Source organism: Corvus hawaiiensis, chromosome 3, assembly GCF_020740725.1.
Source record: "Corvus hawaiiensis isolate bCorHaw1 chromosome 3, bCorHaw1.pri.cur, whole genome shotgun sequence".
In the NCBI taxonomy this organism is placed as follows: domain Eukaryota; kingdom Metazoa; phylum Chordata; class Aves; order Passeriformes; family Corvidae; genus Corvus; species Corvus hawaiiensis.
In genome coordinates, this window is record NC_063215.1 from 106612704 (window position 1) to 106681033 (window position 68330).

The following is a 68330-nucleotide window of genomic DNA, read 5'->3' on the forward strand; positions in this document are numbered from 1 at the left end:
GTCGCCTTTGCTCTGCCCTGTCTCTTCTGCTTTCTCTTCCCCATTTCTGTTTGGTGCCCTGTGAGGTGCAGAGAGCTTCTGCAGCTGTGGGGGGGTCCGGGTGACACTCAGGGATGCCCGTGGCATCGGCCGCCAGCCCTGCGCTGCAGCCCCGATGCATCACGCACCTTCTTGTAGCTCAGGTCCTGCCCAAAGCAAGTGCTGAGAGAGGGAGTTGTTTGCACCTTGTAAATAACATGTTGCTGCTGTTTTAGGTAGGGGCTTTTGGGAAAAGCTAGACTTTCAGCTGTTCTTGCCCGGGTGTGGAATCTTCTGGGGCATCCTGCTGCTTTCTTGGGGAATGTGTGAGGTGGAGTGGAGTGGGTGACAGACAGGCCTAGATTGCAGAGTGGAAACTCAGCTACAGAGTGCCAGTGCAGACTCTCACTGCTGAACTGCCTGCTGGAGCTGGCAAAGAAGGAAAATGCCCCAGACACAGCCCAATGGGACTGTGTCTCAGGGACAGGTACAGGGAGGTGACAAGAAACAGCAGCATGGCACGGTCTCACAGCCTCCAGGAAGCACTGACATAGGGACTTCATGTGCCAGAGACTTCAGAAAGGCTGTCTTGTTAAACGGCCACAAATGAAGACTCTGAAAGCCCTCTATTTGCCTCTTGGATTTGTGTATGCTTTTGACAGCCACAGCAACCTGTGGCAGCAAGTTCCACGATTTCATCAAGTACTGCTTGAAAAGCACCTCCCTTTGTTTGACTGAGCCGCCAGCCTGGTAAATTCAGAGGGTGCTGCCTAGTTCTTGGGTGGAGAGAAAGTCAATCTTTTTGGTACTTGCCTTTCAGGGAGCTGAAGGAGAAGGGACTCTTCAGCATCAAACACCTGGCTGAGTCCCACTCAGAAGTCCTTCTTTGTAGACTTCGTGAGGTTTGCTTGGCACTTACCAACGAGGTAAGAACATTGTTCTGAATCGTCCTCCGTGCTTCTTACACGGTGTGTAGAGTAGATATGTGCTTGTTCATCTCCCTGTGTGCTCAGGAACTGCCTTCATTTCTGTTTCTAGACCTTATCTTTCTCATGTCTGTCAGCTCTCTATAGGATCTGTGTGCACATGTAGCTCTATTTACTGGTAGGTCGGGCATCTGACACTCTCCTCTTGGAGCGAGCTGCCATTACAATGCAACGTGCAAATGCAGAAGCGGAGACACTAATTATGTTATTTGCTGCAGTCCAAATCTCTGCCCAAGCTGTAATTCAACACTGCCAATTAGTCTGTAGACTTGAGCCTGTGTTTTCTGTTTCCTGGCTGAGGGCTTCAACTGCTGCTGTTACTTTTTCAAACAGGAGCAAATGACTCTTTTGTCTTTATGACTTGTGCCTTTATGGCTTGAGAGCAGCCCTTGCTTTAATTTGTTTCTTTGTTTTTTGAATAAAAGGGCCTAAAACCAAAGCAGTGGACATTCCAGAAGAATTAAGTAGAACACTTTAAGTGAAATAATATGTTTTAGGCCTGCAGGAAGCAGGCCTGAGGCCTAGCACAAGTAGGTGCCAGAGTTAAGTGCCTTTCTGTGCTTGTGCTCTTCTGCTCTGCCTGTGCTTTTGTGTTCCCCTGGACACAGCGGGAAGTGTTGTCATTTCCTGGGACTTTTGTCTAAGGCAACTGGTTTTCTTTTCAAGGTGATTCTTATGTTTCCCCGCATGACTTCCCCAGGTGACCAACCTTCGCTCAAAGGTGTCTTACTCTGCAATCGTCACTCTTGGAGAGCTCTTTGTGACCTTGCAGAAGGACATGGACTCGGAGGTGGATGAGGTTGCTCGGGTCCTTCTCCAGATGGTGTGGAACTCCCCAGAGTTTGTTCAGAAAGCAGCCAGTCACACCCTGGGAGTCATGGTGGAGCATGTGACTCCTGCACGAGCAATGACTGCTCTCATGGACAGTGGAGTCCAGTAGGTTCTTCTTCTCTTAGTGATATTCTTCACCTTCTATTGTGTGTGGGGGGGGAGAAGGGCTGAGAGAGAGAATGGGAACGGTGGGAGGGAAGGGTCCTGTATCCTGCATCTTCTGTGAACTCAGTGACTTGATTCTCCAATCAACCTCACTTCTTTCCTCTTGTCACCTATTTCTGCCCTCATGCAGCCCTTTAGTTGACAGAATCACAGAGCTGTAGAATATGCTGAGTTGGAAGGGGCCCATCAGGCTCATCGAGTCCAGCTCCTGCCCTTGCACAGAACAAACACGCCAAGGGTCACACCATGTGCCTGAGAGCGTTGTCCAAAGGCTTCCTGAACTTTCTCAGGCTTGGTGCTGTGACCAGTGCCCTGGGGAGCCTGTTCCAGTGCCCAGCCACCCTCTGGGTGAAAAACTTTTTCCTGATATCCAAGCTCAACCTCCCCTGACTCAGCTTGCTGCTGCTTCCTGGAGTTCTCCCAGTCTGTCCGAGTTGCCTAGATGTGGTGAATGGTGGGCAAGTGAAAGTGCCTGCAAAGGCTAAGGATAGAGCCCTGTGGTTTTGTGGGAAGAGGGACAATTGCAACTGCAGCTGTGAGCGCTCTTTGATATTTCACAGCCCTAACCACAGAGGCCTTGGGAAAAACCATGCATCCTCATTATGCCATTCACTTGAGAAGTAAGGAGGGTTCTTGCTGGGGCATGGAGCACATGGGGGAGAACGTGCTGGGTGTGGCACAGCCTGCACAGCAGGTGCAGCTCCTGCCAAGAGGAGTCTTGTAGGACTGTCCTGGCCTTAGAGGCCCACTTGCTATTCAAACTGATGTCTCATGTTAGCCTTGAGATGATGAATCATTGTACAGGCACCTTCACAGGCCGACTGCCATGGGACAGCTGAAGCAGGTGCTGCCTTAAGTGTTGGTGCTGGGCCTGATAGTCCCCAAGAGACACTGTCTAGAACAGGACAAGCTGGCTAAACTGACTGCCACCCTTTCCTCAGCTTTGGAAAAGGGGGAAACGTTCAGATGTATCTCTTGCCAAGCCTCACAGAAGAAACTGGCTGCATTGCAGAATATTCTGCAACTTCATGTCCCACAGCGTGTTTTCCCTGCATTTGTTTCTTTCCCAAGGTCTGCAGATTTGGGGGTAAATGGGTGCAAATATCCTCAATCCTGCTGCGGCTGTCTGTGTAGTGGCTGGCTCCTGATGGATCAGCCTGGGTTGTCTTTAATTTCCCTCTTTCTCAGAGTGAATTTGGGGAAAGACGTTGAGTATCAGATAGTGCAGGGAGACTGAATTCCTCACTCTTGCTTGCAGGCAGTCCTTCTGTAGAGTGCTAACTTTGTGTTTCTCTGCGGACAGAACCTTCTACAGGTGTCCCAAGTGTCAGGGAGAACCCAGGCCTCCTTCCCCCAGCAATGACAGGGAGCATGCTCTGGCCAAGGCCTGCGCTGTGTCCCTCTGCTCCCTGTGCCCCAGTGTCCGCTCTCTTCTTCCCAGGAGCCGCCACGTCCAGGTGCGGAAGTGCGCGGCCCAACTCCTCCTGTCCTTGATGGAGAAAACTGGAGTCACGAAGCTCGCAGGAACGCCCAGGGCTGAGAGGCTGGCGCACGCGGCAGGGACGCTTGCTCAGGACTGTCACAAGGACACAAGGTAATGATCTTCATTTCACCTCCTAAAACAGGAAAACTGTTGGGTGTCTGGCTGTAAAGGGCAAAACCACAAAAGAGTGGAAGCTAAAGGAAATATCAAGTTCCCTCACTGTGTGGATGAGGTTCACAGAGTCACGGAATACGCTGAATTGGAAGGGACCCATCAGTGTCATCGAGTCCAGCTCCTGCCTGTGTGCAGGGCCCCCCAAGAGTCACTCCATGTGCCCGAGAGCATTGTCCAAAGGCTTCTTGAGCTCTGTCAGGCTTGGTGCTGTGACCACTGCCCTGGCTTGTCTGGGGAAATGACTGTGCTGGGGAACCTGAGGTTGTCCCGCAAGAGGGAGCATTGCCAACTTCCTGGGACTTGAATGATTCTTTCCTGAGATCAAAAGAGCCATCAGATGAGCCAGTCAAACAGTTTTGCTTGGCCTTAGGTGCACAAGACAAAGCCAAAATGTTGTCTAATGTTCATCACTGAAGGATCGCATACATCTATTTCTCATTAACTTAAGACTTTCCTAGAAATATTCCAGGGGTCTTTAGCCAATGTATTCAGTCTTTCTAAACCTCTTCTGCAGATTTCTATAATGCTCTTATCTGTGGCTGAATGACCTCCAAATTGCTTCTTGAAGAAAACTGTGGTTTCCTAGTGGCAAAATCAACCCAAACCACCCAAATCCCCTCACTTTGAGGATTCAATTCCCATTAATAGCTGCCAAGAACGCATGAGCAACTAGCTGTCCCTGTGCATACATATGGTATAGAATAATCAAAAGCAAGCATGAGGCATTTGGTCCTGGCTTCCCTGCCAGTTAAAGAAAGGCAAATTACTGTGCAATGGCAGCAAGACACTGCTAATAAGCTCTGACTCAAAGCAGAGGTGTTTTGCTTGTTCCCTGGGATCCTTCGATGCCACAGAAGCGCACCCACAGTTTCAGAGTGAGATTGTATTTTTCTGTTGCCCCACGTTCTCCTCTTGCCTCTTGTGTTCAGCTGACAGCACTGTGCAGTGACAAGTGGAGGTAAACCTCTCTCTTTGCTGAGTAGGTAATGCCTTCTCATGCAGGTATGGCAGCTGCTGAGTTTAAGGTATCAGCTTATTCTGTTAATGCTCCTCCTTTGTTTGTTCACCTTCTATTCTTTCTTTCCTTCTTTCTTTCTTTCTTTCTTTCTTTCTTTCTTGTTTTAGGCATTATGGACAGGAGATGGTGAAAATGATGCTGAATCACCAAAAATTTAAAAGGCTTTTGGAACAATCTCTTTCCACCCGTGACCTGGAAGATATTCTGACAAGAATGAAGAAGAAAGTAAGTGCTTGGTAGGAGAAATGTCTCCTTTGTGCAAGTATTGCCACTGCTGATATGAGATCAAACATACCTAATCTTATCTCATTCCTTTTCTGCCAAATCATTTTGCTCCTGGGAATGAACTGTTGATCCGTAGCCTGTTCATCTGCAGAGCACAAAGGAATTGATAATATTAGGGGAAAAGTGGGGTATTGGATATTTTGTATATTGGCCACAAACAGGGAAGGGAAAGAGGAGAAAATGGGTTTACATTTAAGCATAACCCCCCACCCCACTATCCCTACTCTGCCCCCAGTGACGCAATTAAGTGAGAACAGTGCTTCTGGAGATAACAGAGTCTTTGCAAAAGACACAGGAAGCAGTAGTGCCAAGAAAATTTCCAAATATTCAAAAGATGTCCCAGTCAATCCCAATTCCTACAATTACTATCTGTCTTCTGGGAATACTGCCCTGCTGTCATGCCCTGTGCAGCTGGAAGAAGCTTGGTGAATTCAGCAGCATCCAGAGGAAAATCATTTGTTTGCCTGGGTTATTTTTTTATTCTTTTTACCTACGTTATAGAAGGGAGTGTGCCTTTGTGCAGCACCAGGGAGAGTGAGTGTGGAACCAAATCAACTTCCAACACAATGGGCCAACCTCCAAAGAGTCCAAATTTTTCTGCAGCTTCCTTTAAGAGCATTAGTTCCCTACCAGTTTGCATTATTCCCATTTATGCTCAAGAGGAATGCATTTGGGATTTTAGACTGCTGCTCAGTATGGTAGCAGCCATAACCTGCCTTGGGCTATTGAAAACAAAGAGTTGGCATCACTGAACCTCTGGCCTGTTTCCTTCTGTAAGTTCGGAAAGGTTTGCCCAAGCCTTGGTAGCAGTGATCCTGGTTATAAGTTGTGTTTTAAACAGGTAATTTCCTATTTTACATTCTAAAGATCCATGGGGTTTCTTTATGCCTTTGTAGGGGATGGAAACGCAGAAGGATGAACACCCATCTGTCGAGAAGCCTGTGAAGAAGAGGAGCGATGGCTCGAAGAAGCCCCAGGCCACATTGCCTTCTAGTAAACGGTACTGAGCACTTTAGTTAGATGTGACAAAGCACGTGGCAAGCTTTACATGTCTCTTCCTCAGGAAAATCTTTCTGGTGGAGATGACCTGTGCCAGAGATTGTTTCCTTTCCCTACAAATGCTCTATCATAAAAAATGTCTCCTTCTGCATTATGCTGAACACAACTTCTCTGGAAGGGTTTCCACAAAAAATGGGCGACAAAAAGACACCCATTGGTTGCAGCTCAGAAGATCCAGTGCAGTGGCAAGGACAGTGCTGTGGAGGCTGTGAGAGGGCCATGTCTCCGCTGCCTCACTTGGGACAAGTAAATTCAAGCAGGGTTTTTTTCCTCTGAGAGCAGTCTTTTTCAGATGGGTGTTTTGATGAGAAGTCCCAGTCTAGAAGCAAGATGCCGTTCCCCAAAATAGCACTTCCCATGCATGTGGTTTGGCCTTCCTGAGTCATGGTTTTCTTACCCTCAGACAGTACCAAGATGAGTAGTAAGTAGCAAGCCAGTTCCTGAGCAACTTTGGTCAACAGGTGTCTCAATGTGGACGTTTTGTCTTGACATTCCTGTCCTTCATACTGTTTGCTTGATGGACAGCATGTTTGGTTTATTTCCCCCTGTGCTGCAATCAGCATTTGAGACAGGAATTTGGTCCTTGCTGTCTCTTCCTGCCAGTGGGAGAGCTACTTGTACCTGTTGTCCTCTGATAACAGAGGGGATTTATTTAGCTCTGTCATGCTCAGCGCTGGCAGGAGAGTGACCACATGCCTCAGTAGCGTAGTCAGGATCTTCCCATGCTCAAGAGAGTTGTTCCCAGTGGGTTTGTTAAGCTGTGGATCTAGTCTCTAGGGAAGCAATCATGTGAGCGTAGTGCTGGGATGTCTGGCTTCTGTTTTTATCCCTGTTACGGATTTTCTGGATCCTTCAGATATGCCCCTATCCATCTGTTCAGATGCATCTGAGCTACTTTTCCAGATTGTCATGCCTGCTGTAGAGACACTTCTCCAGAGGGATGAGTTTCCTTATTATAAGACGCACACCTCCCTCATGATGAGGCATTTAAACATGGAAGTAGCGTCTCTCTTTCTTCACAAAGCAGTGCGACATGTGTACCTGGGAAGCCGTCTGGAGATAAGTGAGATGCATCTCATCCTTGGTTTTCCTGAGTAAGCACTGGTGAGAATGTTGCTTGCAGATTGTCTCCTGTAATGATTGTGTAGCGGGTTTGGTTTGTAACCAGGCAGAAACACCAATTTAGTGTAGTGGTTTGGTCCAAAATACTCATTACTATTTACCTTCTGTGAGATAAGAATTAGGAGAAATGCAAAGCAGTCACCAAACTTGAAAGAATAGAAAGAAGTTTATTAACAGACCTAAAAGAAGAAAAACAAAGTCATACCACGCCTTCAGAACACTTCTCCTCCCCCCTGCCTTTCTCCCTTCTTGCAGTGATAATGTAAAAAGACAGCCCTTGAGATGTTCAGTCTGTTTACCACTTCCATAATAACCTTGTTCAGTCCATTTAGGAAGAGGAGTCTCTTGCCCATGCTATGAAAACATTATCGCAAGGAGCCAGCCACCCGGGTTGGTTCTCTGCTTGCATGTGAGTCCCTTCCCCCGTCTTGCAGCTTTTCCCACAACTGCTTTCGAGGGTCCACTCTTGAATTGCTGGGGTAAAATTTTAAGGTTGAGCCGTTCAGAAACAAAAGTTCTCTTCACCCATCTCTGGGAGTATTTCATTTCTAAGAATAGAGGCCCTTCTCCTTCCCTGGAAGCAAAGGGTCTTCCTCATCTTCCTCTTTAGAACTATCTCTGGGAGCATCTCTAGGACCTGAGGTTTTCTCCTTTTCCATTTGGAGCAAAAGTCCTCATCACTTCCATCTCTCCCTGTTCAAACTTCTCATGAAATTACAGCTGCGTCAGCATCTGCTTATCTCAGCGCAAGTGCTTTTGCTCACAAGTACAAGTTGAATGCTCCACCCCCCATGCCTTCATGAAATTACAGCAGGTACTCTGATCGATCATAGCTTCACAACAGAATTTCAGCTTTAAGCATCTCCTCTTTCACTTCCCTCCGGTTTTCAGCTCTTCATAGCACTAAAAGGGTTAATCTCACCTAGGCCTTGCAGCTGGAATGTGGCTTATCGCTGTTGGTCACATGACCTCTGCCAGACAGCCGTGCAGCTTTAGCTGAATCTTGGCAGCTCTGGAGAGGGGGAGCCGAGCCGCTCCGGCTGCCCACAGCCCTGCTGTGGGGGGGGTTCCGCGGGTGGAACAGGGCCCGTCGGCTCCAGGATGGCCGTGGCCCGACCCGGCCTGGCCTGAGCAGGGCCTGGGCCGGGCCCGCTGGCCCCCACACGGGGCCCGCAGCCACCTGTCCCAGCACCGGAAACAAGACAGAGAGAGTCTGCCTCGGGGTTTCCTGTTCTTAAGTGTGGATCACAGAGGCGGTCACAACTTTAAGTGGCTTAAAGAATTGTCCATATTCAAAGTGGCCAGCTGATAGGTTCTGTCAGGTCACAGAAGGAGCTGTAAGCACTCCTTTGCAAGGACATCACTTCCGGGACTATGCTTGCTAACCCATGACAGATTGTCATGAGGTCTCCTGTTGTTTTTCAGATCAGGATTTTCTAGCTTGAAATCACATCATTAGGAAACCTCTCCAAGATGTTCTGCTCACAATTAACTGAAGGTATGATCACCAACAGGTCCGCATTTGGTTTTATTCTCCAGGGTGAAGTCTACCTCTGATGGACGCCTCCTACGCCGCCCAAAAGCCCAGGTCACGTTACCTCCGGCTGTGGAAGAAACGGAGTCGCTCCAGAAGCTGTACAATCTCCTGGAAGCCAAGGAGTTTAAGACACGGATGGAAGGAGTGGCACTCCTCCTAGACCTGTGCAAAAGCAGCCCCCAGCTCGTCTCCACTAACACTGTCCAAGTATGTAGGGTGTCTTCATTGTTCCTTTCCTTTAGCTCCTTTCCCAAGCCTGCAGCAGGAAAGTTAATTCAGTGTGTCTTGGCACTACATCCTGGCTGTGTGGGACAGGCTGGTGCCTCTTACCCTGAAATATTTAATTCAGGTCCACGCTTCAGGACAAGTTCTTTCGGTCCAGATGTATTTGTCTGGCAGGTGCCTATTGATGCTGTTCATCAGAGGAGGACAGAGTTTTCTGCTGGTGTAACTTCTGCTGTCTCCTACTCCCACTTGGGTTAAGTGAAGGGAATCCAGCCACTGAAAGCGTGGCAATTATTCTCTAGACAAAAAAATGGGTTTGGATGGGGAAGAGAAGTATCAGGCTGGGCAGGTTTAAACCAATTTTTTTTAAAAGGATACTTCTGTAAACTCCGACTTGTCTTGCACAGGCACAACTCTGGTTACTCGTTTCCATCGGCATCCCTAGTCCTCTTGGTAAAGACGGTGCTCACCCTTCTTGGGGGGGTCTTTTTTCTCTTTGGAAAAGGAGGGAAATGGCTAGGGACAGATCTCTTCCTTCTCGTCCCAGTAGCTGCTTTTTCCCTTTGTCCAGAAAATGGTGCCTGATAATGTGGCTGTCAAGGGACTGAACCTGCTCTAATGAGAGCGGTCCAGCACATTAAATTTCAGAAGTCTACCTGCTAGGTAGACAATTGGTCTGGATCCTGGAAGAGTTGATCAGAGCCCTGCACTTCTCCAGACACAGGTTCTGAGACAGATGGAACAAAACCTGGATCTCCTCCAGCCATAGTTTTGGCAAAATCGTAACTGTCCTCAGAACTTGAGACAACTGCGTAGAAAAAGGGGCATTGTAAATATCTGGTTCCATACTTCGAAAGCAAAGATACTGTTTTGCATCAATAAATGGGATGAATTTAATGACTGAAATGTGGAGAGAAACACCATAGGAACTATTCTGTCCCCACCCAAAGCTCTTCAAAATATATGAAAATCTTTCAACCAGCATGAGGTTGTGCAACCATTCCAGTGAGCGGCCCACAGGAAAACAGGGAAATTGTGCAAGCAAGTGCTGACCTGACAGGAAGGATCACTTTCATCTTTTACATTGCTGAGTGCTCACTTCTGCGTCCCTTCCTCAAACAAGGACATTTTAATCCAGCTTTCATGTTGTTTGTTCTCTTCACAGATTTTTGATTATTTTGTCCCGAGACTTGGTGATACGCACAAGAAAGTGAAGCAGAAGGCGCTGGACGTGCTGGCTGAAATCGTAGGCATCCTGAAAGATGGCTTAAACCCGGTGATCATCTGTCTGGTTGAAGGAATAACAAACAACCTAAACTCAAAGGACCCCGGGGTTTATGCCGCAGCTGTGAAAGCGCTGGAAGAATCCATGGCTCACTTAGGTAAGGCTGAGCCCTGGCATGGACTCTCCTCAAGTGTGTCTCTGCCTCTGCGAGTCAAGAGAACGCTGAGTGCCTTGACAGCTGTTGTTGCCTGTGGAAACCTCCAGCTGACATCCACCAGAAGCTGTGCAGGTGCAGTCCTTACGCACCAGTCCCCCACCAGGCTTGAATGTGCATCAGCATTTCCCAAAAGTCCCAGGAGCCCTTGGCTCTGTGCTGCTTGTCTGAAGAGGAAGTGCTGGACTACAGCTTTGCTGGAATTCAGGGCCAAAGGGATTTTTGGAGTTTGCCTGGGCCCCAGTTGACTTCCCAAATGAATAGCTTTGCTGTTGGCATGAAGGGACAGCGGCGCATCAGAACCTCTGCAGAGCAGCCTCCTGGAAGGCTCCACATCATAGGCATTAGCTTCATTAGGACAGCAGGATCAGTTCTTTACTGCATGCTTGCATGAAGATCATTTGGGACCTCCTTTTTGTATCTCATGCAGGAAAGGAGCTCTTAATAATACCCTGCTACTGAAACCCACACTGGGGTGTAGCTCTGTAGTGGTTCCCAATGAAGCAGATTGCCTGCTTTGTCACTGCCAGCCCTGTGACCCTGTGAGGGACCAAACTTCATCCCACACACGTTCTGTCTCCAGGAAAAGCTTGCCTTGGCTTATTAGAGTGGCAGGACTCGAGGCTTGCAGGCCAATGCAGGCAACAGTGTTTAAATTCAAACGAGACCCCCAAAACCGCAACAGATAGGCGCAAGAAAAACCAAAATACATACGCCGGTCAAGTATTGGGAAATCAGTTCATTTTCCAGTCTCTCTGCCAAGATCTGATTTCACAGATGTTACAGAACCCCACAGGCTACTGAGGCACTGAGCACTAATAGCTCTTGTATGAGTAACTTGGAGTCTTGTCCCTAGATCCACACAGGTAACCTGACAATTTAAAAACAGCTTATCCTTCAGGTGGGAACGGAGGTGTGCATTTTGGAGCCTTCTCACCCTTTTCCATAGGGGAGAGAGAAGATCACTTCTGCAAAGCTCTGGGATGCAAAACCTTTTCACTGCTTACGTGTGATTGAACTCTTGAGGTCCCTGATGTGAAATGTTTAACATAGCTCCTGGTACAGCAGACAACTTTGGATTTAAAATGTGAAAGGAGAGCTTTTCTTTTGGAATTTAAAATCCTCCCAAGTAGGCTGGAAGGAAAGAAGAAAAGGATTCAAAAATCGGCAGGAATTTCCTTTCTTTTGCAAAATGTAGTTGCCCCTGCCCTTTCCCTCCCCACTGTCCTTTCTCTTATGACCTCAGAAGAGAGAGCAGAAATGTGTGTTTCCCTTGTAGATAAAGTATCCCTGATGAAAGAGTTCAGCCACCGCAGGAGTGAACTGAAGGGCCAAGCTCTGCTGGATGTCACGGAGCATCTCTCAGGTATGGCCTCCCCTTCTAAGGCAAGAGGTCTTCCGAGGCAGAATTTACAGGGAATGCCAGTGAATAGACACTAGAGTGGCTCCTCCAAATCAGGAGGTGCTGAGCTTGTCCCTCCTGCCCAATACCCATGGAAGGTGTATTGGGCAGGTTTTCCCTGGCTGCTGCAGAGGTGTGCAGCATCTGAGATGGGGGCGGCACTCGGCCTCGGGGCTGAGCTCTCACTGGGGCATCTCAGAAGCTGCCTCCAGGAAAGGGAGGGGCTAAAAATTCCCAAGCTGGCTCCTCTCTTGGAAGCTCAGGGACAGCTCTGATCCTTTAGGGAAAATGGTGGCAAATGCTGTTTCAGGGGATCGGTTTGTTTTGTCCTCACAGAATTCTTGCTTTGCTCTTGGAAAGTTTTGAGGCGGAAGCCTGCAGTGCCTGGGGGTCACAGCTTAGGTCCAAACTCAGCACACATGTTAGAGGCACGGATTTTGTGCAAGGCAGCCTTTGGGGGCAGAGGGGCAGAAGCAGAGTGCTGAGGCTCCCTGCCTGTGCTGTGGAAGTGCCATTGGACTGAGCATTTCAGGGTGTGCAGTCAGGGTCTTCCTATGTCAGCGCTGCCCAAAATGCTCCAAATGCAGCTGATAATTGATTGCTCAGAGGAGCTTGCTATGTCAGCAATAGCCAAGGGATGGAAAAATGATAACCTCAATATATACTAGAGAAGACAGTGTATAGCCTTGCTTTATTTATAGCCTTGCTTTAGCGGGGTCTAAATCCACTGCTAATTAAGCCAGGTCACAAAAACGGAGTCATCCTTTTTATTAGAAATCTCTCAATTTCCTCTCTAAAGTGCCTTTCAAACCTTCAGCAGTGGGTTTAGACAACTTCTAAATGGAAATAAACAGCAATTTGACATTTTGGTCATTCATCATGCTGGAAACAGATTGTGGAATGATTTAGTAAAGGTGTGAAGTCTGCCACAGGTACAAGGCTCAGATCTGGAGAAATTAGTCCTGAGGGCTTGGTGGTTCTGTTTTGGGGATGTTCAGCTGCTTTGCCCATTTCTGGATCATGGGGCTCTCACTGTTATTTCACTGATCTTAGCCAGAGAGACTCCCAAAATCACAACTAGAGGTAGATCCTTGTTTGCATTAAGGCTGGTGGTTAAGAAGTTTGCGTCTCTCTTCCGGCAGCGCTTGTGGCATGGGTTTATCCCAGGAGCCCCGAAGTCGTCCAGCGCTACGCCCTGCCCGTGCTCTGGTCCTTCCTGGGGAACAAGGCGCTGCCTGTCCGAAGCGCCAATGTCCGCACTGTGGTCACCAAGCTTGCCTGCGCCCTCTACAAGGTGATGGGCGCCAAGCTGAGGAAGCATGCTGCCAGCCAGCCTCCGCATGTGCGGGAAAACCTCTCCGACATTTTGGGCTGGTGAAGGCTCAATGACCTGCAGGAAGATGACAAAGTGCTGAGTTGGACACCTCCGGACGTGACTTCTTAGCTGTGCCAAAAAGGACAGAATGCAAAGGAAGGGTGTGCACCTGCCCCCGCTCTCTCCACCCCCCTTCCTAGTCGTGGCATGGGGTGCCTGAAGCAACTTCCAATTGAGGACAAGGTGAAGGCTGAGCATGGCTCAGCCTCACAAAGAGGTAAGGCGGGAGCTGGGCCGCTCTCTGGCGGGAGGAAGGCTCTTGTGCCAGCCTAGAGAGCCTGGGCACATTGCCAGGGAACAGTTCTGCCCTGCATGTGCCCCCTGCACTGAGCTGTGCTGCTCCCAGTGCCCCGTGGAGCTGTAGGGCTGCTCAGCTGTGGGGCCGGGAGAGGAGCAGGAGGGTGCGTGTGCAGCTGAGCCATTCCTGGAAAGCACAGGCCTCTGGGCTCCCTGCTGTCCCAGGGCAGCCCAGAGGCCAGGCTGTTCCTGTGCTGGCTCTGTGCAAGTGGGTCAGGGTGTCTCCCTGGTCTGCCTCAAGTGGCTGCTGGCAGGAGCATGTTTCCCTGTGCAGCTCTTTAGAAGTTTCCAGGGAATCTCTCACATGAAATATTGTAGCTTCAGAGGCTTTATGTTGTCATTGTGGCCTCTGTTATATTTTGTGTTTCCATTTTGCAGGACTGACTGGCTACACTCTTGCGAAGAAGTTTACCGTGGAATCTCCCTCTATGCTCCTTCCCTCCAAGCCATTGCCTCCCATCCAGAAGAGCTCTCCTTCTTCTAACACAAACAAAATAAGTAGCAGAGAGCAGGAGAATGGGAAAAATGTCACCGGCAATGATGATGACAGGAGAAAAAAGCAGGAGCTGAGTTCAGAGAGAAAAGGACATATGGTAAGGACACCAACCTAAGTCCTGTCTGGTGGATTTCCAGTTTATGTGCTGTAGGCAGAGCTCGGAGACCTTTTGCTGTGGTGTGAGGCCAGGGAAGCAGCTGAGCAAAGGGAGAGCTCAGCAGGACACTGCACTTCAGGCTGTCTTTGCAGTGGGTGTGTTGTGCAGGCTTCATGTCCTCAGCGGGTATCAATAGCAGGGGAGGTCTTTGAATGGTTTCTGGCTCTCTTGTGGCTCCTGCTCTGTCTTATGGCTGAGAAAACACCAACAGGCAGTCAGAGCAGCTGAAGTTGGCCAATCTTGTGAACCAATCCTTCTACATTTAGTAAACTACGGGTATGTGTGAACCATCTCTGTGTCTTGGTGGTGTTTTCTGTCAGCTGTGTCCGGTTTGGACGGAGAAAGGTGTTTGCTGGAACAGGCAGTCCTGCAAAGTCAGTTCCAGGTTGTGTCAGCTTTTGAGTTGTACAGCCATGCCCTTGTGCCCAGTTGTCTCTGATGCTATTTCTAGACTTCCTCAGCTTCTGGGCAGCTTTGTGCATTCTGTCATGGCTTTGTCCAGAGGGAAGGGATGGCAGGTGGCCATGGGGAGAGCAGCCCAGAGCCCACCCCCACGATTGCCTTTGCAGCAGGGCCAGGACCTGCAGTTGTTTTGGGTTTGCCGTGGGGTGCAGGAGGAGGCAGATGAACAACAGCTTTGGTAAACAGAATGTCCAACCCAAGGCTTGTGTACTTGATTCCAGCCTTGCTGAGAAAGAGCCCAGCGTATCCCTGAGAGGAACTGATCCTTCCACTGAAGTTTGAACAGGGCCTGATTTGGCTCTTTAGCTGTGCCAGGGACAATGGGATACTAAGGAAGGGTGTGCATCTGCCCCCGCTGCCTCCACCCTGCTTGCTGGACATGGCATGGGGGCCCTGGAGCAACTTGGGCAGGCAGAGGCCTTCCAGAGAGCAGCAGGGCAGGGAGCTCAGCAGAACTTCCTAAATGCCAGTGAGCCTGAGATGATGGATGTGTGGGAGCTGGAGAGCACCGAGCATGCCCAGAGCTCAGCAGCATCGGGGCTCAAAGGCTGCTGGGGAACTGTACAAGGGAAGGGAAGCAGCAGCAGAAATGAGGGGCTTGAGAAAAGCAGGTTTGGACATCCTGCAGGATGGCTTTGTGGGGACTTGGCTGGAGATCAGCACTGGCTGTTAGGTGCTTTAGGGACAGGGAGAGAATAGGGATCCAAGGCCATTCCCATACGATCCAAAAGGCCAGTGGAGGCAGTGGCACCGCAGAACATCTTGGTGCCAAACATGTGGATGCCATCTGGGAATGTAGCCACATTTCCAGAGAAGTGAGCACAGGGATAGCGGTGGCAAATGTGGGACATGATCTCTCCCTGACCACTTCCCTTTCCATTCCCTGTCCTAGACCAAGTTGCTCCATCAGTTTGACATCTCTGCCAGGTCTCAGCTAAGAGCATGGCTAAATGTCTTCAGGCATGAATGGGGGCGAGGCTGGATGCTTGATCTGAGTCTTCTGCTCTTTCCAGGCTGCCTTGATCCCGGTGCATTCCAGAGGTGGGGATATGAAGAAGGGATCATTGGGACCACCTTTGATCCCCCCAATACGCAAGGCAGTGAGTCCCCCTGTGAGCAGTGCGGCAGCGTCTGTCCCAAGCTCTCCGCAGCTGGATTTCCAGGAGTCCCAGGAGATGAGGTAAGCCAAGGTGTCTGCTGCTCCGGTGTGCTGTTCGCCTCGCTCTTCCCGTCTCGTGAGGTTATTTTCCACAGTCATCTCTCCCTTGTATTTAGGCAAACCTCAGTGTATTCCCCATTTTGCCCATCTGTGGTGATCCAGCACAATGGCAAAGCCAACACCATATGCCCTAAGAGCAAAGGTGGTTGTGGGGAAGAGGAGGCAGGGCTTAAGAGCACCTCAGAACAGGTCCTCTGCTGGACTTGGCTACTGATTCCCTCTGTGGTGTTTGTGCTGTCATTTGGGAACTGTATTGCATGGATCTGGATACTGTGGTTCTTTGAATACTGTGATCCTTGCCTGTCAACTTCTGCAGCCATGAGGATATGTCAGGGCAAATATTGGCTACTGAGGAGGTGTCTGCAAATTCAGGTGCTGCTCCTGTAAATGTCAGGTGTGACTTCTCTGTGCCTGGGCCTCCACCGTGAAACCAGAGCCCAGATAAAACTTGGGGTACAGATGTATCATCTGATCGATGTTTAGTATTTCGATCTGGGCTTAAGATCAAAGAGGGCAAGGTGCTAGAGAAGAGTTATAGGACTGTACCTGATGCAAAGACATTGGCTTGGATACATGTGTGAGAAAATGTAGCTGTCAAGCTTATCCTAGTGACAAGGATAAAGCAGGAGTCCCAGAAGTATCATTCCAATTGAAAAGCGTCCGTAGGGCTTTTAAAGTGCAATCGGAATATCCTTACCTAGCAGCTGAGTTGGAAAAGGCCTTTTTGTCCTTGAAAGAGCAAGGAGGTGTACTGTCATTCTCAGGAGAGAGCAGTGCTATGACGCCATGTAGCCCGAGACTGTCACCAGTGTAAGGCATGAGCAGGCAAAGTCAAGCTTGGGCAGGAGAACAAAAGTAGCTGCCCTCCATACAGACTTGTGTCTCAGCTCAGCAGCTCTTGCTGCTTCACAGAGGCTGTAGGAGCCACTTGGCTGCAAAAGGAGAGAACTGGGCAGGTCTGATGCAAGTTGAAGAATGACTGCTGTGTTTCAGCCGGAGCTTGGCAAGCTCTGTGGGACTCCAGCACCTGAAAGCTTAAGGACAATTCCTCAGCTTTGCATCGTGTTGGGTTTATGTGTTGCATTTCCTCCTTCATCAGGGGGACCATGCTAAGAAGGTTTGCCTCCTTTGATGCTACACACATTCCATGCCCTTCTCTTTCTACCTCCTCATATGTTCTTTTGTCCTCCCTTTTCTCAAGGCCAAGATCCAGTGGAAGAAGCAAAGAGAAGAACTCTGAACATGCAAGTAGGTACAGGGCATGTCTGTCCTAAAATGACCATTGGAATGCTGACCCAGGGGTGGCATTGTGGCAGTTTGGTTGAAAACCATCCTGGTTTAAATGTCTTCAAATTCCTTTCAATTCCTTGATGGGCTCAGTGGATTCTCCCAGAGCCTGGTCACTGGGAGTGTGCTCCGGTGGTGCAGTGAAAATTACTCCAGGAGCTGCACTGGTACCTTGGGGCTCGGGAAATGCGCCACAGGAAAAGAAAACATTCCTCTCCATCCTGCACATGCCTTTCATCTCCCTGCACCCTTTCTAAGGTCATAATTAGTAGAGAAAAAAAGACATTTAGCATGAAAGGAGAAATGTTCCCACTCCTTCCTCCTGCCTTTGAAGGAAGAAGGAGAACACCTTCCCTTGGGGCAGTTTCTGCGCTGAACCCTTTGAGATCTGAAGGAGATTCATGGACATTGCCTGGTTTTGCACGGGAAGAAATAGGGAAACCTCCTTAGACAGAAAGGCCTTGTGAATGTTCCAGTTAAGGGGAAGGAGACTTCCAAATGGATGCAGCCTATGCAGGATCAGAGTTTGTCATCCTCTGACAGCACAAGCCTAAAGCCACCTATGGCAGGTTCACGATGGCAAATCTCTTCCCCGACTCTCTCTGCCCATGTCAGTATTGCAGGCTGAGGCTGGGGGAGGAGATGCCTTCTGCCTTGTCCCCCGTCCCTGCCTTGCCTGATCCCTGACAAGAAGAGTTGTGCCAGACCAAATGAGGTGTCTGGTGCATGTGTGTCAGTCCCTGCTTTCAAGTTCAAAGCCTCAATGCCAGGGTTGTTGTTCCTTTGCCATCTCTGGGCATGGAATGATAGGAGAGATGAGATTTGAAGAAACAATTTTGCTGATGCAGAAAAACGATTTATCATTGGTGGAGGCCTGTACAGAATGATTAGTTCTCTGAGTTTCAAAAGCTCTGTTGGAGAGCATTTCAGATTAACCTGCACCATGCCGTTTCCATTAAGAAAATTTTGAATTGTCAGGATTAGCGAAGATCAGAAATGTTTTGAGGCAGGTCATGTTTATGTTGGGTTTGGGTGTCTCTGCAGGAAGGAAAGCAGGGAATAAACTCCTGGAGCAACAAAGCAGAGAAAGCTGGGGCGTTTGCATGAACAATGTGTTCCCTACAGATATGGGCTGCTTGAATAGTGGGGACATGTAATGGGGATTGCAAATCTTCTTTTGCTTCTAACACGTGGTGCCATTGTTTGTGTCCCAGCACTGCCTTTGTTGTAAAGAGAAATAAAAACCACCAAGAAAACCCAACCAAGAACTGAGGGGGAGTTACAGAAACAAAGGCCTTGAAAACTGGCTTGGGAAAGCAATTACTTCCTAGGTGGAATTGTCAAATTCTAGAGACCCCTGTGGGTTGCCAACTGTTTGGAAGGAAAGGGATCCCCAAGTAGTGGATGAGCCATGAGCAGCACAGAAGCAAAGTAGTGGAACCTCTCTCTCCTGTCCTGCCAGCTCCATACAGTTCAGAGCAATTATAGTGATGCTAGTTTCATGAAAAATAAAAACAAAGTGATCTTCTCAATAATAAATAACCCCTCGAGTGCCTCACCCATTAGTTGTGGTGATTGTAAAGGTGGGAGTTCAACTAACTCACTTCTTCCCTTGTACCTGATCTACAGCTTCTTCTGAGTCTACAACAAAAACCCAGAGGAAGAAGGGAAAGAGTTCATGGTGTGTGATAGGACCTGGGATGCCTCTGTTCCCAAGGGAACTGGCTGAACTTTTCGGCTTGGAGACGGATGCGCGGAAGCCCGGCCTTGGCAGTGCAGGTCTCCGCTCGCAGCCTGCTCAGGGGGCCTTGGCCCAGGAGCCCTGGCAGGGGCAGCTGAGCAGCGCTGCCCCCGGGGTCACTGCCAGGGAGCACAAGGTGAAGGCTGAGCATGGCTCAGCCTCACAAAGAGGTAAGGCGGGAGCTGGACCGCTCTCTGGCGGGAGGAAGGCTCTTGTGCCAGCCTAGAGAGCCTGGGCACATTGCCAGGGAACAGTTCTGCCCTGCATGTGCCCCCTGCACTGAGCTGTGCTGCTCCCAGTGCCCCGTGGAGCTGTAGGGCTGCTCAGCTGTGGGGCCAGGAGAGGAGCAGGAGGGTGCGTGTGCAGCTGAGCCATTCCTGGAAAGCACAGGCCTCTGGGCTCCCTGCTGTCCCAGGGCAGCCCAGAGGCCAGGCTGTTCCTGTGCTGGCTCTGTGCAAGTGGGTCAGGGTGTCTCCCTGGCCTGCCTCAAGTGGCTGCTGGCAGGAGAGTGTTTCCCTGTGCAGCTCTTTAGAAGTTTCCAGGGAATCTCTCACATGAAATACTGTAGCTTCTGATGCTTTATGTTGTCATTGTGGCCTCTATTATATTTTGTGTCTCCACTTTGCACTTGGGACTGACTGCACTGGTCCCAAGGAGGTTACCCTGGAGTCAGTAGTTTCCCTGTCAACTTCTCAGATGCTCTTACCTTCCAAGGCCTTGCCCCCAATCCAGAATAGCCCTCCTTCCTCAAAGCCCATATCTAACTCTTTTTTATTATTAAGCTGACCATTTTGCAGGGCAAAAAATCCAGATTTAAGACATTGGTTTTTTGCTACTTTGCTGCCACGTGATTTAATCCTCTGTGAAGCCATGTAAAGAGTGATTCATCCTCTGAGTTTTAAGGGCTCTGTTGGAGAGTGTTTCAGAATGAGCTACATTGTTCCACTTCCATTAGGAAAATCAGCCTTTAGTCAGACTGGCCTGAAAGTGGCCCAATCTCACACAGTTTAGAATGAAAATCCTCGGGGAAAGCAAATTATCCAGTTTCAAGAACACAATTCACGTTTTGCTAACACTCCTGCAATCCTAAGCTTTTCTTTTCATGTCCTCTAAAATATTGCCACAAAGAGAAGAAAATATTGATCTAAATGCTTACGGGTATTAGAACCCGGGAGTTCTTTTAGGAACCAGGGAGAAGATGTTTACTAAAATCAGCATGAATTAGGGCAGATAAGAATCTCTGTCAAGAGCAAGCTCCGTCTCTGCCCTTCTCTATCAAACACAGCAGCTCTCCAGCATCCAGGGCTGAGGCCTCCATCATGCAGGAGGTTTCATTCTGCTGGCCACAGAGCAATGCCATGTCTGCTGCCAGTGCACTGTGGCAGTAGCCCATCCATTGGGAGAGGTTCTAGGCATATGTAGCTTGCTGCTCTCAGACACAATCTCTGGGTCTTATCAGAGCTCTGCAATCTGGAAGCTGTCTTGCCTGTTGCCCAGCAAGGCGCTGTTGGGGGCTTGAAGTGTGCCAGAGATTTACAGGAACCTTTGCTTCCATTAACAGGCCTCCCAGTGAGCCAGGCCAAGGAGACGGATCACCCCACCAGTGCTGGCCTTACGAGTGCCGAAGCCCTGAAGGATGGCTTTGGAAAGGTGAGGGATAAGGACAGGGATGAGCAGACTTCCTTTCCAGTGACTGTTTAGTGCTAGGCCCAAACTGTCCCTGAAAATCATAATCTTCCACTCTTGGGGGGTGGGGATTCTCTTGGGAATATATTTGACAGCTACAGAGCAATTGCTTGGCTATTTCCAGTGGTGGCAAGGTCACTGGTTTGGAGATGGTGCTAAGGTCATGCCAGAAGCATTCTTTATGTGCAAAGGCCCTTGTAGAGAAGTTCTGAATGGCAGAGCAAGCTACACATCAGTGAATGTGGGCAAAGTGCATCCTGGGAAGCACAGAAGCAAGGATTCTAATGCTGAGTGTAAGCAAGGGTGCAAAATAAAATGGGAGAGTTTGATTTTTCCTGGTTACCTTTCTTTCTGTATCTCACAGCCCTCTCATTCTCAATTTTTCCATGCATTAACATCAATGTTTCTGCAACTTGTTTTCACGTGACTCCTCTTTTTGGCCTCACGGTCTCCGAGAGCAGCTGAGTCCTTCAGTAGCCAGAAGTGAGAAACAGCTGCAATTCCTGGCCATGAGTGTTAAGCAACAGCTACTTACCCCTCCTTGCTGCGTATTGCACATGGTTTTTATTCTCCTGCCATGGCCTGTAGGAAGGGAACTGCCTGCTCACTGATCACGTAGGCTCTTCATCTGTCTTGGAGCACTCCTGTGATTTTCTTGCTTCAAGCAGGGCCTCCTGACACAGGCTGAGAAACAGTACCTTGGAGCAGTGGGAGGTTATGGCAATAAAGCGTTCCACCTCACTGTGTGTAATTGCCAAGGTGAGGACAGGAGACATTCTTCAGAAACCATTGGAATGTACATGGAGCTGCATCAAGGACTGTGGAACTCTATGGACTCTGTGCTCCTGATGAGATGTTGTGTCTGGTTTGTGTGTCTCTGCTTACAGTCTGTGATGCATTCCCATTGCATGTAGGTCCGTGCTGCATTGGGCAAGTTGGCTCAAAGGAACTTAGAGCGGATGCCAATGGAGCTTTTGGAGAAAGAGATCAAGACAGAGAGAGAAAAGGAAACGTCTTTGCAGCTGCCTCCACAGAGAGTTGACCCCGGGGATGCAGCTGCGGCAAGTAAGTGGTTGCTACACCTGTGGTCCTTTCTGATCACTTGCTTGCCCTCTGCACAGTGTTGCCCTCAGACTGGGGGGCTGTTACATTTGCATCTGAGTGGGAGTTTGCATAGGATGTGTTTCCGGTCCCCAAAGAAAAATGGAGAGGCATGAAGTGTCTTGCCCATGGCCTCACTGAGTCCGTAACAGAATATCAGCTTCCCACCTTCCCCTCTGAAGTCCTTCAGAGTGTAAAATTCTGTCTTGCAAAGTACACTGGGGCTTCAGACTCTCTCCTGGATAGCAGCCTCCAGGAAAAGTGGGTCCAAAAGAATGCTTTTCAACCAAGGTGCAACCTGGAAGAAACAAAATTCAACTCCTTCTAATGAAAACCCCAGAGACCCTTCTCCCACCACTCCCTGCTGAGGAGCTGGTGCTGTAGAGCTGTGCTGAAGCCCCGAGCCAGTGCTTCTGTTGTAGCCCCAGGAGCAAGCAGCGTTGCCGACTGAATCCGGGCTGAGGGGCTCTGACTGCAGTGCTGTGTGCGCTGCCCCAGGGCAGCAGCAGGGACCTCAGGAGGCAGCACTCAGCCCGAGGGCATCACGCAAGGTTATCTGCGCTTTCTTTTGGTAACTTCCCCAGCCAGCCTCTGAAACAGGAAAACAAAAGCAAAGCAATACTGGGGTTTCCTTGTTTCTTCGGGGAAGCATCACTGCAATTTGGTTTTAAACCAGAAGAGGGTAGATTTTGATTAGATATTAGGAAGAATTTCTTTATAATGAAGGAGATGAAACACTGGAAGAGTTTGCCCTGAGAAGCTGTTGTTGATCGATCCTTGAAGGTGTTCAAGGCCATGTTAGATGGGGCCCTGAGGAAGCTGCTCGTGCTGAAGATGTCCCTGCTCATGGGGGCTGGACTAGATGGTGGTTAAAGGTGCCTTCCCACATAAACTCTTCTAGGATTCTGTGATCACTTTCCCATGGTTCTGTGCCACTGTTATACTTGAAGTTCTTTGGGATAACAAAGAGATGTTACCCAGCTCCAGCAAGTTTTCTGGGCCTTTCCATTGTCACCCTCCACTTCTAAGCTCCTCTTTGGTCCCTGCAGGCTTTAGCCTACTGCCTGTCAATGGCACAGCTTCCAGTGTGCAGAGGAAACACCCTGGTAGTGCCTTGAAGAAGAAGGTCTTGAGGAAGCAGGACAACGTGCCCTTACTGTCCAAGAAGCCCATCATCCATGGAGACGGCAGCTTCCCACGCAGCTCCTCAGGTAAGCCTGCTCCACAGCAGCATTTTCCTGCACCGGTTTTCCTTGCACAAGGAGCACAAACTGCCTCCTGATTCAGCCACCACAGCTGGGATCTTGGGTTCATAGCCTGTGCTGAGAATGAACAGCAAATCTACTCTTGAGTTACTCCAGCTCGGCAGAACTGGAGCAGTTGGTTCTTATTGATCCATTGGAAAGCTGAGCTGCATAAAGTAGTGGTAAAGACCTAAGCTCTGGCTTTTGCCCATCCTGATAGAGCAAACTACAGCACTGGTGCCAGGAGGCAGCTGTAACTGCAGGGATGAGCTCGGGGCAGTCTGGCAGGGTGTGCTCACTGTGCACCTACGAGTACCACCACGATCAATTGTCCACTCTCCATCTTGGCCCTCTGCCTGTGCTGCTGTCTGCCTCTGCAGCCAGCTTTCCTGCTCTCCCAGCAAGGGTTGTCTCTGCATGGCAGTCAGCCACTTGGTGCAGCCGTGCTGCTGCTCCCAGAAGTGCCCAATGGCTTCTTGCCGCTGCCATCCCACGGCCTGCAATGCCAAGAGGGAACAAGCAGCGCCTCCTGTGTCACCCCACCCAAATACAGCAGCCTGTGTAGCAGGTGACAGCCAGGAGGGGCTGCCTGGTGCTCCCAGGCTGTTTGCTGCCTGCAGTGAATACATAGCACATAGTCCCTAGTGGCTCTTGCCTCTCCTGTGAGGGCAGCCTGCCTGTGCTATGATCCTGAGTAGGGTGAGAGAAGAAGAAGGGAGCTAGGAATGATACTTTGAGTGCTCTTTTCTAGTGATGCTACTTCCATGCTCACAATTGACCAGAACTAGCCTGACGTGGATCCCCATTCCTATTGAATATAGATGTGTACATCGACATCCTTCTGCAGTGACACCACTGATGGCAGTGACAGGGGTACATCAGTGACAGCCAGATAGCTCCCATCTGAATATTCTAGATTCTGTGCAATATTTAAACTCCATCATTTGAGACAGCTCAGATGTTTCCTTGTACACATTAGAAAACGACCTGTTGAGTGCATGACATGAAATTGATGATCAAGAGTCCTTTGGATGACAAGTGGGTTTCTTAAGAAATGCATTTATCATCTGAATTTTCTCATACCTTGTAAACTGACTATCAAGAGATTGTGTCTGCCAACAATTTGCATCTGTATTTACGTATTCTTATCATCAATTTGCATTTGGAAGGCTTTTTTATCAACCATCTGGGCTAGAGATTCCATTTTTCCACAAGAGAAAGCTTAGGCTTGCACAGTGTGCACACAAGTCCATTTGAGGACAAACAAATTTCACCTCAGCATCTTTCAAATACAGCCAGTGTGTACTTTATTGAAATAGTAAAGATTCATGATGCTTGGAAAGAACAAAATCCATGAACTACTCCCTTCCCAAGAGCAGGCTGAAATGTAAGTGCACTCAGCTGCCCTCTGTCTAGAATATTTGAAGCCAATGGGAACAGAGGCGCTGTGAGGTGTGAAGGGTCAGGTATCGCTGTTCCCTGGTAGCTGCTCTGAGGGGATTCAGCCGGGCCCAGCAGGACTCGCTTGTTCAGGCTCGGCTTGGTGCTGTCACGAGGCAGCTGCAGGTCTTTCCTCAGGGAGTTGCAGAGTGCCTCTGTCCTCAGGGCTCGGGGAAATCAGGGCACTGAGACAGGAGAGGCAGCTGAGGGGTCCCTCGTGGGGAGCAAGTCCTGCTGGTGGGCACTGTCTCACAGGGAGTGGGAGCTCTGCGGCCTCAGGAACGTGCCGCTGGCTGTGGTACCTGTGGCACTTGGGAGCTGGCGCTGTGTGGGCAATTGTCAGGTTGAGCCAAGGAGCTGTGCCCAGCTGGGGGGGCTGGGAGAAAGCAAGGAGCCAGAGAGCAGGGAATTCTCTGAGCCAGTGCCAGTTTGTACCTCATGGAAGCCTGGCTGGGAGATGGGGCTGCAGGCCGCTCCATGGCGGGGTGCCTTGCCCGGGGCTGCAGCGCTCATGGCTGACCCTCTCCTTACAGTGACCCCGCAGACGGCCACTGGTGCCGAGCGCCGAGAGGAGCCGCTCCGTGGGAAGGGGCAGAAGGACGGAGCCTCTTTGGAGCCACAGCAGTCCTTGCTCGAGGCACTCTCCTTGCTCAGCAGCGATGACTGGTAAGAAAGGCCCCGTTCACTCTGTCTCCCTCTTAGCGTTAAGGTAGGTTAGGAGAGCATCTTGCTAGTGCCTCTGAGCCCCAACAGCCCAGAGAGCCGAGGGGCACCAGTGAAACCACTCCAGAGCAGAGAGAGGATAAAGATTTGAGAGCAGCCTTTTCTTGGCCTTGGTCTGCAGCAGTGCTCCAGCTGTAGCAGGTCCGTGCTGTTTCCTCGCTTTGCCTGCTGCTCTGTGGGGCTGCAAAGGAAATCTTGAGGGAAGAGAGAAAGCTGTGGGACAAGATGATTTGCTGGCTGAAGCCAGAAGCAGGATGGCAGCAGTTTGGAGTGTAGAGATTTGGGTGCCTCGGGGCCCAGTGGGACTGAGTAAGATTTGTCTCTGGCCCCACTGCTGGCAGCAGATGCAGGAGTCAGGGTCTGCCTGTGACCTTCTGCATGTGAGTCCCAGGAGCAGCTACAGGGAGTTCTTCTTTCTGAGAAATGCACTGAGTTGTGCTATAGAGTCACTCAGCCTGTCATTAGTCCTGAGGGGCTCGTGGCAGAAGAGAAGGAAAAAGAAATAAAATCCTCTAGGAATCTTGCACTTTTGCAAGTCAACTGTTTCCTTCTCACTGCTTCATATGGGCCTGAGATGTTTTGTCAATACTCACAATGTGTCCCAAACTTAGACACAGACAGAAGGAGGCCTGTAGAGGCCCAGAGGTGATAACCCCACAAATGTTAGGTGATATTGGTTGTCTTTTTGATGTCTGGGTTATCATCTACTCACTGCTGGATGCTTCATTCACCCTGGGATAAGGACTCCATTCACCCTGGGATAAGCATGAAAAATCTGCTGCAATGCATCTCCTTGTGCAGTCGCCTTTGCTCTGCCCTGTCTCTTCTGCTTTCTCTTCCCCATTTCTGTTTGGTGCCCTGTGAGGTGCAGAGAGCTTCTGCAGCTGTGGGGGGGTCCGGGTGACACTCAGGGATGCCCGTGGCATCGGCCGCCAGCCCTGCGCTGCAGCCCCGATGCATCATGCGCCTTCCTGTAGCTCAGGTCCTGCCCAAAGCAAGTGCTGAGAGAGGGAGTTGTTTGCACCTTGTAAATAACATGTTGCTGCTGTTTTAGGTAGGGGCTTTTGGGAAAAGCTAGACTTTCAGCTGTTCTTGCCCGGGTGTGGAATCTTCTGGGGCATCCTGCTGCTTTCTTGGGGAATGTGTGAGGTGGAGTGGAGTGGGTGACAGACAGGCCTAGATTGCAGAGTGGAAACTCAGCTACAGAGTGCCAGTGCAGACTCTCACTGCTGAACTGCCTGCTGGGGCTGGCAAAGAAGGAAAATGCCCCAGACACAGCCCAGTGGGACTGTGTCTCAGGGACAGGTACAGGGAGGTGACAAGAAACAGCAGCATGGCACGGTCTCACAGCCTCCAGGAAGCACTGACATAGGGACTTCATGTGCCAGAGACTTCAGAAAGGCTGTCTTGTTAAACGGCCACAAATGAAGACTCTGAAAGCCCTCTATTTGCCTCTTGGATTTGTGTATGCTTTTGACAGCCACAGCAACCTGTGGCAGCGAGTTCCACGATTTCATCAAGTACTGCTTGAAAAGCACCTCCCTTTGTTTGACTGAGCCGCCAGCCTGGTAAATTCAGAGGGTGCTGCCTAGTTCTTGGGTGGAGAGAAAGTCACTCTTTTTGGTACTTGCCTTTCAGGGAGCTGAAGGAGAAGGGACTCTTCAGCATCAAACACCTGGCTGAGTCCCACTCAGAAGTCCTTCTTTGTAGACTTCGTGAGGTTTGCTTGGCACTTACCAACGAGGTAAGAACATTGTTCTGAATCGTCCTCCGTGCTTCTTACACGGTGTGTAGAGTAGATATGTGCTTGTTCATCTCCCTGTGTGCTCAGGAACTGCCTTCATTTCTGTTTCTAGACCTTATCTTTCTCATGTCTGTCAGCTCTCTATAGGATCTGTGTGCACATGTAGCTCTATTTACTAGTAGGTCGGGCATCTGACACTCTCCTCTTGGAGCGAGCTGCCATTACAATGCAACGTGCAAATGCAGAAGCGGAGACACTAATTATGTTATTTGCTGCAGTCCAAATCTCTGCCCAAGCTGTAATTCAACACTGCCAATTAGTCTGTAGACTTGAGCCTGTGTTTTCTGTTTCCTGGCTGAGGGCTTCAACTGCTGCTGTTACTTTTTCAAACAGGAGCAAATGACTCTTTTGTCTTTATGACTTGTGCCTTTATGGCTTGAGAGCAGCCCTTGCTTTAATTTGTTTCTTTGTTTTTTGAATAAAAGGGCCTAAAACCAAAGCAGTGGACATTCCAGAAGAATTAAGTAGAACACTTTAAGTGAAATAATATGTTTTAGGCCTGCAGGAAGCAGGCCTGAGGCCTAGCACAAGTAGGTGCCAGAGTTAAGTGCCTTTCTGTGCTTGTGCTCTTCTGCTCTGCCTGTGCTTTTGTGTTCCCCTGGACACAGCGGGAAGTGTTGTCATTTCCTGGGACTTTTGTCTAAGGCAACTGGTTTTCTTTTCAAGGTGATTCTTATGTTTCCCCTCATGACTTCCCCAGGTGACCAACCTTCGCTCAAAGGTGTCTTACTCTGCAATCGTCACTCTTGGAGAGCTCTTTGTGACCTTGCAGAAGGACATGGACTCGGAGGTGGATGAGGTTGCTCGGGTCCTTCTCCAGATGGTGTGGAACTCCCCAGAGTTTGTTCAGAAAGCAGCCAGTCACACCCTGGGAGTCATGGTGGAGCATGTGACTCCTGCACGAGCAATGACTGCTCTCATGGACAGTGGAGTCCAGTAGGTTCTTCTTCTCTTAGTGATATTCTTCACCTTCTATTGTGTGTGGGGGGGGAGAAGGGCTGAGAGAGAGAATGGGAACGGTGGGAGGGAAGGGTCCTGTATCCTGCATCTTCTGTGAACTCAGTGACTTGATTCTCCAATCAACCTCACTTCTTTCCTCTTGTCACCTATTTCTGCCCTCATGCAGCCCTTTAGTTGACAGAATCACAGAGCTGTAGAATATGCTGAGTTGGAAGGGGCCCATCAGGCTCATCGAGTCCAGCTCCTGCCCTTGCACAGAACAAACACGCCAAGGGTCACACCATGTGCCTGAGAGCGTTGTCCAAAGGCTTCCTGAACTCTCTCAGGCTTGGTGCTGTGACCAGTACCCTGGGGAGCCTGTTCCAGTGCCCAGCCACCCTCTGGGTGAAAAACTTTTTCCTGATATCCAAGCTCAACCTCCCCTGACTCAGCTTGCTGCTGCTTCCTGGAGTTCTCCCAGTCTGTCCGAGTTGCCTAGATGTGGTGAATGGTGGGCAAGTGAAAGTGCCTGCAAAGGCTAAGGATAGAGCCCTGTGGTTTTGTGGGAAGAGGGACAATTGCAACTGCAGCTGTGAGCGCTCTTTGATATTTCACAGCCCTAACCACAGAGGCCTTGGGAAAAACCATGCATCTTCATTATGCCATTCACTTGAGAAGTAAGGAGGGTTCTTGCTGGGGCATGGAGCACATGGGGGAGAACGTGCTGGGTGTGGCACAGCCTGCACAGCAGGTGCAGCTCCTGCCAAGAGGAGTCTTGTAGGACTGTCCTGGCCTTAGAGGCCCACTTGCTATTCAAACTGATGTCTCATGTTAGCCTTGAGATGATGAATCACTGTACAGGCACCTTCACAGGCCGACTGCCGTGGGACAGCTGAAGCAGGTGCTGCCTTAAGTGTTGGTGCTGGGCCTGATAGTCCCCAAGAGACACTGTCTAGAACAGGACAAGCTGGCTAAACTGACTGCCACCCTTTCCTCAGCTTTGGAAAAGGGGGAAACGTTCAGATGTATCTCTTGCCAAGCCTCACAGAAGAAACTGGCTGCATTGCAGAATATTCTGCAACTTCATGTCCCACAGCGTGTTTTCCCTGCATTTGTTTCTTTCCCAAGGTCTGCAGATTTGGGGTAAATGGGTGCAAATATCCTCAATCCTGCTGCGGCTGTCTGTGTAGTGGCTGGCTCCTGATGGGTCAGCCTGGGTTGTCTTTAATTTCCCTCTTTCTCAGAGTGAATTTGGGGAAAGACGTTGAGTATCAGATAGTGCAGGGAGACTGAATTCCTCACTCTTGCTTGCAGGCAGTCCTTCTGTAGAGTGCTAACTTTGTGTTTCTCTGCGGACAGAACCTTCTACAGGTGTCCCAAGTGTCAGGGAGAACCCAGGCCTCCTTCCCCCAGCAATGACAGGGAGCATGCTCTGGCCAAGGCCTGCGCTGTGTCCCTCTGCTCCCTGTGCCCCAGTGTCCGCTCTCTTCTTCCCAGGAGCCGCCACGTCCAGGTGCGGAAGTGCGCGGCCCAACTCCTCCTGTCCTTGATGGAGAAAACTGGAGTCACGAAGCTCGCAGGAACGCCCAGGGCTGAGAGGCTGGCGCACGCGGCAGGGACGCTTGCTCAGGACTGTCACGAGGACACAAGGTAATGATCTTCATTTCACCTCCTAAAACAGGAAAACTGTTGGGTGTCTGGCTGTAAAGGGCAAAACCACAAAAGAGTGGAAGCTAAAGGAAATATTAAGTTCCCTCACTGTGTGGATGAGGTTCACAGAGTCACGGAATACGCTGAATTGGAAGGGACCCATCAGTGTCATCGAGTCCAGCTCCTGCCTGTGTGCAGGGCCCCCCAAGAGTCACTCCATGTGCCCGAGAGCATTGTCCAAAGGCTTCTTGAGCTCTGTCAGGCTTGGTGCTGTGACCACTGCCCTGGCTTGTCTGGGGAAATGACTGTGCTGGGGAACCTGAGGTTGTCCCGCAAGAGGGAGCATTGCCAACTTCCTGGGACTTGAATGATTCTTTCCTGAGATCAAAAGAGCCATCAGATGAGCCAGTCAAACAGTTTTGCTTGGCCTTAGGTGCACAAGACAAAGCCAAAATGTTGTCTAATGTTCATCACTGAAGGATCGCATACATCTATTTCTCATTAACTTAAGACTTTCCTAGAAATATTCCCGGGGTCTTTAGACAATGTATTCAGTCTTTCTAAACCTCTTCTGCAGATTTCTGTAATGCTCTTATCTGTGGCTGAATGACCTCCAAATTGCTTCCTGAAGAAAACTGTGGTTTCCTAGTGGCAAAATCAACCCAAACCACCCAAATCCCCTCACTTTGAGGATTCAATTCCCATTAATAGCTGCCAAGAACGCATGAGCAACTAGCTGTCCCTGTGCATACATATGGTATAGAATAATCAAAAGCAAGCATGAGGCATTTGGTCCTGGCTTCCCTGCCAGTTAAAGAAAGGCAAATTACTGTGCAATGGCAGCAAGACACTGCTAATAAGCTCTGACTCAAAGCAGAGGTGTTTTGCTTGTTCCCTGGGATCCTTCGATGCCACAGAAGCGCACCCACAGTTTCAGAGTGAGATTGTATTTTTCTGTTTCCCCATGTTCTCCTCTTGCCTCTTGTGTTCAGCTGACAGCACTGTGCAGTGCCAAGTGGAGGTAAATCTCTCTCTTTGCTGAGTAGGTAATGCCTTCTCATGCAGGTATGGCAGCTGCTGAGTTTAAGGTATCAGCTTATTCTGTTAATGCTCCTCCTTTGTTTGTTCACCTTCTATTCTTTCTTTCCTTCTTTCTTTCTTTCTTTCTTTCTTTCTTTCTTGTTTTAGGCATTATGGACAGGAGATGGTGAAAATGATGCTGAATCACCAAAAATTTAAAAGGCTTTTGGAACAATCTCTTTCCACCCGTGACCTGGAAGATATTCTGACAAGAATGAAGAAGAAAGTAAGTGCTTGGTAGGAGAAATGTCTCCTTTGTGCAAGTATTGCCACTGCTGATATGAGATCAAACATACCTAATCTTATCTCATTCCTTTTCTGCCAAATCATTTTGCTCCTGGGAATGAACTGTTGATCCGTAGCCTGTTCATCTGCAGAGCACAAAGGAATTGATAATATTAGGGGAAAAGTGGGGTATTGGATATTTTGTATATTGGCCACAAACAGGGAAGGGAAAGAGGAGGAAATGTGTTTACATTTAAGCATAACCCCCCACCCCACTATCCCTACTCTGCCCCCAGTGACGCAATTAAGTGAGAACAGTGCTTCTGGAGATAACAGAGTCTTTGCAAAAGACACAGGAAGCAGTAGTGCCAAGAAAATTTCCAAATATTCAAAAGATGTCCCAGTCAATCCCAATTCCTACAATTACTATCTGTCTTCTGGGAATACTGCCCTGCTGTCATGCCCTGTGCAGCTGGAAGAAGCTTGGTGAATTCAGCAGCATCCAGAGGAAAATCATTTGTTTGCCTGGGTTATTTTTTTATTCTTTTTACCTACGTTATAGAAGGGAGTGTGGCTTTGTGCAGCACCAGGGAGAGTGAGTGTGGAACCAAATCAACTTCCAACACAATGGGCCAACCTCCAAAGAGTCCAAATTTTTCTGCAGCTTCCTTTAAGAGCATTAGTTCCCTACCAGTTTGCATTATTCCCATTTATGCTCAAGAGGAATGAATTGGGGATTTTAGACTGCTGCTCAGTATGGTAGCAGCCATAACCTGCCTTGGGCTATTGAAAACAAAGAGTTGGCATCACTGAACCTCTGGCCTGTTTCCTTCTGTAAGTTCGGAAAGGTTTGCCCAAGCCTTGGTAGCAGTGATCCTGGTTATAAGTTGTGTTTTAAACAGGTAATTTCCTATTTTACATTCTAAAGATCCATGGGGTTTCTTTATGCCTTTGTAGGGGATGGAAACGCAGAAGGATGAACACCCATCTGTCGAGAAGCCTGTGAAGAAGAGGAGCGATGGCTCGAAGAAGCCCCAGGCCACATTGCCTTCTAGTAAACGGTACTGAGCACTTTAGTTAGATGTGACAAAGCACGTGGCAAGCTTTACATGTCTCTTCCTCAGGAAAATCTTTCTGGTGGAGATGACCTGTGCCAGAGATTGTTTCCTTTCCCTACAAATGCTCTATCATAAAAAATGTCTCCTTCTGCATTACGCTGAACACAACTTCTCTGGAAGGGTTTCCACAAAAAATGGGCGACAAAAAGACACCCATTGGTTGCAGCTCAGAAGATCCAGTGCACTGGCAAGGACAGTGCTGTGGAGGCTGTGAGAGGGCCATGTCTCCGCTGCCTCACTTGGGACAAGTAAATTCAAGCAGGGTTTTTTTCCTCTGAGAGCAGTCTTTTTCAGATGGGTGTTTTGATGAGAAGTCCCAGTCTAGAAGCAAGATGCTGTTCCCCAAAATAGCACTTCCCATGCATGTGGTTTGGCCTTCCTGAGTCATGGTTTTCTTACCCTCAGACAGTACCAAGATGAGTAGTAAGTAGCAAGCCAGTTCCTGAGCAACTTTGGTCAACAGGTGTCTCAATGTGGACGTTTTGTCTTGACATTCCTGTCCTTCATACTGTTTGCTTGATGGACAGCATGTTTGGTTTATTTCCCCCTGTGCTGCAATCAGCATTTGAGACAGGAATTTGGTCCTTGCTGTCTCTTCCTGCCAGTGGGAGAGCTACTTGTACCTGTTGTCCTCTGATAACAGAGGGGATTTATTTAGCTCTGTCATGCTCAGCGCTGGCAGGAGAGTGACCACATGCCTCAGTAGCATAGTCAGGATCTTCCCATGCTCAAGAGAGTTGTTCCCAGTGGGTTTGTTAAGCTGTGGATCTAGTCTCTAGGGAAGCAATCATGTGAGCGTAGTGCTGGGATGTCTGGCTTCTGTTTTTATCCTTCTTACGGATTTTCTGGATCCTTCAGATATGCCCCTATCCATCTGTTCAGATGCATCTGAGCTACTTTTCCAGATTGTCATGCCTGCTGTAGAGACACTTCTCCAGAGGGATGAGTTTCCTTATTATAAGACGCACACCTCCCTCATGATGAGGCATTTAAACATGGAAGTAGCGTCTCTCTTTCTTCACAAAGCAGTGCGACATGTGTACCTGGGAAGCCGTCTGGAGATAAGTGAGATGCATCTCATCCTTGGTTTTCCTGAGTAAGCACTGGTGAGAATGTTGCTTGCAGATTGTCTCCTGTAATGATTGTGTAGCGGGTTTGGTTTGTAACCAGGCAGAAACACCAATTTAGTGTAGTGGTTTGGTCCAAAATACTCATTACTATTTACCTTCTGTGAGATAAGAATTAGGAGAAACGCAAAGCAGGCACCAAACTTGAAAGAATAGAAAGAAGTTTATTAACAGACCTAAAAGAAGAAAAAAAAAGTCATACCACGCCTTCAGAACACTTCTCCTCCCCCCTGCCTTTCTCCCTTCTTGCAGTGATAATGTAAAAAGACAGCCCTTGAGATGTTCAGTCTGTTTACCACTTCCATAATAACCTTGTTCAGTCCATTTAGGAAGAGGAGTCTCTTGCCCATGCTATGAAAACATTATCGCAAGGAGCCAGCCACCCGGGTTGGTTCTCTGCTTGCATGTGAGTCCCTTCCCCCGTCTTGCAGCTTTTCCCACAACTGCTTTCGAGGGTCCACTCTTGAATTGCTGGGGTAAAATTTTAAGGTTGAGCCGTTCAGAAACAAAAGTTCTCTTCACCCATCTCTGGGAGTATTTCATTTCTAAGAATAGAGGCCCTTCTCCTTCCCTAGAAGCAAAGGGTCTTCCTCATCTTCCTCTTTAGAACTATCTCTGGGAGCATCTCTAGGACCTGAGGTTTTCTCCTTTTCCATTTGGAGCAAAAGTCCTCATCACTTCCATCTCTCCCTGTTCAAACTTCTCATGAAATTACAGCTGCATCAGCATCTGCTTATCTCAGCGCAGGTGCTTTTGCTCACAAGTACAAGTTGAATGCTCCACCCCCCATGCCTTCATGAAATTACAGCAGGTACTCTGATCGATCATAGCTTCACAACAGAATTTCAGCTTTAAGCATCTCCTCTTTCACTTCCCTCCGGTTTTCAGCTCTTCATAGCACTAAAAGGGTTAATCTCACCTAGGCCTTGCAGCTGGAATGTGGCTTATCGCTGTTGGTCACATGACCTCTGCCAGACAGCCGTGCAGCTTTAGCTGAATCTTGGCAGCTCTGGAGAGGGGGAGCCGAGCCGCTCCGGCTGCCCACAGCCCTGCTGTGGGGGGGGTTCCGCGGGTGGAACAGGGCCCGTCGGCTCCAGGATGGCCGTGGCCCGACCCGGCCTGGCCTGAGCAGGGCCTGGGCCGGGCCCGCTGGCCCCCACACGGGGCCCGCAGCCACCTGTCCCAGCACCGGAAACAAGACAGAGAGAGTCTGCCTCGGGGTTTCCTGTTCTTAAGTGTGGATCACAGAGGCGGTCACAACTTTAAGTGGCTTAAAGAATTGTCCATATTCAAAGTGGCCAGCTGATAGGTTCTGTCAGGTCACAGAAGGAGCTGTAAGCACTCCTTTGCAAGAACATCACTTCCGGGACTATGCTTGCTAACCCATGACAGATTGTCATGAGGTCTCCCGTTGTTTTTCAGATCAGGATTTTCTAGCTTGAAATCACATCATTAGGAAACCTCCCCAAGATGTTCTGCTCACAATTAACTGAAGGTATGATCACCAACAGGTCCTCATTTGGTTTTATTTTCCAGGGTGAAGTCTACCTCTGATGGACGCCTCCTACGCCGCCCAAAAGCCCAGGTCACGTTACCTCCGGCTGTGGAAGAAACGGAGCCGCTCCAGAAGCTGTACAATCTCCTGGAAGCCAAGGAGTTTAAGACACGGATGGAAGGAGTGGCACTCCTCCTAGACCTGTGCAAAAGCAGCCCCCAGCTCGTCTCCACTAACACTGTCCAAGTATGTAGGGTGTCTTCATTGTTCCTTTCCTTTAGCTCCTTTCCCAAGCCTGTAGCAGGCAAGTTAATTCAGTGTGTCTTGGCACTACATCCTGGCTGTGTGGGACAGGCTGGTGCCTCTTACCCTGAAATATTTAATTCAGGTCCACGCTTCAGGACAAGTTCTTTCGGTCCAGATGTATTTGTCTGGCAGGTGCCTATTGATGCTGTTCATCAGAGGAGGACAGAGTTTTCTGCTGGTGTAACTTCTGCTGTCTCCTACTCCCACTTGGGTTAAGTGAAGGGAATCCAGCCACTGAAAGCGTGGCAATTATTCTCCAGACAAAAAAATGGGTTTGGATGGGGAAGAGAAGTATCAGGCTGGGCAGGTTTAAACCAATTTTTTTTAAAAGGATACTTCCGTAAACTCCGACTTGTCTTGCACAGGCACAACTCTGGTTACTCGTTTCCATCGGCATCCCTAGTCCTCTTGGTAAAGACGGTGCTCACCCTTCTTGGGGGGGTCTTTTTTCTCTTTGGAAAAGGAGGGAAATGGCTAGGGACAGATCTCTTCCTTCTCCTCCCAGTAGCTGCTTTTTCCCTTTGTCCAGAAAATGGTGCCTGATAATGTGGCTGTCAAGGGACTGAACCTGCTCTAATGAGAGCGGTCCAGCACATTAAATTTCAGAAGTCTACCTGCTGGGTAGACAATTGGTCTGGATCCTGGAAGAGTTGATCAGAGCCCTGCACTTCTCCAGACACAGGTTCTGAGACAGATGGAACAAAACCTGGATCTCCTCCAGCCATAGTTTTGGCAAAATCGTAACTGCCCTCAGAACTTGAGGCAACTGTGTAGAAAAAGGGGCATTGTAAATATCTGGTTCCATACTTCGAAAGCAAAGATACCGTTTTGCATCAATAAATGGGATGAATTTAATGACTGAAATGTGGAGAGAAACACCATAGGAACTATTCTGTCCCCACCCAAAGCTCTTCAAAATATATGAAAATCTTTCAACCAGCATGAGGTTGCGCAACCATTCCAGTGAGCGGCCCACAGGAAAACAGGGAAATTGTGCAAGCAAGTGCTGACCTGACAGGAAGGATCACTTTCATCTTTTACATTGCTGAGTGCTCACTTCTGCGTCCTTTCCTCAAACAAGGACATTTTAATCCAGCTTTCATGTTGTTTGTTCTCTTCACAGATTTTTGATTATTTTGTCCCGAGACTTGGTGATACGCACAAGAAAGTGAAGCAGAAGGCGCTGGACGTGCTGGCTGAAATCGTAGGCATCCTGAAAGATGGCTTAAACCCGGTGATCATCTGTCTGGTTGAAGGAATAACAAACAACCTAAACTCAAAGGACCCCGGGGTTTATGCCGCAGCTGTGAAAGCGCTGGAAGAATCCATGGCTCACTTAGGTAAGGCTGAGCCCTGGCATGGACTCTCCTCAAGTGTGTCTCTGCCTCTGCGAGTCAAGAGAACGCTGAGTGCCTTGACAGCTGTTGTTGTCTGTGGAAACCTCCAGCTGACATCCACCAGAAGCTGTGCAGGTGCAGTCCTTACGCACCAGTCCCCCACCAGGCTTGAATGTGCATCAGCATTTCCCAAAAGTCCCAGGAGCCCTTGGCTCTGTGCTGCTTGTCTGAAGAGGAAGTGCTGGACTACAGCTTTGCTGGAATTCAGGGCCAAAGGGATTTTTGGAGTTTGCCTGGGCCCCAGTTGACTTCCCAAATGAATAGCTTTGCTGTTGGCATGAAGGGACACCGGCACATCAGAACCTCTGCAGAGCAGCCTCCTGGAAGGCTCCACATCATAGGCATTAGCTTCATTAGGACAGCAGGATCAGTTCTTTACTGCATGCTTGCATGAAGATCATTTGGGACCTCCTTTTTGTATCTCATGCAGGAAAGGAGCTCTTAATAATACCCTGCTACTGAAACCCACACTGGGGTGTAGCTCTGTAGTGGTTCCCAATGAAGCAGATTGCCTGCTTTGTCACTGCCAGCCCTGTGACCCTGTGAGGGACCAAACTTCATCCCACACACGTTCTGTCTCCAGGAAAAGCTTGCCTTGGCTTATTAGAGTGGCAGGACTCGAGGCTTGCAGGCCAGTGCAGGCAACAGTAAATTCAAACATGACCCCCAAAACTGCGACAGATAGGCACAAGGAAAACCAAAATACATACGCCGGTCAAGTATTGGGAAATCAGTTCATTTTCCAGTCTCTCTGCCAAGATCTGATTTCACAGATGTTACAGAAACCCACAGGCTACTGAGGCACTGAGCACTAATAGCTCTTGTATGAGTAACTTGGAGTCTTGTCCCTAGATCCACACAGGTAACCTGACAATTTAAAAACAGCTTATCCTTCAGGTGGGAACGGAGGTGTGCATTTTGGAGCCTTCTCACCCTTTTCCATAGGGGAGAGAGAAGATCACCTCTGCAAAGCTCTGGGATGCAAAACCTTTTCACTGCTTACGTGTGATTGAAGTCTTGAGGTCCCTGATGTGAAATGTTTAACATAGCTCCTGGTACAGCAGACAACTTTGGATTTAAAAAGTGACAGGAGAGCTTTTCTTTTGGAATTTAAAATCTTCCCAAGTAGGCTGGAAGGAAAGAAGAAAAGGATTCAAAAATCGGCAGGAATTTCCTTTCTTTTGCAAAATGTAGTTGCCCCTGCCCTTTCCCTCCCCACTGTCCTTTCTCTTATGACCTCAGAAGAGAGAGCAGAAATGTGTGTTTCCCTTGTAGATAAAGTATCCCTGATGAAAGAGTTCAGCCACCGCAGGAGTGAACTGAAGGGCCAAGCTCTGCTGGATGTCACGGAGCATCTCTCAGGTATGGCCTCCCCTTCTAAGGCAAGAGGTCTTCCGAGGCAGAATTTACAGGGAATGCCAGTGAATAGACACTAGAGTGGCTCCTCCAAATCAGGAGGTGCTGAGCTTGTCCCTCCTGCCCAATACCCATGGAAGGTGTATTGGGCAGGTTTTCCCTGGCTGCTGCAGAGGTGTGCAGCATCTGAGATGGGGGCGGCACTTGGCCTCGGGGCTGAGCTCTCACTGGGGCATCTCAGAAGCTGCCTCCAGGAAAGGGAGGGGCTAAAAATTCCCAAGCTGGCTCCTCTCTTGGAAGCTCAGGGACAGCTCTGATCCTTTAGGGAAAATGGTGGCAAATGCTGTTTCAGGGGATCGGTTTGTTTTGTCCTCACAGAATTCTTGCTTTGCTCTTGGAAAGTTTTGAGGCGGAAGCCTGCAGTGCCTGGGGGTCACAGCTTAGGTCCAAACTCAGCACACATGTTAGAGGCACGGATTTTGTGCAAGGCAGCCTTTGGGGGCAGAGGGGCAGAAGCAGAGTGCTGAGGCTCCCTGCCTGTGCTGTGGAAGTGCCATTGGACTGAGCATTTCAGGGTGTGCAGTCAGGGTCTTCCTATGTCAGCGCTGCCCAAAATGCTCCAAATGCAGCTGATAATTGATTGCTCAGAGGAGCTTGCTATGTCAGCAATAGCCAAGGGATGGAAAAATGATAACCTCAATATATACTAGAGAAGACAGTGTATAGCCTTGCTTTATTTATAGCCTTGCTTTAGCGGGGTCTAAATCCACTGCTAATTAAGCCAGGTCACAAAAACGGAGTCATCCTTTTTATTAGAAATCTCTCAATTTCCTCTCTAAAGTGCCTTTCAAACCTTCAGCAGTGGGTTTAGACAACTTCTAAATGGAAATAAACAGCAATTTGACATTTTGGTCATTCATCATGCCGGAAACAGATTGTGGAATGATTTAGTAAAGGTGTGAAGTCTGCCACAGGTACAAGGCTCGGATCTGGAGAAATTAGTCCTGAGGGCTTGGTGGTTCTGTTTTGGGGATGTTCAGCTGCTTTGCCCATTTCTGGATCATGGGGCTCTCACTGTTATTTCACTGATCTTAGCCAGAGAGACTCCCAAAATCACAACTAGAGGTAGATCCTTGTTTGCATTAAGGCTGGTGGTTAAGAAGTTTGTGTCTCTCTTCCGGCAGCGCTTGTGGCATGGGTTTATCCCAGGAGCCCCGAAGTCGTCCAGCGCTACGCCCTGCCCGTGCTCTGGTCCTTCCTGGGGAACAAGGCGCTGCCTGTCCGAAGCGCCAATGTCCGCACTGTGGTCACCAAGCTTGCCTGCGCCCTCTACAAGGTGATGGGCGCCAAGCTGAGGAAGCATGCTGCCAGCCAGCCTCCGCATGTGCGGGAAAACCTCTCCGACATTTTGGGCTGGTGAAGGCTCAATGACCTGCAGGAAGATGACAAAGTGCTGAGTTGGACACCTCCGGACGTGACTTCTTAGCTGTGCCAAAAAGGACAGAATGCAAAGGAAGGGTGTGCACCTGCCCCCGCTCTCTCCACCCCCCTTCCTAGTCGTGGCATGGGGTGCCTGAAGCAACTTCCAGTTGAGGACAAGGTGAAGGCTGAGCATGGCTCAGCCTCACAAAGAGGTAAGGCGGGAGCTGGGCCGCTCTCTGGCGGGAGGAAGGCTCTTGTGCCAGCCTAGAGAGCCTGGGCACATTGCCAGGGAACAGTTCTGCCCTGCATGTGCCCCCTGCACTGAGCTGTGCTGCTCCCAGTGCCCCGTGGAGCTGTAGGGCTGCTCAGCTGTGGGGCCGGGAGAGGAGCAGGAGGGTGCGTGTGCAGCTGAGCCATTCCTGGAAAGCACAGGCCTCTGGGCTCCCTGCTGTCCCAGGGCAGCCCAGAGGCCAGGCTGCTCCTGTGCTGGCTCTGTGCAAGTGGGTCAGGGTGTCTCCCTGGCCTGCCTCAAGTGGCTGCTGGCAGGAGAGTGTTTCCCTGTGCAGCTCTTTAGAAGTTTCCAGGTGGTCTGTCCCATTAAATACGTAGCTTCTGATGCTTTAGGTTTGCATTGTGGCCTCTGTTATATTTTGTGTCTCCACTTTGCAGGCGTGACTGGCTACAGTCTTATCAAGAAGTTTTCCTTGGACATTTCCTATGTTCCCTAACCGACAAAGCCCTTGCCTCCTGTCCAGAAGAGCTCTCTTTCCTCGAGCTCAGGAAGAAGGTGCTGCCTGTCCGAAGAATGTTTGAAGATTTGGATTTATACGTTAGGCTTTGTAGTTACAGATGTACATATGTTCTGACATGTAGATGTAGTTTGAATAAATGTGTTGTCATTTTATCTTTTAAATTTTGAAACTAGATTTTCAACAGTATATATTTTATTTTGATTGGTTTTGTTTGTTTTAAATAAAATAATTTTTAAAAAAAACAAGCCGAGAATGTGAGACCTGCTAGCCTAGAGGTTGTCAGAGTGCAGCTGACTCAACGTGCCACTGTCTCACGGTATTCTTTCCTCACAGCGCCTCTCCTCTTCCTCTTTTGCCATGTTTTCTTCATGTCATTTGTGCTGCTGTTTGTTATTTAGCATTACAATGGGGCCACCTATTACCATGTTTGGGGGACAATGGACCCAGAAGATCCTGTGTAGTCTCCAGTTTTCTGCCTCGATCTATTCTGTGCTCACAAAAGGCCTGAGCAAAGCAACAAAGAGAATGTGCCCAAATCCCAAAGCTTTGCTCCTTTGCAATGTCAGACGGATCTGGCTCAGAGGTGTCTTCAATCACAATTCCATAGGTAAGAAGAGGACGTGTATTTCACTGGGAAAAGAGGCACTGCTTTGGAAAAGGCATCTGTATGTATATTTACCCAGGACAGCAGTCCAACGGCGTTGTTTGCAACTTGTTTGCAGAAGGATGAGCGGACTGTGAGGTTATTGAACAGGTGACAAGGGTTCCTCAAATCTGTACCCTAGCCTGGGTGCCATTCAGCCCAGAGTTATGGGGTAATGGCGTAGTATTTATAAATCCCACACATATTCTGCCTCCAAGAAAAGCTTGGCTTGGCTTAATCGAGTGAAATAAATAGAAGAGCAACGAAATGGACATTTAAACTCGTCACTTTAGAGTGATTCTCCTGCTTTCCAATGTCAGCCCTGTACCTCATGCTCCCAAGGCTTGTTACGAACGAGTGTTTGAGATTGCTTAAAAATTCACTGTCAAGGTTATCAGTAAAACCAGATTGAATATGTCCTAGGTTACAGTGTAAGATGCAACCAAGAGTATGTATTCTATTGTCACCTTCACAAGCTGTTAAAACAGATGGGGCTGTGTTTGTTATCTCCTACCATGACTCATCCTTGATAAATCCCTCTGGGGGCTATCTCTGTTTAATGGGCAATCAATGACCCACCCCATGACTCACAGAATTACATCAGCCCATTGGGAGATGCTCCACCCAGGGGGAGGAGCCAAGCATTCCCACCTGGATATAATCAGGTAGGATTGAAGCACAAGCAGCTCTTCTCTACTGGATTCCCAGAGGATAAGAGCTACTACTGGACCCTCTTCTGAAAACCAGAGTCTTCTACAGGATCACTGCTTCAATAGGACCACTTCATCTGGGCTCCTACCACCACCCTGACTAACAGGGTGTCAGGTTGTATCCTGACTCTGTCAGTGTTCTTGTACTATTGCAATTATTTTAATTTTCCTATTAAATTGCAGTTCTGTCTTGTGATCTCTCACTGGTTTGTTTTCAAACTAGTACAGAATGTTAAGTAACAGCTCAACAAAATTTGTTGGCAACATTCACACTATTACTTACTAGTCCTTTAAGGCACAACAAGGAAAAAAAGCAACAAACAAAATGCAGTCAATCAAACTAGACATGAACTGAGAACTCTCTCTCTCTGTGTGTGTGTTTAGACGGGTTTGACAAAGGGAGAGAAAGGACAAGGATGAAAAGGAATGTGGCCTAAAAGCTTAACAGCACTCAAGCTTAACAGTAGTTAAACTGGAGCCGTGAGGAGTGGGGGTATTGGCCCAGGATCCATTGTTGATCGACGATCCTTGAGCTCGCTGGCTCTGAGAGGCCCCACTGGAGGTTGCCAGTGGCAGCCGCTGTGGTCCAGGAGAGCTTCGAGGGCTTCCTTTTGGACTGCTGTTTATGGGCCACAAGACAGTGGGCTTCAGTCATAAAATGCTTCATCATGGCCGCACTTTGGGTCAGCACCCTGTCTTTGGAAGTGCAAGAAGAAGGATGTTATGGCCTTCAGGCAAGAAAAGTAGTTTCCAAGACTGTTCATAGAAAACCCCAGGAGCTGGTTAGACAGCACAAGTTCCTGGGAGCACTCAGTGTTTTGGGCAAGCTCAAGAGGAGCTGAGTCCAGGGGCTGTTCATCAAGGCTGGGGCCTAACAAGCATTTCTGAGATCACAGTGTGGCCTGACAAGGCCAGGGAAGATTCACCACCACAGTGTGAAGCATGAAGTTTTGATGTGGAGTGAAAAGCCGCTGCATGAAGTTTTGATGTGGAGTAAAAAGCCATGGCCCAGTGGAAGCCCGGGGCAGTTTCCTCAGGCCTGCGGGAGAATCCCACTGCAGATCCTTGTGCCACTGATTCCATCTCTCCCCACCTTTCTCAGTTCTTGGTGGCAAGGTCACTTAGGTTAGACACACAGCTCCCAAGAAGTGCTCCTGTATTTCTCTATACAATGAATTAAAGTGAGATTACACATCCCAAATCTGTGTTTTCTTTCTGGCAATCTGACTGATTGCAGGAATTTCTGGAACAACAAACTTGCTTCCTCAAATATTTCCTGTGCATGGTAATGAGCACAGAGGAAAGATTTAATGTTAAAAGCTTTGCCCAGGCAATGCTCTTTTGACAAGTTCCCTCCTTAGCTCTCCTTGGGAAGATCTGAAAGGTTCAATTGATGCCATGAAGATTTTTGCCTTTTCTTCTATACCCCGTTATACTTTTTTACAGCTTCTGTATTCCTAGTGCTTTTTGCCTACATTCTTGGACTTGTTTGTCAAGCTAAGAGACTAAACATTTTAGAAGCTTCGTAGCTAGGGATCAGTGTGCCCCAGACCCCAAGGTCCTCTCCAGAACACATTCTGTAAACCAAGATAGAACCATCCAGGGGAAGGTTCCTTGGGGAGGGGGGCTCACTTGAGCCTCTCATTGGGGAATCTTTGATAGATATGCTAATTAGTAAAACCTATAATGTTATACCCAATGTTGAGAGGGGAGACACAGAGAGATAGACTCAGCGGGGTGCATCTTGATGCCTATGACCTGGACGTGTACACCTAAGGATCCTTAAAATAAATACCAAGGTAAAATCCCTTTTCCCCTTCTAACCGTGTATGACTCTTGATTTTAAGACCAAGAAAAGGCATCACAATGACCCCAGCTAAAGCTCCTGCAATGGCCGCCCGCCAGCAGAGCAGGGCTGTCAGCTGTGAACCAAGTGTTGCCACAGGCAGCAGCTTACCCAGGGCAGCAAATCAGGAGCTAGGAAGGAGCTGATCTGAAGGCCAAACCTCCTTAGCTCCTTCCAAGAGCACTGCAACAATTCCTCATTCCAAGGAGGTGCAGTGCTGGACACCAGAGCTCTGTGTGAGGACTGGACACAAGTTTGCTCCCACCGAGTGCTGTGATGGTTTCTGCAGGAGCTCTGGGCTCCTGTGCCTGCCGGACACCATGAGGAGAGAAGGAGCCGAGTACTCTGACACACCTTTGCCTCGAGCATAGCCTGGCCTTGACCAAACACACTGAAAGGTTTCCCCTTTGGCCCATGTCTCGAAACGTCCGGTCAGCTGTTTGACGACTCCAGTTGGTTTGGTGTAAAAGAACTTCCCTCAGAAATACTAGTGTCTTGGGGTAACTTTATGATGTGTATCCCATATTGCTGCCCTATGCCCAGAAATTAATTTTTGTGCCTTTTTATGCCTTTAAACTGAGCCTGAGAGGGGGAAGGGAAAACTGAGCAAAACTTTTTCAAAGCAGTTTGCAGCTTGTTCAAGGTCACACACAGATAGTGACATTTTCTCCAGCTGCGGCAGGGGAGGGAGGAGGCACCTGGCTTGCGGCTGCCCGGTCAGCTTTTGGCCAGTTGTTCAGTTTCTTTTTCTCCAGAGAGAGACTGAGAGTTGAACTTTTTTTCCTTCCCTGGAATTTCAGATTTTCTCCCTTTTCTACTGCACTGCTTCAATTATCAGAGCATAGTGGGAGGACTTTCCATCAAGCACAGAGGGCCTGGCCCTGGGCCAAGTCTCAGCTCAGAGGAGACCAAAGGGAGGACTCTTAACACTTTGCCAGGTTTTTTCTCCACAGCGAGAGATTTTTATTAGTTAGCATTATTTTCCTTTTCCCGTGTGTTTGTTAAAGAAATCGTTTTTATCTCTTTCACTTTCCTTTGAGGAAAATTTATTTTTTCCCAAACCTGGTGGGGGAGGGGTGGTGATGTGCCTTCTCTCAGGGGATATATTTCTAAATTTGGCCAAACTGGTACAACTAGGTTTGCCTTCCTCCATGCCTTCCTCTCAGCAGCCTTGGGGATGTTCCTATGTGAAGCCATCTGTCTCAGTTTGAGAAAACTTAGGGCAGTCTGGAATTAGTTGTCTCCTCTAAACTGTTCCAACAATCCCTTTCCAGCAATAGGAAATGAATACTAATAGATGAAAGTGGAAAAAACCCAACATTTTATTAACAAACAGAATGCCCACAAGGCAAGGAAAAATAAGTAAGTAACTTGTAGATATCAAACTGTCAGACCTCACCGTCCTCCCACTGGAACAAAGACCCAAAATGCCAGAGGAAAACCCGCCCAGGACAAGCGTTACAAGATGGCGCTGGCTTCTCTCTCGGGAAAAACAGGAGCTATCACGGAGTAGTTCTAGCAGCAGATGAAAGCTCGGTGGCTCGCCCAGCGTCGACTTCCACCCCACGGCAGAGCTCCGCAGAACGGTCATGGCAGGTGAGGCGGCTGGGCTGGTGCCCCTCGGGGTCTTTTCTCCCCGGCGTGGCTCAGCTCACAGACTCTTGGGCTGGGAGCGGGGCCACTCCACTTCTGCAGGCACGATGTCCCCGGTCTTGGACAAACAGTTTTCTCCTAGGAGAGCCCTGCATACTGTTCCACACATCTTTCCTAAAGGCCCAAACCAACTCCAGACACTGTACCTACAGCAGGTTTCCACAAAGGGCTGCAGAAATCCAGGACAGCTGCAAGTGAGTGTCGGAAGGATTTTATCCGGGTCCTGACAACAGAAATCTTAATAATCTGAAGGAATTTCATTCAGATGTAGCATAGGATCTGAGTTTTTTCTATTGATATGTTTCATGATGACGAACAAGCCGGTACAAGGCTGACATGTGAAAGCATGAGCATGTCCTCCAAAGTGACCAGATTAATTGTCCATTTTATTATTCTTCTGGTTTTTCCCCTCATATAAGCCAAGGCAAGCTTTTCCTGGAGACAGAACATGTGTGGGATGAACTGTGGTCCCTCACAGGGTCACAGGGCTGGCAGTGACAAAGCAGGCAATCTGCTTCATTGGGAACCACTACAGAGCTACACCCCAGTGTGGGTTTCAGTAGCAGGGTATTATTAAGAGCTCCTTTCCTGCATGAGGTACAAAAAGGAGGTCCCTGACGATCATCTTGCAGCCATGCAGTAAAGAACTGATCCTGCTCCCCTAATTAAGCTTTGGCTGTGGCAATGACACTCTTCCCACTCATCTTTTTACACAGACACTTCAGGTTTTCCCCACACTCTTGCAATACTGGCAGTCGCTGTTTCCTATTTACTGTTCTTCCCCAGAGAGTGATGGTATAGCTGCAGCTTGGAAACAAAATGCCCTGAGATCTGGGGATCTTGAAGGAGCATGAAATGCTAATTAAATGTTAATCTGGGTAGCTACCCAGATCTGCACTTACCAGTATTCTGAGGCACCAGCAGGAGGATCATGCATCATTCCCGTTTGTTGGTGTTCCTGTTTCTGGTGTGCAAGAGCAATGACTTAGCGGAGAGACAGAAATGCCCCTATTCAAACAGTGGGTGTGCAAGTAGACATGAAGTTTCACTGCCTTTTCTAGGATATTTTAGAAAGATCTAAGAGAATATTGCAGGAGGGAGCAGGTGCCTAATTTTGTCTCCAGAGGAATCCCCAAAGGACACATCCACTCTGCTGGTGATGGCAACTCCATAAGCTCACGGACTAGTTTTCCCTGATGCATGCCAGCCTTCCCAGGCTTTACTAGTCCGGGATTTGACCCATAGCTAAGCAAACACACGCAGCCACGTGACACAGAGTTTTTCCTCCAGAAAACCTAAGTAACACATTCACATGCATTTTCTTCTCTAACATCCGAGCCTGGAAACCATGAAGACTTTGGTGTCAAAAGGTTACAGTTTGCACAGGGCTCAGAAGTGTTTTTCCCTAAGGCAGAGCAAATTGACATGTGAGGTTTAAAAGCTTCAAATGACTATGAAAGGCAACTGAGAAATAAATTCTGGAAAGGCAGCATTGTCAGTGATCATGCAGCCCACCAAGAGCTGGAGCTGAACCCAGAATTGCTTCTTCCAGCTAGGCAGGAATTCAATATGCTGGCAAGCACTGGTCCATGGTACCAAATGATCCCATACCCGTGGGCTGAATGGCACCCAGGCTAGGGTACAGATTTGAGGAACCCTTGTCACCTGTTCAATAACCTCACAGTCCGCTCATCCTTCTGCAAACAAGTTGCAAACAACGCCGTTGGACTGCTGTCCTGGGTAAATATACATACAGATGCCTTTTCCAAAGCAGTGCCTCTTTTCCCAGTGAAATACACGTCCTCTTCTTACCTATGGAATTGTGATTGAAGACACCTCTGAGCCAGATCCGTCTGACATTGCAAAGGAGCAAAGCTTTGGGATTTGGGCACATTCTCTTTGTTGCTTTGCTCAGGCCTTTTGTGAGCACAGAATAGATCGAGGCAGAAAACTGGAGACTACACAGGATCTTCTGGGTCCATTGTCCCCCAAACATGGTAATAGGTGGCCCCATTGTAATGCTAAATAACAAACAGCAGCACAAATGACATGAAGAAAACATGGCAAAAGAGGAAGAGGAGAGGCGCTGTGAGGAAAGAATACCGTGAGACAGTGGCACGTTGAGTCAGCTGCACTCTGACAACCTCTAGGCTAGCAGGTCTCACATTCTCGGCTTGTTTTTTTTAAAAATTATTTTATTTAAAACAAACAAAACCAATCAAAATAAAATATATACTGTTGAAAATCTAGTTTCAAAATTTAAAAGATAAAATGACAACACATTTATTCAAACTACATCTACATGTCAGAACATATGTACATCTGTAACTACAAAGCCTAACGTATAAATCCAAATCTTCAAACATTCTTTGGACAGGCAGCACCTTCTTCCTGAGCTCGAGGAAAGAGAGCTCTTCTGGACAGGAGGCAAGGGCTTTGTCGGTTAGGGAACATAGGAAATGTCCAAGGAAAACTTCTTGATAAGACTGTAGCCAGTCACGCCTGCAAAGTGGAGACACAAAATATAACAGAGGCCGCAATGCAAACCTAAAGCATCGGAAGCTACGTATTTAATGGGACAGACCACCTGGAAACTTCTAAAGAGCTGCACAGGGAAACATGCTCCTGCCAGCAGCCACTTGAGGCAGGCCAGGGAGACACCCTGACCCACTTGCACAGAGCCAGCACAGGAACAGCCTGGCCTCTGGGCTGCCCTGGGACAGCAGGGAGCCCAGAGGCCTGTGCTTTCCAGGAATGGCTCAGCTGCACACGCACCCTCCTGCTCCTCTCCCGGCCCCACAGCTGAGCAGCCCTACAGCTCCACGGGGCACTGGGAGCAGCACAGCTCAGTGCAGGGGGCACATGCAGGGCAGAACTGTTCCCTGGCAATGTGCCCAGGCTCTCTAGGCTGGCACAAGAGCCTTCCTCCCGCCAGAGAGCGGTCCAGCTCCCGCCTTACCTCTTTGTGAGGCTGAGCCATGCTCAGCCTTCACCTTGTGCTCCCTGGCAGTGACCCCGGGGGCAGCGCTGCTCAGCTGCCCCTGCCGGGGCTCCTGGGCCAAGGCCCCCTGAGCAGGCTGCGAGCGGAGACCTGCACTGCCAAGGCCGGGCTTCCGCACATCAGTCTTCAAGCCAAAAAGTTCAGCCAGTTCCCTTGGGAACAGAGGCATCCCAGGTCCTATCACACACCATGAACTCTTTCCCTTCTTCCTTGAGGTTTTTGTTGTAGACTCAGAAGAAGCTGTAGATCAGGTACAAGGGAAGAAGTGAGTTAGTTGAACTCCCACCTTTACAATCACCACAACTAATGGGTGAGGCACTCGAGGGGTTATTTATTATTGAGAAGATCACTTTGTTTTTATTTTTCATGAAACTAGCATCACTATAATTGCTCTGAACTGTATGGAGCTGGCAGGAAGGGAGAGAGAGATTCCACTACTTTGCTTCTGTGCTGCTCATGGCTCATCCACTACTTGGGGATCCCTTTCCTTCCAAACAGTTGGCAACCCACAGGGGTCTCTAGAATTTGACAATTCCACCTAGGAAGTAATTGCTTTCCCAAGCCAGTTTTCAAGGCCTTTGTTTCTGTAACTCCCCCTCAGTTCTTGGTTGGGTTTTCTTGGTGGTTTTTATTTCTCTTTACAACAAAGGCAGTGCTGGGACACAAACAATGGCACCACGTGTTAGAAGCAAAAGAAGATTTGCAATCCCCATTACATGTCCCCACTATTCAAGCAGCCCATATCTGTAGGGAACACATTGGTCATGCAAACGTCCCAGCTTTCTCTGCTTTGTTGCTCCAGGAGTTTATTCCCTGCTTTCCTTCCTGCAGAGACACCCAAACCCTACATAAACATGACCTGCCTCAAAACATTTCTGATCTTCGCTAATCCTGACAATTCAAAATTTTCTTAATGGAAATGGCATGGTGCAGGTTAATCTGAAATGCTCTCCAACGGAGCTTTTGAAACTCAGAGAACTAATCATTCTGTACAGGCCTCCATCAATGATAAATCGTTTTTCTGCATCAGCAAAATTGTTTCTTCAAATCTCATCTCTCCTATCATTCCACGCCCAGAGATAGCAAAGGAACAACAACCCTGGCATTGAGGCTTTGAACTTGAAAGCAGGGACTGACACACATGCACCAGACACCTCATTTGACCTGGCACAACTCTTCTTGTCAGGGATCAGGCAAGGCAGGGAGGGGGGACAAGGCAGAAGGCATCTCCTCCCCCAGCCTCAGCCTGCAATACTGACATGGGCAGAGAGAGTCGGGGAAGAGATTTGCTATCGTGAACCTGCCATAGGTGGCTTTAGGCTTGTGCTGTCAGAGGATGACAAACTCTGATCCTGCATAGGCTGCATCCATTTGGAAGTCTCCTTCCCCTTAACTAGAACATTCACAAGGACTTTCTGTCTAAGGAGGTTTCCCTATTTCTTCCCATGCAAAACCAGGCAATGTCCATGAATCTCCTTCAGATCTCAAAGGGTTCAGCACAGGAACTGCCCCAAGGGAAGGTGTTCTCCTTCTTCCTTCAAAGGCAGGAGGAAGGAGTGGGAACATTTCTCCTTTCATGCTAAATGTCTTTTTTTCTCTACTAATTATGACCTTAGAAAGGGTGCAGGGAGATGAAAGGCATGTGCAGGATGGAGAGGAATGTTTTCTTTTCCTGTGGCGCATTTCCCGAGCCCCAAGGTACCAGTGCAGCTCCTGGAGTAATTTTCACTGCACCACCGGAGCACACTCCCAGTGACCAGGCTCTGGGAGAGCCCATCAAGGAATTGAAAGGAATTTGAAGACATTTAAACCAGGATGGTTTTCAACCAAACTGTCACAATGCCACCCCTGGGTCAGCATTCCAATGGTCATTTTAGGACAGACATGCCCTGTACCTACTTGCATGTTCAGAGTTCTTCTCTTTGCTTCTGCTGCTGGATCTTGGCCTTGAGAAAATGGAGGACAAAAGAACATATGAGGAGGTAGAAAGAGAAGGGCACGGAATGTGTGTAGCATCAAAGGAGGCAAACCTTCTTAGCATGGTCCCCCTGATAAAGGAGGAAATGCAACACATAAACCCAACACGATGCAAAGCTGAGGAATTGTCCTTAAGCTTTCAGGTGCTGGAGTCCCACAGAGCTTGCCAAGCTCCGGCTGAAACACAGCAGTCATTCTTCAACTTGCATCAGACCTGCCCAGTTCTCTCCTTTTGCAGCCAAGTGGCTCCTACAGCCTCTGTGAAGCAGCAAGAGCTGCTGAGCTGAGACACAAGTCTGTATGGAGGGCAGCTACTTTTGTTCTCCGGCCCAAGCTTGACTTTGCCTGCTCATGCCTTACACTGGTGACAGTCTCGGGCTACATGGGGCCATAGCACTGCTCTCTCCTGAGAATGACAGTACACCTCCTTGCTCTTTCAAGGACAAAAAGGCCTTTTCCAACTCAGCTGCTAGGTAAGGATATTCCGATTGCACTTTAAAAGCCCTACGGACGCTTTTCAATTGGAATGATACTTCTGGGACTCCTGCTTTATCCTTGTCACTAGGATAAGCTTGACAGCTACATTTTCTCACACATATATCCAAGCCAATGTCTTTGCATCAGGTACAGTCCTATAACTCTTCTCTAGCACCTTGCCCTCTTTGATCTTAAGCCCAGATCGAAATACTAAACATCGATCAGATTATACATCTGTACCCCAAGTTTTATCTGGGCTCTGGTTTCACGGTGGAGGCCCAGGCACAGAGAAGTCACACCTGACATTTACAGGAGCAGCACCTGAATTTGCAGACACCTCCTCAGTAGCCAATATTTGCCCTGACATATCCTCATGGCTGCAGAAGTTGACAGGCAAGGATCACAGTATTCAAAGAACCGCAGTATCCAGATCCATGCAATACAGTTCCCAAATGACAGCACAAACACCATAGAGGGAATCAGTAGCCAAGTCCAGCAGAGGACCTGTTCTGAGGTGCTCTTAAGCCCTGCCTCCTCTTCCCCACAACCACCTTTGCTCTTAGGGCATATGGTGTTGGCTTTGCCATTGTGCTGGATCACCACAGATGGGCAAAATGGGGAATACACTGAGGTTTGCCTAAATACAAGGGAGAGATGACTGTGGAAAATAACCTCATGAGACGGGAAGAGCGAGGGGAACAGCACACTGGAGCAGCAGAAACCTTGGCTTACCTCATCTCCTGGGACTCCTGGAAATCCAGCTGCGGAGAGCTTGGGACAGACGCTGCCGCACTGCTCACAGGGGGACTCACTGCCTTGCGTATTGGGGGGATCAAAGGTGGTCCCAATGATCCCTTCTTCATATCCCCACCACTGGAACACAGCAAGGAAGCCTGCAAAGAGTAGAACACAGTACTCCTCAGATCAAGCATCCAGCCTTGCCCCCATTCATGCCTGAAGACATTTAGCCATGCTCTTAGCTGGGACCTGGCAGAGATGTCAAACTGATGGAGCAACTTGGTCTAGGACCGGGAATGGAAAGGGAAGTGGTGAGGGAGAGGCCATGTCCCACATTTGCCATCGCTATCCCTGTGCTCACTTCTCTGGAAATGTGGCTACATTCCCAGATGGCATCCACATGTTTGGCACCAAGATGTTCTGCGGTGCCACTGCCTCCACTGGCCTTTTGGATCGTATGGGAATGGCCTTGGATCCCTATTCTCTCCCTGTCCCTAAAGCACCTAACAGCCAGTGCGGATCTCCAGCCAAGTCCCCACAAAGCCATCCTGCAGGATGTCCAAACCTGCTTTTCTCAAGCCCCTCATTTCTGCTGCTGCTTCCCTTCCCTCGTACAGTTCCCCAGCAGCCTTTGAGCCCCAATGCTGCTGAGCTCTGGGCATGCTCGGTGCTCTCCAGCTCCCACACATCCATCATCTCAGGCTCACTAGCATTTAGGAAGTTCTGCTGAGCTCCCTGCCCTGCTGCTCTCTGGAAGGCCTCTGCCTGCCCAAGTTGCTCCAGGGCCCCCATGCCATGTCCAGCAAGCGGGGTGGAGGCAGCGGGGGCAGATGCACACCCTTCCTTAGCATCCCATTGTCCCTGGCACAGCTAAAGAGCCAAATCAGGCCCTGTTCAAACTTCAGTGGAAGGATCAGTTCCTCTCAGGGATACGCTGGGCCCTTTCTCAGCAAGGCTGGAATCAAGTACACAAGCCTTGGGTTGGACATTCTGTTTACCAAAGCTGTTGTTCATCTGCCTCCTCCTGCACCCCACGGCAAACCCAAAACAACTGCAGGTCCTGGCCCTGCTGCAAAGGCAATCGTGGGGGTGGGCTCTGGGCTGCTCTCCCCATGGCCACCTGCCATCCCTTCCCTCTGGACAAAGCCGTGCCAGAATGCACAAAGCTGCCCAGAAGCTGATGAAGTCTAGAAATAGCATCAGAGACAACTGGGCACAAGGGCATGGCTGTACAACTCAAAAGCTGACACAACCTGGAACTGACTTTGCAGGACTGCCTGTTCCAGCAAACACCTTTCTCCGTCCAAACCGGACACAGCTGACAGAAAACACCACCAAGACACAGAGATGGTTCACACATACCCGTAGTTTACTAAATGTAGAAGGATTGGTTCACAAGATTGGCCAACTTCAGCTGCTCTGACTGCCTGTTGGTGTTTTCTCAGCCATAAGACAGAGCAGGAGCCACAAGAGAGCCAGAAACCATTCAAAGACCTCCCCTGCTATTGATACTCGCTGAGGACATGAAGCCTGCACTACACACCCACTGCAAAGACAGCCTGAAGTGCAGTGTCCTGCTGAGCTCTCCCTTTGCTCAGCTGCTTCCCTGGCCTCACACCACAGCAAAAGGTCTCCGAGCTCTGCCTACAGCACATAAACTGGAAATCCACCAGACAGGACTTAGGTTGGTGTCCTTACCATATGTCCTTTTCTCTCTGAACTCAGCTCCTGCTTTTTTCTCCTGTCATCATCATTGCCGGTGACATTTTTCCCATTCTCCTGCTCTCTGCTACTTATTTTGTTTGTGTTAGAAGAAGGAGAGCTCTTCTGGATGGGAGGCAATGGCTTGGAGGGAAGGAGCATAGAGGGAGATTCCACGGTAAACTTCTTCGCAAGAGTGTAGCCAGTCAGTCCTGCAAAATGGAAACACAAAATATAACAGAGGCCACAATGCCAACATAAAGCCTCTGAAGCTACAGTATTTCATGTGAGAGATTCCCTGGAAACTTCTAAAGAGCTGCACAGGGAAACATGCTCCTGCCAGCAGCCACTTGAGGCAGACCAGGGAGACACCCTGACCCACTTGCACAGAGCCAGCACAGGAACAGCCTGGCCTCTGGGCTGCCCTGGGACAGCAGGGAGCCCAGAGGCCTGTGCTTTCCAGGAATGGCTCAGCTGCACACGCACCCTCCTGCTCCTCTCCCGGCCCCACAGCTGAGCAGCCCTACAGCTCCACGGGGCACTGGGAGCAGCACAGCTCAGTGCAGGGGGCACATGCAGGGCAGAACTGTTCCCTGGCAATGTGCCCAGGCTCTCTAGGCTGGCACAAGAGCCTTCCTCCCGCCAGAGAGCGGCCCAGCTCCCGCCTTACCTCTTTGTGAGGCTGAGCCATGCTCAGCCTTCACCTTGTCCTCAATTGGAAGTTGCTTCAGGCACCCCATGCCACGACTAGGAAGGGGGGTGGAGAGAGCGGGGGCAGGTGCACACCCTTCCTTTGCATTCTGTCCTTTTTGGCACAGCTAAGAAGTCACGTCCGGAGGTGTCCAACTCAGCACTTTGTCATCTTCCTGCAGGTCATTGAGCCTTCACCAGCCCAAAATGTCGGAGAGGTTTTCCCGCACATGCGGAGGCTGGCTGGCAGCATGCTTCCTCAGCTTGGCGCCCATCACCTTGTAGAGGGCGCAGGCAAGCTTGGTGACCACAGTGCGGACATTGGCGCTTCGGACAGGCAGCGCCTTGTTCCCCAGGAAGGACCAGAGCACGGGCAGGGCGTAGCGCTGGACGACTTCGGGGCTCCTGGGATAAACCCATGCCACAAGCGCTGCCGGAAGAGAGACACAAACTTCTTAACCACCAGCCTTAATGCAAACAAGGATCTACCTCTAGTTGTGATTTTGGGAGTCTCTCTGGCTAAGATCAGTGAAATAACAGTGAGAGCCCCATGATCCAGAAATGGGCAAAGCAGCTGAACATCCCCAAAACAGAACCACCAAGCCCTCAGGACTAATTTCTCCAGATCCGAGCCTTGTACCTGTGGCAGACTTCACACCTTTACTAAATCATTCCACAATCTGTTTCCAGCATGATGAATGACCAAAATGTCAAATTGCTGTTTATTTCCATTTAGAAGTTGTCTAAACCCACTGCTGAAGGTTTGAAAGGCACTTTAGAGAGGAAATTGAGAGATTTCTAATAAAAAGGATGACTCCGTTTTTGTGACCTGGCTTAATTAGCAGTGGATTTAGACCCCGCTAAAGCAAGGCTATAAATAAAGCAAGGCTATACACTGTCTTCTCTAGTATATATTGAGGTTATCATTTTTCCATCCCTTGGCTATTGCTGACATAGCAAGCTCCTCTGAGCAATCAATTATCAGCTGCATTTGGAGCATTTTGGGCAGCGCTGACATAGGAAGACCCTGACTGCACACCCTGAAATGCTCAGTCCAATGGCACTTCCACAGCACAGGCAGGGAGCCTCAGCACTCTGCTTCTGCCCCTCTGCCCCCAAAGGCTGCCTTGCACAAAATCCGTGCCTCTAACATGTGTGCTGAGTTTGGACCTAAGCTGTGACCCCCAGGCACTGCAGGCTTCCGCCTCAAAACTTTCCAAGAGCAAAGCAAGAATTCTGTGAGGACAAAACAAACCGATCCCCTGAAACAGCATTTGCCACCATTTTCCCTAAAGGATCAGAGCTGTCCCTGAGCTTCCAAGAGAGGAGCCAGCTTGGGAATTTTTAGCCCCTCCCTTTCCTGGAGGCAGCTTCTGAGATGCCCCAGTGAGAGCTCAGCCCCGAGGCCGAGTGCCGCCCCCATCTCAGATGCTGCACACCTCTGCAGCAGCCAGGGAAAACCTGCCCAATACACCTTCCATGGGTATTGGGCAGGAGGGACAAGCTCAGCACCTCCTGATTTGGAGGAGCCACTCTAGTGTCTATTCACTGGCATTCCCTGTAAATTCTGCCTCGGAAGACCTCTTGCCTTAGAAGGGGAGGCCATACCTGAGAGATGCTCCGTGACATCCAGCAGAGCTTGGCCCTTCAGTTCACTCCTGCGGTGGCTGAACTCTTTCATCAGGGATACTTTATCTACAAGGGAAACACACATTTCTGCTCTCTCTTCTGAGGTCATAAGAGAAAGGACAGTGGGGTGGGAAAGGGCAGGGGCAACTACATTTTGTAAAAGAAAGGAAATTCCTGCCGATTTTTGAATCCTTTTCTTCTTTCCTTCCAGCCTACTTGGGAAGATTTTAAATTCCAAAAGAAAAGCTCTCCTGTCACTTTTTAAATCCAGAGTTGTCTGCTGTACCAGGAGCTATGTTAAACATTTCACATCAGGGACCTCAAGACTTCAATCACACGTAAGCAGTGAAAAGGTTTTGCATCCCAGAGCTTTGCAGAGGTGATCTTCTCTCTCCCCTATGGAAAAGGGTGAGAAGGCTCCAAAATGCACACCTCCATTCCCACCTGAAGGATAAGCTGTTTTTAAATTGTCAGGTTACCTGTGTGGATCTAGGGACAAGACTCCAAGTTACTCATACAAGAGCTATTAGTGCTCAGTGCCTCAGTAGCCTGTGGGGTTCTGTAACATCTGTGAAATCAGATCTTGGCAGAGAGACTGGAAAATGAACTGATTTCCCAATACTTGACCGGCGTATGTATTTTGGTTTTCCTTGTGCCTATCTGTCGCGGTTTTGGGGGTCATGTTTGAATTTACTGTTGCCTGCATTGGCCTGCAAGCCTCGAGTCCTACCACTCTAATAAGCCAAGGCAAGCTTTTCCTGGAGACAGAACGTGTGTGGGATGAACTGTGGTCCCTCACAGGGTCACCAGGGCTGGCAGTGACAAAGCAGGCAATCTGCTTCATTGGGAACCACTACAGAGCTACACCCCAGTGTGGGTTTCAGTAGCAGGGTATTATTAAGAGCTCCTTTCCTGCATGAGATACAAAAAGGAGGTCCCAAATGATCTTCATGCAAGCATGCAGTAAAGAACTGATCCTGCTGTCCTAATGAAGCTAATGCCTATGATGTGGAGCCTTCCAGGAGGCTGCTCTGCAGAGGTTCTGATGCGCCGCTGTCCCTTCATGCCAACAGCAAAGCTATTCATTTGGGAAGTCAACTGGGGCCCAGGCAAACTCCAAAAATCCCTTTGGCCCTGAATTCCAGCAAAGCTGTAGTCCAGCACTTCCTCTTCAGACAAGCAGCACAGAGCCAAGGGCTCCTGGGACTTTTGGGAAATGCTGATGCACATTCAAGCCTGCTGGGGGACTGGTGCGTAAGGACTGCACCTGCACAGCTTCTGGTGGATGTCAGCTGGAGGTTTCCACAGACAACAACAGCTGTCAAGGCACTCAGCGTTCTCTTGACTCGCAGAGGCAGAGACACACTTGAGGAGAGTCCATGCCAGGGCTCAGCCTTACCTAAGTGAGCCATGGATTCTTCCAGCGCTTTCACAGCTGCGGCATAAACCCCGGGGTCCTTTGAGTTTAGGTTGTTTGTTATTCCTTCAACCAGACAGATGATCACCGGGTTTAAGCCATCTTTCAGGATGCCTACGATTTCAGCCAGCACGTCCAGCGCCTTCTGCTTCACTTTCTTGTGCGTATCACCAAGTCTCGGGACAAAATAATCAAAAATCTGTGAAGAGAACAAACAACATGAAAGCTGGATTAAAATGTCCTTGTTTGAGGAAGGGACGCAGAAGTGAGCACTCAGCAATGTAAAAGATGAAAGTGATCCTTCCTGTCAGGTCAGCACTTGCTTGCACAATTTCCCTGTTTTCCTGTGGGCCACTCACTGGAATGGTTGCGCAACCTCATGCTGGTTGAAAGATTTTCATATATTTTGAAGAGCTTTGGGTGGGGACAGGATAGTTCCTATGGTGTTTCTCTCCACATTTCAGTCATTAAATTCATCCCATTTATTGATGCAAAATGGTATCTTTGCTTTCGAAGTATGCAACCAGATATTTACAATGCCCCTTTTTCTACACAGTTGCCTCAAGTTCTGAGGGCAGTTACGATTTTGCCAAAACTATGGCTGGAGGAGATCCAGGTTTTGTTCCATCTGTCTCAGAACCTGTGTCTGGAGAAGTGCAGGGCTCTGATCAACTCTTCCAGGATCCAGACCAATTGTCTACCCAGCAGGTAGACTTCTGAAATTTAATGTGCTGGACCGCTCTCATTAGAGCAGGTTCAGTCCCTTGACAGCCACATTATCAGGCACCATTTTCTGGACAAAGGGAAAAAGCAGCTACTGGGAGGAGAAGGAAGAGATCTGTCCCTAGCCATTTCCCTCCTTTTCCAAAGAGAAAAAAGACCCCCCCAAGAAGGGTGAGCACCGTCTTTACCAAGAGGACTAGGGATGCCGATGGAAACAAGTAACCAGAGTTGTGCCTGTGCAAGACAAGTCGGAGTTTACAGAAGTATCCTTTCAAAAAAAATTGGTTTAAACCTGCCCAGCCTGATATTTCTCTTCCCCATCCAAACCCATTTTTTTGTCTAGAGAATAATTGCCACGCTTTCAGTGGCTGGATTCCCTTCACTTAACCCAAGTGGGAGTAGGAGACAGCAGAAGTTACACCAGCAGAAAACTCTGTCCTCATCTGATGAACAGCATCAATAGGCACCTGCCAGACAAATACATCTGGACCGAAAGAACTTGTCCTGAAGCGTGGACCTGAATTAAATATTTCAGGGTAAGAGGCAGCAGCCTGTCCCACACAGCCAGGATGTAGTGCCAAGACACACTGAATTAACTTGCCTGCTACAGGCTTGGGAAAGGAGCTGAAGGAAAGGAACAATGAAGACACCCTACATACTTGGACAGTGTTAGTGGAGACGAGCTGGGGGCGGCTTTTGCACAGGTCTAGGAGGAGTGCCACTCCTTCCATCCGTGTCTTAAACTCCTTGGCTTCCAGGAGATTGTACAGCTTCTGGAGCGGCTCCGTTTCTTCCACAGCCGGAGGTAACGTGACCTGGGCTTTTGGGCGGCGTAGGCGGCGTCCATCAGAGGTAGACTTCACCCTGGAAAATAAAACCAAATGCGGACCTGTTGGTGATCATACCTTCAGTTAATTGTGAGCAGAACATCTTGGAGAGGTTTCCTAATGATGTGATTTCAAGCTAGAAAATCCTGATCTGAAAAACAACGGGAGACCTCATGACAATCATTACAGGAGACAATCTGCAAGCAACATTCTCACCAGTGCTTACTCAGGAAAACCAAGGATGAGATGCATCTCACTTCTCTCCAGACGGCTTCCCAGGTACACATGTCGCACTGCTTTGTGAGGAAAGAGAGATGCTACTTCCATGTTTAAATGCCTCATCGTAAGGGAGGTGTGCGTCTTCTAATAAGGAAACTCATCCCTCTGGAGAAGTGTCTCTACAGCAGGCATGACAATCTGGAAAAGTAGCTCAGATGCATCTGAACAGATGGATAGGGGCATATCTGAAGGATCCAGAAAATCCGTAACAGGGATAAAAACAGAAGCCAGACATCCCAGCACTACGCTCACATGATTGCTTCCCTAGAGACTAGATCCACAGCTTAACAAACCCACTGGGAACAACTCTCTTGAGCATGGGAAGATCCTGACTACGCTACTGAGGCATGTGGTCACTCTCCTGCCAGCGCTGAGCATGACAGAGCTAAATAAATCCCCTCTGTTATCAGAGGACAACAGGTACAAGTAGCTCTCCCACTGGCAGGAAGAGACAGCAAGGACCAAATTCCTGTCTCAAATGCTGATTGCAGCACAGGGGGAAATAAACCAAACATGCTGTCCATCAAGCAAACAGTATGAAGGACAGGAATGTCAAGACAAAACGTCCACATTGAGACACCTGTTGACCAAAGTTGCTCAGGAACTGGCTTGCTACTTACTACTCATCTTGGTACTGTCTGAGGGTAAGAAAACCATGACTCAGGAAGGCCAAACCACATGCATGGGAAGTGCTATTTTGGGGAACGGCATCTTGCTTCTAGACTGGGACTTCTCATCAAAACACCCATCTGAAAAAGACTGCTCTCAGAGGAAAAAAACCCTGCTTGAATTTACTTGTCCCAAGTGAGGCAGCGGAGACATGGCCCTCTCACAGCCTCCACAGCACTGTCCTTGCCACTGCACTGGATCTTCTGAGCTGCAACCAATGGGTGTCTTTTTGTCGCCCATTTTTTGTGGAAACCCTTCCAGAGAAGTTGTGTTCAGCGTAATGCAGAAGGAGACATTTTTTATGATAGAGCATTTGTAGGGAAAGGAAACAATCTCTGGCACAGGTCATCTCCACCAGAAAGATTTTCCTGAGGAAGAGACATGTAAAGCTTGCCATGTGCTTTGTCACATCTAACTAAAGTGCTCAGTACCGTTTACTAGAAGGCAATGTGGCCTGGGGCTTCTTCGAGCCATCGCTCCTCTTCTTCACAGGCTTCTCGACAGATGGGTGTTCATCCTTCTGCGTTTCCATCCCCTACAAAGGCATAAAGAAACCCCATGGATCTTTAGAATGTAAAATAGGAAATTACCTGTTTAAAACACAACTTATAACCAGGATCACTGCAACCAAGGCTTGGGCAAACCTTTCCGAACTTACAGAAGGAAATAGGCCAGAGGTTCAGTGATGCCAACTCCTTGTTTTCAATAGCCCATGGCAGGTTATGGCTGCTACCATACTGAGCAGCAGTCTAAAATCCCAAATGCATTCCTCTTGAGCATAAATGGGAATAATGCAAACTGGTAGGGAACTAATGCTCTTAAAGGAAGCTGCAGAAAAATTTGGACTCTTTGGAGGTTGGCCCATTGTGTTGGAAGTTGATTTGGTTCCACACTCACTCTCCCTGTTGCTGCACAAAGGCACACTCCCTTCTATAATGTAGGTAAAAAGAATAAAAATACCCCAGGCAAACAAATGATTTTCCACTGGATGCTGCTGAATTCACCAAGCTTCTTCCAGCTGCACAGGGCATGACAGCAAGGCAGTATTCCCAGAAGACAGACAGTAATTGTAGGAATTGGGATTGACTGGGACATCTTTTGTATATTTGGAAATTTTCTTGGCACTACTGCTTCCTGTGTCTTTTGCAAAGACTCTGTTATCTCCAGAAGCACTGTTCTCACTTAATTGCGTCACTGGGGGCAGAGTAGGGATAGTGGGGTGGGGGGTTATGCTTAAATGTAAACCCATTTTCTCCTCTTTCCCTTCCCTGTTTGTGGCCAATATTCAAAATATCCAATACCACACTTTTCCCCTAATATTATCAATTCCTTTGTGCTCTGCAGATGAACAGGCTACAGATCAACAGTTCATTCCCAGGAGCAAAATGATTTGGCAGGAAAGGAATGAGATAAGATTAGGTCTGTTTGATCTCATATCAGCAGTGGCAATACTTGCACAAAGGAGACATTTCTCCTACCAAGCACTTACTTTCTTCTTCATTCTTGTCAGAATATCTTCCAGGTCACGGGTGGAAAGAGATTGTTCCAAAAGCCTTTTAAATTTTTGGTGATTCAGCATCATTTTCACCATCTCCTGTCCATAATGCCTAAAACAAGAAAGAAAGAAAGAAAGAAAGAAAGAAAGAAAGAATAGAAGGTGAACAAACAAAGGAGGAGCATTAACAGAATAAGCTGATACCTTAAACTCAGCAGCTGCCATACCTGCATGAGAAGGCATTACCTACTCAGCAAAGAGAGAGGTTTACCTCCACTTGTCACTGCACAGTGCTGTCAGCTGAACACAAGAGGCAAGAGGAGAACGTGGGGCAACAGAAAAATACAATCTCACTCTGAAACTGTGGGTGCGCTTCTGTGGCATCGAAGGATCCCAGGGAACAAGCAAAACACCTCTGCTTTGAGTCAGAGCTTATTAGCAGTGTCTTGCTGCCATTGCACAGTAATTTGCCTTTCTTTAACTGGCAGGGAAGCCAGGACCAAATGCCTCATGCTTGCTTTTGATTATTCTATACCATATGTATGCACAGGGACAGCTAGTTGCTCATGCGTTCTTGGCAGCTATTAATGGGAATTGAATCCTCAAAGTGAGGGGATTTGGGTGGTTTGGGTTGATTTTGCCACTAGGAAACCACAGTTTTCTTCAAGAAGCAATTTGGAGGTCATTCAGCCACAGATAAGAGCATTATAGAAATCTGCAGAAGAGGTTTAGAAAGACTGAATACATTGGCTAAAGACCCCTGGAATATTTCTAGGAAAGTCTTAAGTTAATGAGAAATAGATGTATGCGATCCTTCAGTGATGAACATTAGCCAACATTTTGGCTTTGTCTTGTGCACCTAAGGCCAAGTAAAACTGTTTGACTGGCTCATCTGATGGCTCTTTTGATCTCAGGAAAGAATCATTCAAGTCCCAGGAAGTTGGCAATGCTCCCTCTTGCGGGACAACCTCAGGTTCCCCAGCACAGTCATTTCCCCAGACAAGCCAGGGCAGTGGTCACAGCACCAAGCCTGACAGAGCTCAAGAAGCCTTTGGACAATGCTCTCGGGCACATGGAGTGACTCTTGGGGGGCCCTGCACACGGACAGGAGCTGGACTCGATGACACTGATGGGTCCCTTCCAACTCAGCGTATTCCGTGACTCTGTGAACCTCATCCACACAGTGAGGGAACTTGATATTTCCTTTAGCTTCCACTCTTTTGTGGTTTTGCCCTTTACAGCCAGACACCCAACAGTTTTCCTGTTTTAGGAGGTGAAATGAAGATCATTACCTTGTGTCCTCGTGACAGTCCTGAGCAAGCGTCCCTGCCGCGTGCGCCAGCCTCTCAGCCCTGGGCGTTCCTGCGAGCTTCGTGACTCCAGTTTTCTCCATCAAGGACAGGAGGAGTTGGGCCGCGCACTTCCGCACCTGGACGTGGCGGCTCCTGGGAAGAAGAGAGCGGACACTGGGGCACAGGGAGCAGAGGGACACAGCGCAGGCCTTGGCCAGAGCATGCTCCCTGTCATTGCTGGGGGAAGGAGGCCTGGGTTCTCCCTGACACTTGGGACACCTGTAGAAGGTTCTGTCCGCAGAGAAACACAAAGTTAGCACTCTACAGAAGGACTGCCTGCAAGCAAGAGTGAGGAATTCAGTCTCCCTGCACTATCTGATACTCAACGTCTTTCCCCAAATTCACTCTGAGAAAGAGGGAAATTAAAGACAACCCAGGCTGACCCATCAGGAGCCAGCCACTACACAGACAGCCGCAGCAGGATTGAGGATATTTGCACCCATTTACCCCCAAATCTGCAGACCTTGGGAAAGAAACAAATGCAGGGAAAACACGCTGTGGGACATGAAGTTGCAGAATATTCTGCAATGCAGCCAGTTTCTTCTGTGAGGCTTGGCGAGAGATACATCTGAACGTTTCCCCCTTTTCCAAAGCTGAGGAAAGGGTGGCAGTCAGTTTAGCCAGCTTGTCCTGTTCTAGACAGTGTCTCTTGGGCACTATCAGGCCCAGCACCAACACTTAAGGCAGCACCTGCTTCAGCTGTCCCATGGCAGTCGGCCTGTGAAGGTGCCTGTACAGTGATTCATCATCTCAAGGCTAACATGAGACATCAGTTTGAATAGCAAGTGGGCCTCTAAGGCCAGGACAGTCCTACAAGACTCCTCTTGGCAGGAGCTGCACCTGCTGTGCAGGCTGTGCCACACCCAGCACGTTCTCCCCCATGTGCTCCATGCCCCAGCAAGAACCCTCCTTACTTCTCAAGTGAATGGCATAATGAGGATGCATGGTTTTTCCCAAGGCCTCTGTGGTTAGGGCTGTGAAATATCAAAGAGCGCTCACAGCTGCAGTTGCAATTGTCCCTCTTCCCACAAAACCACAGGGCTCTATCCTTAGCCTTTGCAGGCACTTTCACTTGCCCACCATTCACCACATCTAGGCAACTCGGACAGACTGGGAGAACTCCAGGAAGCAGCAGCAAGCTGAGTCAGGGGAGGTTGAGCTTGGATATCAGGAAAAAGTTTTTCACCCAGAGGGTGGCTGGGCACTGGAACAGGCTCCCCAGGGTACTGGTCACAGCACCAAGCCTGAGAGAGTTCAGGAAGCCTTTGGACAACGCTCTCAGGCACATGGTGTGACCCTTGGCGTGTTTGTTCTGTGCAAGGGCAGGAGCTGGACTCGATGAGCCTGATGGGCCCCTTCCAACTCAGCATATTCTACAGCTCTGTGATTCTGTCAACTAAAGGGCTGCACGAGGGCAGAAATAGGTGACAAGAGGAAAGAAGTGAGGTTGATTGGAGAATCAAGTCACTGAGATCACAGAAGATGCAGGATACAGGACCCTTCCCTCCCACCATTCCCATTCTCTCTCTCAGCCCTTCTCCCCCCCACACAATAGAAGGTGAAGAATATCACTAAGAGAAGAAGAACCTACTGGACTCCACTGTCCATGAGAGCAGTCATTGCTCGTGCAGGAGTCACATGCTCCACCATGACTCCCAGGGTGTGACTGGCTGCTTTCTGAACAAACTCTGGGGAGTTCCACACCATCTGGAGAAGGACCCGAGCAACCTCATCCACCTCCGAGTCCATGTCCTTCTGCAAGGTCACAAAGAGCTCTCCAAGAGTGACGATTGCAGAGTAAGACACCTTTGAGCGAAGGTTGGTCACCTGGGGAAGTCATGAGGGGAAACATAAGAATCACCTTGAAAAGAAAACCAGTTGCCTTAGACAAAAGTCCCAGGAAATGACAACACTTCCCGCTGTGTCCAGGGGAACACAAAAGCACAGGCAGAGCAGAAGAGCACAAGCACAGAAAGGCACTTAACTCTGGCACCTACTTGAGCTATGCCTCAGGCCTGCTTCCTGCAGGCCTAAAACATATTATTTCACTTAAAGTGTTCTACTTAACTCTTCTGGAATGTCCACTGCTTTGGTTTTAGGCCCTTTTATTCAAAAAACAAAGAAACAAATTAAAGCAAGGGCTGCTCTCAAGCCATAAAGGCACAAGTCATAAAGACAAAAGAGTCATTTGCTCCTGTTTGAAAAAGCAACAGCAGCAGTTGAAGCCCTCAGCCAGGAAACAGAAAACACAGGCTCAAGTCTACAGACTAATTGGCAGTGTTGAATTACAGCTTGGGCAGAGATTTGGACTGCAGCAAATAACATAATTAGTGTCTCCGCTTCTGCATTTGCACGTTGCATTGTAATGGCAGCTCGCTCCAAGAGGAGAGTGTCAGATGCCCGACCTACCAGTAAATAGAGCTACATGTGCACACAGATCCTATAGAGAGCTGACAGACATGAGAAAGATAAGGTCTAGAAACAGAAATGAAGGCAGTTCCTGAGCACACAGGGAGGTGAACAAGCACATATCTACTCTACACACCGTGTAAGAAGCACGGAGGACGATTCAGAACAATGTTCTTACCTCGTTGGTAAGTGCCAAGCAAACCTCACGAAGTCTACAAAGAAGGACTTCTGAGTGGGACTCAGCCAGGTGTTTGATGCTGAAGAGTCCCTTCTCCTTCAGCTCCCTGAAAGGCAAGTACCAAAAAGATTGACTTTCTCTCCACCCAAGAACTAGGCAGCACCCTCTGAATTTACCAGGCTGGCGGCTCAGTCAAACAAAGGGAGGTGCTTTTCAAGCAGTACGTGATGAAATCGTGGAACTCGCTGCCACAGGTTGCTGTGGCTGTCAAAAGCATACACAAATCCAAGAGGCAAATAGAGGGCTTTCAGAGTCTTCATTTGTGGCCGTTTAACAAGACAGCCTTTCTGAAGTCTCTGGCACATGAAGTCCCTATGTCAGTGCTTCCTGGAGGCTGTGAGACCATGCCATGCTGCTGTTTCTTGTCACCTCCCTGTACCTGTCCCTGAGACACAGTCCCACTGGGCTGTGTCTGGGGCATTTTCCTTCTTTGCCAGCTCCAGCAGGCAGTTCAGCAGTGAGAGTCTGCACTGGCACTCTGTAGCTGAGTTTCCACTCTGCAATCTAGGCCTGTCTGTCACCCACTCCACTCCACCTCACACAGTCTCCAGGAAAGCAGCAGGATGCCCCAGAAGATTCCACACCCGGGCAAGAACAGCTGAAAGTCTAGCTTTTCCCAAAAGCCCCTACCTAAAACAGCAGCAACATGTTATTTACAAGGTGCAAACAACTCCCTCTCTCAGCACTTGCTTTGGGCAGGACCTGAGCTACAGGAAGGCGCGTGATGCATCGGGGCTGCAGCGCAGGGCTGGCGGCCGATGCCACGGGCATCCCTGAGTGTCACCCGGACCCCCCCACAGCTGCAGAAGCTCTCTGCACCTCACAGGGCACCAAACAGAAATGGGGAAGAGAAAGCAGAAGAGACAGGGCAGAGCAAAGGCGACTGCACAAGGAGATGCATTGCAGCAGATTTTTCATGCTTATCCCAGGGTGAATGGAGTCCTTATCCCAGGGTGAATGAAGCATCCAGCAGTGAGTAGATGATAACCCAGACATCAAAAAGACAACCAATATCACCTAATAGTTGTGGGGTTATCACCTCTGGGCCTCTACAGGCCTCCTTCTGTCAGTGTCTAAGTTTGGGACACATTGTGAGTATTGACAAAACATCTCAGGCCCATATGAAGCAGTGAGAAGGAAAGAGTTGACTTGCAAAAGTGCAAGATTCCTAGAGGATTTTATTTCTTTTTCCTTCTCTTCTGCCATGAGCCCCTCAGGACTAATGACAGGCTGAGTGACTCTATAGCACAACTCAGTGCATTTCTCAGAAAGAAGAACTCCCTGTAGCTGCTCCTGGGACTCACATGCGGAAGGTCACAGGCAGACCCTGACTCCTGCATCTGCTGCCAGCAGTGGGGCCAGAGACAAATCTTACTCAGTCCCACTGGGCCCCGAGGCACCCAAATCTCTACACTCCAAACTGCTGCCATCCTGCTTCTGGCTTCAGCCAGCAAATCATCTTGTCCCACAGCTTTCTCTCTTCCCTCAAGATTTCCTTTGCAGCCCCACAGAGCAGCAGGCAAAGCGAGGAAACAGCACGGACCTGCTGCAGCTGGAGCACTGCTGCAGACCAAGGCCAAGAAAAGGCTGCTCTCAAATCTTTATCCTCTCTCTGCTCTGGAGTGGTTTCACTGGTGCCCCTCGGCCCTCTGGGCTGTTGGGGCTCAGAGGCACTAGCAAGATGCTCTCCTAACCTACCTTAACGCTAAGAGGGAGACAGAGTGAACGGGGCCTTTCTTACCAGTCATCGCTGCTGAGCAAGGAGAGTGCCTCGAGCAAGGACTGCTGTGGCTCCAAAGAGGCTCCGTCCTTCTGCCCCTTCCCACGGAGCGGCTCCTCTCGGCGCTCGGCACCAGTGGCCGTCTGCGGGGTCACTGTAAGGAGAGGGTCAGCCATGAGCGCTGCAGCCCCGGGCAAGGCACCCCGCCATGGAGCGGCCTGCAGCCCCATCTCCCAGCCAGGCTTCCATGAGGTACAAACTGGCACTGGCTCAGAGAATTCCCTGCTCTCTGGCTCCTTGCTTTCTCCCAGCCCCCCCAGCTGGGCACAGCTCCTTGGCTCAACCTGACAATTGCCCACACAGCGCCAGCTCCCAAGTGCCACAGGTACCACAGCCAGCGGCACGTTCCTGAGGCCGCAGAGCTCCCACTCCCTGTGAGACAGTGCCCACCAGCAGGACTTGCTCCCCACGAGGGACCCCTCAGCTGCCTCTCCTGTCTCAGCGCCCTGATTTCCCCGAGCCCTGAGGACAGAGGCACTCTGCAACTCCCTGAGGAAAGACCTGCAGCTGCCTCGTGACAGCACCAAGCCGAGCCTGAACAAGCGAGTCCTGCTGGGCCCGGCTGAATCCCCTCAGAGCAGCTACCAGGGAACAGCGATACCTGACCCTTCACACCTCACAGCGCCTCTGTTCCCATTGGCTTCAAATATTCTAGACAGAGGGCAGCTGAGTGCACTTACATTTCAGCCTGCTCTTGGGAAGGGAGTAGTTCATGGATTTTGTTCTTTCCAAGCATCATGAATCTTTACTATTTCAATAAAGTACACACTGGCTGTATTTGAAAGATGCTGAGGTGAAATTTGTTTGTCCTCAAATGGACTTGTGTGCACACTGTGCAAGCCTAAGCTTTCTCTTGTGGAAAAATGGAATCTCTAGCCCAGATGGTTGATAAAAAAGCCTTCCAAATGCAAATTGATGATAAGAATACGTAAATACAGATGCAAATTGTTGGCAGACACAATCTCTTGATAGTCAGTTTACAAGGTATGAGAAAATTCAGATGATAAATGCATTTCTTAAGAAACCCACTTGTCATCCAAAGGACTCTTGATCATCAATTTCATGTCATGCACTCAACAGGTCGTTTTCTAATGTGTACAAGGAAACATCTGAGCTGTCTCAAATGATGGAGTTTAAATATTGCACAGAATCTAGATGAACTGCTCTAGAATCTGTAGAAGTTTTGTGCTACCCTGCATGTTCTCACACAGTATGGAGGAAGTGTAACATCAAAAATATTCAGATGGGAGCTAATCTGGCTGTCACTGGTGTACCCCTGTCACTGCCATCAGTGGTGTCACTGCAGAAGGATGTGGATGTACACATCTATATTCAATAGGAATGGGGAGCCACGTCAGGCTAGTTCTGGTCAATTGTGACCATGGAAGTAGCATCACTAGAAAAGAGCACTCAAAGTATCATTCCTAGCTCCCTTCTTCTTCTCTCACCCTACTCAGGATCATAGCACAGGCAGGCTGCCCTCACAGGAGAGGCAAGAGCCACTAGGGACTATGTGCTGTGTATTCACTGCGGGCAGCAAACAGCCTGGGAGCACCAGGCAGCCCCTCCTGGCTGTCACCTGCTACACAGGCCGCTGTATTTGGGTGGGGTGACACAGGAGGCGCTGCTTGTTCCCTCTTGGCATTGCAGGCCGTGGGATGGCAGCGGCGAGAAGCCATTGGGCACTTCTGGGAGCAGCAGCACGGCTGCACCAAGTGGCTGACTGCCATGCAGAGACAACCCTTGCTGGGAGAGCAGGAAAGCTGGCTGCAGAGGCGGACAGCAGCACAGGCAGAGGGCCAAGATGGAGAGTGGACAATTGATCGTGGTGGTACTCGTAGGTGCACAGTGAGCACACCCTGCCAGACTGCCCCGAGCTCATCCCTGCAGTTACAGCTGCCTCCTGGCACCAGTGCTGTAGTTTGCTCTATCAGGATGGGCAAAAGCCAGAGCTTAGGTCTTTACCACTACTTTATGCAGCTCAGCTTTCCAATGGATCAATAAGAACCAACTGCTCCAGTTCTGCCGAGCTGGAGTAACTCAAGAGTAGATTTGCTGTTCATTCTCAGCACAGGCTATGAACCCAAGATCCCAGCTGTGGTGGCTGAATCAGGAGGCAGTTTGTGCTCCTTGTGCAAGGAAAACCGGTGCAGGAAAAAGCTGCTGTGGAGCAGGCTTACCTGAGGAGTTGCGTGGGAAGCTGCCGTCTCCATGGATGATGGGCTTCTTGGGCAGTAAGGGCACGTTGTCCTGCTTCCTCAAGACCTTCTTCTTCAAGGCAGTACCAGGGTGTTTCCTCTGCACACTGGAAGCTGTGCCATTGACAGGCGGTAGGCTAAAGCCTGCAGGGACCAAAGAGGAGCTTGGAAGTGGAGGGTGACAATGGAAAGGACCAGAAAACTTGCTGGAGCTGGGTAACATCTCTTTGTTATC

At 49.2% G+C, this 68330-nt stretch overlaps 3 protein-coding genes and 6 long non-coding RNA genes across 12 annotated transcripts; 6 read left to right on the forward strand and 3 right to left on the reverse strand.

The window, feature by feature from the left end:
* The first annotated feature begins 1898 nt into the window (after positions 1–1898).
* On the forward strand, positions 1899–4822 carry LOC125322551. Its single transcript, XR_007202072.1, has 3 exons — positions 1899–1940; positions 3442–3594; positions 4783–4822. It is a non-coding gene; the product is annotated as an uncharacterized LOC125322551 (long non-coding RNA).
* Positions 4823–4868: 46 nt separating this feature from the next.
* LOC125323469 (TOG array regulator of axonemal microtubules protein 2-like) lies at positions 4869–13267 on the forward strand. Of its 2 annotated transcripts, XM_048298455.1 has the most exons (5): positions 4869–4900; positions 5857–5960; positions 8681–8885; positions 10069–10285; positions 12887–13267. In XM_048298455.1, exons 1-5 carry the CDS (start codon positions 4889–4891, stop codon positions 13120–13122), a joined length of 774 nt encoding a protein of 257 aa, XP_048154412.1. In that variant the 5' UTR covers positions 4869–4888; the 3' UTR covers positions 13123–13267. The 2 variants fall into 2 exon arrangements, with proteins under 2 accessions (XP_048154412.1, XP_048154411.1); XM_048298454.1 differs by lacking the exon at positions 12887–13267 and having other exon boundaries at positions 10069–10660.
* Positions 13268–18916: 5649 nt separating this feature from the next.
* Positions 18917–21471, forward strand: LOC125322669. Its single transcript, XR_007202151.1, has 3 exons — positions 18917–18948; positions 20340–20428; positions 21379–21471. It is a non-coding gene; the product is annotated as an uncharacterized LOC125322669 (long non-coding RNA).
* Positions 21472–22616: 1145 nt separating this feature from the next.
* On the forward strand, positions 22617–27517 carry LOC125324250. The gene is made up of 4 exons (XR_007202890.1): positions 22617–22776; positions 24783–24915; positions 26611–26716; positions 27477–27517. It is a non-coding gene; the product is annotated as an uncharacterized LOC125324250 (long non-coding RNA).
* Positions 27518–27670: 153 nt separating this feature from the next.
* Positions 27671–30594, forward strand: LOC125322518. The gene is made up of 3 exons (XR_007202046.1): positions 27671–27712; positions 29213–29365; positions 30554–30594. It is a non-coding gene; the product is annotated as an uncharacterized LOC125322518 (long non-coding RNA).
* Positions 30595–30639: 45 nt separating this feature from the next.
* On the forward strand, positions 30640–39034 carry LOC125323415 (TOG array regulator of axonemal microtubules protein 2-like). 2 transcript variants are annotated; one of them, XM_048298358.1, is made up of 5 exons: positions 30640–30671; positions 31628–31731; positions 34452–34656; positions 35840–36056; positions 38654–39034. In XM_048298358.1, exons 1-5 carry the CDS (start codon positions 30660–30662, stop codon positions 38887–38889), a joined length of 774 nt encoding a protein of 257 aa, XP_048154315.1. In that variant the 5' UTR covers positions 30640–30659; the 3' UTR covers positions 38890–39034. The 2 variants fall into 2 exon arrangements, with proteins under 2 accessions (XP_048154315.1, XP_048154313.1); XM_048298356.1 differs by lacking the exon at positions 38654–39034 and having other exon boundaries at positions 35840–36393.
* Positions 39035–53125: 14091 nt separating this feature from the next.
* On the reverse strand, positions 53126–60144 carry LOC125322418 (TOG array regulator of axonemal microtubules protein 2-like). Of its 2 annotated transcripts, XM_048296108.1 has the most exons (5): positions 60113–60144; positions 59055–59158; positions 57508–57712; positions 56108–56324; positions 53126–53509 (listed from the first exon to the last, which is right to left on the reverse strand). In XM_048296108.1, the coding sequence occupies exons 1-5, from the start codon at positions 60122–60124 to the stop codon at positions 53274–53276; spliced, it is 774 nt and encodes a 257-aa protein (XP_048152065.1). In that variant the 5' UTR covers positions 60125–60144; the 3' UTR covers positions 53126–53273. The 2 variants fall into 2 exon arrangements, with proteins under 2 accessions (XP_048152065.1, XP_048152064.1); XM_048296107.1 differs by lacking the exon at positions 53126–53509 and having other exon boundaries at positions 55716–56324.
* Positions 60145–60189: 45 nt separating this feature from the next.
* On the reverse strand, positions 60190–63103 carry LOC125322532. The gene is made up of 3 exons (XR_007202060.1): positions 63062–63103; positions 61411–61563; positions 60190–60230 (listed from the first exon to the last, which is right to left on the reverse strand). It is a non-coding gene; the product is annotated as an uncharacterized LOC125322532 (long non-coding RNA).
* A 153-nt stretch (positions 63104–63256) lies between these two features.
* On the reverse strand, positions 63257–66002 carry LOC125322517. The gene is made up of 3 exons (XR_007202045.1): positions 65859–66002; positions 64058–64163; positions 63257–63297 (listed from the first exon to the last, which is right to left on the reverse strand). It is a non-coding gene; the product is annotated as an uncharacterized LOC125322517 (long non-coding RNA).
* Between the last annotated feature and the right edge of the window lie 2328 nt (positions 66003–68330).

Coding starts and splice junctions, on each gene's coding strand:
- LOC125322418 (XM_048296107.1), bottom strand. Junction 57,713..59,054: donor ACATTGCCTTCTAGTAAACG/GTACTGAGCACT, acceptor TTTATTTTCCAG/GGTGAAGTCTACCTCTGATG. Junction 56,325..57,507: donor TCTCCACTAACACTGTCCAA/GTATGTAGGGTG, acceptor TTCTCTTCACAG/ATTTTTGATTATTTTGTCCC.
- LOC125323415 (XM_048298356.1), top strand. Junction 31,732..34,451: donor ACATTGCCTTCTAGTAAACG/GTACTGAGCACT, acceptor TTTATTTTCCAG/GGTGAAGTCTACCTCTGATG. Junction 34,657..35,839: donor TCTCCACTAACACTGTCCAA/GTATGTAGGGTG, acceptor TTCTCTTCACAG/ATTTTTGATTATTTTGTCCC.
- LOC125323469 (XM_048298454.1), top strand. Junction 5,961..8,680: donor ACATTGCCTTCTAGTAAACG/GTACTGAGCACT, acceptor TTTATTCTCCAG/GGTGAAGTCTACCTCTGATG. Junction 8,886..10,068: donor TCTCCACTAACACTGTCCAA/GTATGTAGGGTG, acceptor TTCTCTTCACAG/ATTTTTGATTATTTTGTCCC.